Source organism: Mirounga angustirostris, unplaced genomic scaffold (assembly GCF_029215605.1).
Source record: "Mirounga angustirostris isolate CCGP_5_RB_7025 unplaced genomic scaffold, mMirAng1.0.hap1 SCAF_4, whole genome shotgun sequence".
Taxonomy (NCBI): domain Eukaryota; kingdom Metazoa; phylum Chordata; class Mammalia; order Carnivora; family Phocidae; genus Mirounga; species Mirounga angustirostris.
Genome location: NW_026991712.1, coordinates 40,728,640 through 40,800,546, shown reverse-complemented (window position 1 = coordinate 40,800,546; position 71,907 = coordinate 40,728,640). Strand labels below are relative to the sequence as shown.

The window sequence follows — 71,907 nt, the reverse complement described above, 5'->3', positions numbered from 1 at the left end:
TTCAACTATTTCAGTAAATGGCTGTAAAAGGCTAAACATGAACACCTTCAATCCATTCTTTCCTACCCCTCCCCTGGTTTATTTTTTCTTCCTTAGTACCTACTGCCACCTACCAGGCTACTTATTTTGTGTACACATTTTTTTTTTTTTTAAGATTTTATTTATTTATTTGACAGAGAGAGAGACAAGCAGTGGGAGAGGGAGAAGCAGGCTTCCCGCGGAGCAAGGAGCCCGATGCGGGGCTCGATTTCAGGACCCTGGGATCATGACCTGAGCCGAAGGCAGACGTTTAACGACTGAGCCACACAGGTGCCCCTTGTGAACATATTTTGTTTGTTGTCTCTTTTGCTAGAAGGTCAGCTTCCCGGGCTGGGCTTTTGGTTTTGTGTATTGTTTTATTTCCAGCACTTGCAACAGTGCCTGGCACATAGTAGTTGCTCAATCAGTATTTGTGGAGTGAATAAACAATGGCAGGCCCTATCGCTCAAGCTCACTTCCTATCTCTTAGTGCATGTTACTCAGAGTTGCTAAATAGGAGATGAGAGTGGCAGAGTTAGGGGGAGGGGATATGGTTGTTACCACGGTCAGCTTCCTGGCTGTGCTCTGTGCAGTTGCCCAGACCTGGGCTCAGAAGGGTCCTGTGCTTGATTTAATGCTCTGCTGTCACTGTGTCAAAATTCCTAAGCATTTTTTTCTTTGAACTTCTGCTTCGGAAGTGAAGGCCGGTGGGACAATGGAGGATGCACAGGAGAGAGAGACATATGCACTATGAGTGTCCAATGCCCTTCCTCACCACCCCATTTACATATAATGCTCATGATGCCTTAGGAGCACAGAGTTCTGATGGACCCACGATGCGTGGGAGTTCGATGAGACTCAAGCAGGTGCAAGATAGGTGTGTTGTGGGGCGCCTGGGTGGCTCAGTCGTTAAGTGCCCGCCTTCGGCTCAGGTCATGGTCCCAGGGTCCTGGGATAGAGCCCCGCATCGGACTCCCTGCTCAGCGGGAAGCCTGCTTCTCCCTCTCCCACTCCCCCTGCTTGTGTTCCCTCTCTTGCTGTCTCTCTCTGTCAAATAAATAAATAAAATCTTAAAAAAAAAAAAGTAAAAGGTGTGTTGTGTCTGCCTAGGTGAGCAGGGGCTCTAGCAGCCTGGGAGACCATACATTTTTGTTCAAATCAGAACTTGCTTCGATGTGGCACCTGGGTGGCTCAGTCGGTTAAGGGTCTGCTTTCAGCTCAGGTCATGATCCCAGAATCCTGGGATCCAGCCCTGCTTCGGACTTCCTACTCAGCGGGGAGCGTGCTTCGCCCTCTTCCTCTGCCCCTCCTCCCACCTAGCCCCCCCGCTGTGCTCTGTCTCTCACAACTCTCTCTCTCAAATAAATAAATAAAATCTTATTTTTTAAAAAAGAACTTGTTTTGAACACAGAAAGAAGGCAAGAGACATGAACGAACAAAGAACTCTGTCATATCCTATGTTATTCCTGTTCCTTTCCTGGATGAGCGGACCACTTGCCCTGGAAACAGATGTAGAAGGAAAGAGAGAGAGAACAATCCCTAGTTCCTTTCCTTTCCGTCTTCCTTGCTTGTCAGTAAGCTGAAGGTAGAAGGTTGGCACTCTGTTTCGTATTAAGTGAAATAAAACTAGCTGACTTAGTTTTGTACAGCATTTCCACTGTTATGTTAAGGATGAAATACATATGCAAGTACCAACTCGGAAATAGAAATTTTGTAAAATGCTCTTATATTTGCATTTAAAACTGGCATTGCACAATATAAAGATGAACAGTGTACTTCATGCTAATAATATTTTAAAAGTTTACTTTTTCTTTACTGAGGACAATATTAAATAGCAAATAAAAAACACCCATGGAAGGAAGGAGAAAGCTTTGTATTTCAGTACCTTTAACAGCACTTTTTTCTTGCTTTTCCAACAAGGGGTCCCGTGATTGGGACCCACAAATTATGTAGCCGGCCCTGTTTGTCATGGCTGTGGTTGAATAATTCAATCCAGCCTGTCAAATTCGGGGGCTATGTTTCTAAAATAAACTTTTAAGTACAGGAAGCCCAACTTACCAACAGATTGCATTCCACTTTATTATATAAGTCAGGTGCTTGGAACTTGGCACGTATTTTCTCATAGGAACACTGTTTTGAATAGCGGTCAGTTTGCCCAACTAGCCCTCGAAAACGCACTGAAAACTATAGGATGGCAGATTGCTCTAGTGCATTTGAACGATTGGATTACTGTCGCCGAGGTCTCTCAGGGCTGGCTGCCCCGTACCGCACTGCAGGCTTGCACTTAGCAGGTGGGTGGGGTCATGGGAATGCTGGTTGGTTCTGGCCAATGAGCTGTGAGTACTGGCAAGTGCCGCCCAGGGCCGAGCGTTCTACGGACAGTGTGAGACCCTCTGCGGCGCTTTCTTCCTCTCGGTTAGAGCGCCCGGCACTGTTCCGGGGGGCACTGCTCCATCAGCCGCGGGCGCGGTGGGGGTAGGACGCAGAGCAGGGTTCCCGCGGGCTGCGACGGCATGTCGCATTACCCGAGCGTGACCTGACCTTCTCGGACCGATCACCTCATTCCTTAGAGTTCTTTGATTGCAGGCAGTAGAAACCAGCCCCGGCTAATGAAAGCGCAAAGGGGTGTGTTGACTCCTGGGGCGGCCGACAGACTTGCAGAAACATCCGGGCCCCCGGTGGCGGAGCCGCGACACGACTCTCAGGCCTTTATGGGCCGATCGCGGCCGGACGCGGTTCCCGTCGTTTTCTGCGGCTGTGTTACCCGACCCGAGAGTCGGAGTTCGGGGAGTGAGGGCTGGCTTGGTTGAGTTTGGGTCTGCCCCTCCCTTAGCCGGGAGTGGGGACCTGGAGGGGCAGTCCCAGCAGGACCGACCCGCAAAGCAACATGGAGGTGTCTGTTTCCCAAAGCGACGGACGTCCGCATGTCCGGAGGGCCGCCCTGACGCCGCCTAGCTGCTGGGGAGCAGCCTCGGAGGCTGGGAGGAGAGGAAAGCCGTGGCGGCCTAACCGCACCCCGGGAGCACTAGCTCAGAGGTTGGGGTCTGTCGCTCGGGGATGCTGCTGCATGCTTTGTGTCTGCACATCACAGGGCTTTCCTGGCTCTCAGGGCCGCGGTTCTCAGCCCCGGCTGCGCGCCGGGGCTGGGGGTGGAGAGGCGTTTCCGTAAAAGGACCCAGTGCCCGGGCCTTCTCCCTGCGATGGTGGTTTAGCTGTCTTGTGGGCCTGGACATCAGCTTGCTCACAGCTCCCCTGTAAAGCCAGCATGCACCCAGGATTACCGAGTGCATTTACTTGGGGCCCTAACCTGGCCAAGCCCCCACCCCAGCACTTGGTCCTGACCTCGCGGGGCGGGGGGGCTAAGTGTGGGTGTTCCTCTTCCATAGGTTTCTTGCCTGAAAAGTATTCAAGCTGCTTATTCTTTTTCTGGAAGCTCGAGATATATTTCCTGCAGTGTCTTAGTCCCCCTTTATTTACCCAGTGAAATTCAGGCTTGGTGCTGGAGCAAATCTACTGAGCTACTCAGGACTCAGAGGAGGAGAAGAAAAACCAGGAACATTGGGCTGGAACTCTTTCATCCTGCTGTTATTTCTTCCCCTGCTGTGGCTGCCTGGTGACCCCTCTAAGGCCCCTCTTACCCCCAGTCCCTTCCTGGAAAGAAAAAGGGACAGATAAAAATACTTCAGCTGTATAAGCTCCTGCCACAACCGAGCGGTGAAGTCACATCTCTGGCCCCCGGTGGCAAAGCCTTGTGTGTGTACCCCCTCAGTGGCTAGAGCCGATCTCCCTTTGCAAGACAGGCACAGCAGTGAGCTGGGGCATGAGACATCCTGGGAGCAGAGACTTGCTTAGTTTTGAATTGCAGTTATCAACGAGATCGGTCACTGCTGAATCGCTTGGTCTCTTTTATCTTGACTTAGTGTGTTTCCTGTTGGTTCCGCTGCCCCTTATCATCTGCTGGGAGGCTGGGGAAGAAATGTCCACTGCAGGGCGCCTAGGTGGCTCAGTCGGTTAGGCGACTGCCTTCGGCTCAGGTCATGATCCTGGCGCCCCTGGATCGAGTCCTGCATCGGGCTCCCTGCTCGGGCAGGGAGTCTGCTTCTCCCTCTGACACTCCCCCCTCTCATTCTCTCTCTCTCAAATAAATAAATAAAATCTTTAAAAAAAAAAAGAAAGAAATGCCCACTGCAGCTCTGGGAGGCATCCCAGACTGTGCTGCTCAGGGTTCCTTGCCAGTGGTAGGTGAAGGCATTTATGGGCACATCCGCTTGGCAGAGGGCCTCTGTGGTGGGGGCACCCGAGCCCCCTCTGTGTGACTTAGGTCATCACCTGGCACCAGCCAGCTGGAGACCATGGCAAGCAAAGCACCACCCTCTGGGTGGGAAGCCAGGGCACAGCTGCCCTGCTGCAGCCTCATTTTGGAGTCACACCAGGGGCTTGCTGGCCATGGCGGTCGCCCGTGCTGCTCCTGCGGATACATCGGGTACGTGCCAGGGTCCCTGGCATTTCCCTTTGCTTGTTTGGCCTCTTGGGGACATTGCTAAATATATTCATGAACCCAGAAGAAGTCGTGGAGTCTCACTCAATCTGTTTGTCTTTTATTACATGAGGGGGATGCCCTCTGGTATTAAAATTCTGAGTTCCTAAACATTTTCTTTTTTGTTTTTTTTTTAAAGATTTTATTCATTTATTTGACAGAGAGAGACACAGCGAGAGAGGGAACACAAGCAGGGGTAGTGGGAGAGGGAGAAGCAGGCTTCCCGCTGAACAGGGAGCCCGATGTGGGACTCGATCCCAGGACCCCGGAATCATGACCTGAGCCAAAGGCAGACGCTTAACCACTGAGCCACCCAGGTGCCCCTCCTATACATTTTCTTAGAATCATTCAGTTTCAGCAGTGGAAGGATATATGCTATCATCTGACTCTCCCAAGAGACATTTTCACAGGAAGAAGTTTGAAAAGTCTATCTAAAAATCTCAGAATTGGCAGTGTGGGTTTTAACAGGGAAGTGGTGTGGTGTATAAACGGATCTTTGACTAAGAGTAGCCAGGCTTCTGAACCCCTTGCTGACTGTTGACCTTAGGTTCTCTGTCCTTGTGTTAACTTCCCTCTGACCTAGGGAAGGTGGGCAGTCTGGTGGTTAGGGACGTGGGCTTTGGAGTCAGACCTGCCTGGGATTGAGACTTGGTCCAGCCAGGTGTGAACATGTGAACTTGCATGAGTAACTTGACTTTGCCCTAGGTCCTTCATCTGTATAAACAGGATGTAAGAATTTGTGCAAATTTGCATTTACTTAACTTCCTTGAGTCATCAGTTCCCTTGGCTGGAAACTGGGAATAATAAGTGTTCCTAATCTCGGACAGTTGTTGCGAGGATTCGATGATACAAGGCCCTTGAAGCACTTAGGCCAGTCCTGGGCACGGAGTGGTCCCTCCCCAAATCCCCAAATCCAAGTCCTGGGCATGGAGGTCCTTCTCATCTCCATTGCAGGTGGTTCTTTGGATCAAATGAAGCAGCATTTTCAAAAGCACTTGGAAAACTGGAGCTGGACATACATACAAGATGATTGTTTGGAAACATTGCTTTACTGGCTCATTAAGGGTAAAACTCTTAACTTTCTGAAGGAGCAAAACTTCCAATTGATATCCCATTTGTTTTTCATGAACAATTTTGTGAAGTATCAGAAAAAATGTGAAATCAGTAGTTTCTAGAAGCTTGTTTGGGGAAGCTTGCAAGGCAAGCTATATTTCCAGAATATGCTTTGTTAGGTACCCAATTCTATCCTATATCTTTAGCCAATCTAGGTCTAATTATCTCTGTCCCTCTGCCTCTGTCTCTCTCTCTCCTTTTTTCCTCTCTTCCCCTCTCTTCTTCTCCCTCTCCCTCTCTATCTCTTCCTGTCTCTCATATAAATGCCAACAGGGATCTCACATCTTAAAAAATTAAGAAAAGCATGAGCAAGGGGTGCCTGACTGGCTCAGTCAGTAGAGCATGCGACTCTTGGCTGGCTCAGTGACCGAGCATATGACTCTTGATCTCAGGGTTGTGAATTCAAGCCCCACACTGGGCGTGAAGCCAACTTAAAAAAAAAAAAAAGCATTAGCAAATAAAATCCTCCCTAATTTCTGTCCCTCTCCAGCTACTGCCACATCTCTCAACATCCCTTCTTGTCCACACATCCGGGGAGAGAATGGAGACCTTTAATTCCCTTATCAGTTCTATCCAAAGATGTTACAGCTTTTCACATTTACTATTTCTAAAATTGGGCTGTATCTTGTGTGTGTGTGTGTTCCAATAAAACTTTTTTTTTTATAGATGCTGAAATTTGAATTTCATATAATTTTCACTTATGAAGAATTATTCTTTTAATTTGTTTAACCATTTATTAATATAAAAACCATTTTGGGCTCTTGGGCCGTACAGAAGCAGGAATTCAGCCTTAGTTCTGCCAACCCCTGGGCTGTGTCTTTTAAACCTGTCAAGAGAAACTTGCCAGCCAGGCTGAGGACAAGCTCTATCATGAGTGTCTTGGCATCTGTACATATGAGAACTTGGCCTGACACATCTGCTTATCAGATGTGCACTTCACTGAGTTATTTGCTTAGATGGCACCTCACATGACTGAATTTTAACTTTAGACTCTTAATTATTACTTCATGTCTTTATAAAGATAGCACAATGACATGGCATTGAAGTAAAAGTTCAGAAGATGGCTCGCACGTGACAGGCAAGGGGAATTGATGCAGTAGAAATGGCCAAATCCCTCAGAATCAATCCCAGAATTTTCAAAATTCAGAGAAGTTAGAGGAATGGACAGTTTGTCAAAAACTTCTGGTTTGACCCTAAGGAGAAGCCATCTAATTTCCATAATGTGGAATCCCATTAAGGAAAGCAGAAACTTCAGGGGGACCTAGAAATGTAAGCAATTCTATGATTCTTCCACAGACCTTGGATTTATATGGTTAATTTTAAAGGTATTATAGAAGTCAAGGTCACAAGTCCTGATTATGGAAGGAGGGATGCCTTTGCATAGTTTTGCAAAGCTGCTGATGGCCAAAAATTATTTCCAAGGCTCTTTAGATGTTGAATACAAAGCAGGCTTAGGGGCACCTGGGTGGCTCTGTCGGTTAAGTCTGCCTTTGGCTCCTGGGATTGAGCCCCTCATTGGGCTCCCTGCTCAGCGGGGAGCCTGCTTCTCCCTCTCCCTCTGCTTCTCCCCCCGCTTGTGCTCGCTTTCTCTCTCTTAAATAAAGAAATAAAATCTTTTTTTTTAAAAGAACAAAATACGCTTAGAATTAATTATAATATATAATATAATATAATATAATATAATATAATATAATATAATATAATATAATATAGAAAGTGACATATTGGGGGCGCCTGGGTGGCTCAGTCAGTTAAGCGACTGCCTTTGGCTCAGGTCATGATCCTGGGGTCCTGGGATCGAGCCCCGCATCAGGCTCCCTGCTCAGCTGGAAGCCTGCTTCTCCCTCTCCCACTCCCCCTACTTGTGTTCCCCCTCACGCTGTCTCTCTCTCTCTGTCAATTAAATAAATAAATAAAATATTAAAAAAAAAAAAAGAAAGTGACATATTGGTATTTTGATGAAATATGCCATTGACAGTTGAAAAAAATATGGAATTTCAGCAGGACTAGGGGAGTGAGGTGCCCAGAAAGAAATGTAAGGAGGAGATCACTTTCAGGATGTGGCACAAGTGAAAGTGAGGGCCTCCTTACATTTTCTGTCCTAGATACCTCACTTGTTTCACCCTAGACCAGCCCTGAATTTAAATATAGTCTATTTTTTCTTCCTCAAGAGCTGAGAAATCCATGGTGTGTCTTACAATCCACAGTGCCTTAGAATCAAGGAAGTAGAGTGGTTGGGGTTCTGCCAAGGGGGTGAGGTTGTCCCTGGCCTCCTTAAGGGGTCTCCTTGACTGGGCTGCCTTGGTCTATCTTTTCAGCCTGGGAGGCCGGTAGGTGCCCTAACTCTGTGCGCTCATCATGCCCTGTGTTTATGTTTCTGTGGGTCCTGAGCTCAATGTAATTGTTTTTTCAAAATCTGTCTCTCCTCTAGACTATGAGTTCTTTCGGAAGAAAAACTCTTCATGTCTTTATGTTGCCATGGCTGATGGCCAAGTCTGGCAATACTCAGCGAATGCCAGGGCCGTGAATGCATAAAGCAAACTGTTGAATGAATAAATACTTTTCACAGTTGAGTTCAAATGACTTTTAATGCTTGGAAGATGCAGAGAATGCAAGACTTGACCTCACAGAGCAAGTTATTTTTGAAAATATCTTCTTTAGTCTGGCCAATTTGAAATTATATGGTGACCCTGCTTTAGAAAATCTGAACTTTCACCTTTCCAGATGATGAATATGCTTTATGCTCTCCCAGCTCAGAGCAATGACTAAATTCTTGGCCTCCAAATGCTGTTGAGGGAGACAAGTATGGCTTGAGGATCAAGCTTTAAGCAGCGGTGGTGTTATACCATCTGCAGTTGGCCCAATGGCAGAGTCGGTAAGCTAGGACATTCTTTGGGGATGGAAAGAAAAATGAATTCCTTTGCTGATGGAATTACTAATTTTTCTACTTTAATGGTCAGTACAGTCCCATGGTGGGCTGATAAAATGTTCTCAGATGCCAGGGGGCCCTGCTGGGCTAAGCCTTGCCCTTGCCTTCAGTCCAGGGCTAATCTGATTATCCAGATAAAGGGAATATGCAACTTTTACTTTTTTTTTTTTTTTAAAGATTTTACTTATTTATTTGACACAGAGAGAGAACACAAGCAGGGGGAACGGGAGAGGGAGAAGCAGGCTTCCCCACTGAGCAGGGAGCCCGACGTGGGGCTCGATCCCAGGACCCCAAGATCATGACCTGAGCCGAAGGCAGTCGCCCAACCAACTGAGCCACCCAGGTGCCCACAACTTTTACTTTTTAAGACTCACAACTCCAGCAATTTTTTTTAGGAGCTCAAGAAAGTCAGTCAGAATGGGTGCAGTCCTTGGGAGTCTTTGGAAGAAGATGCCTTCATGTGGTGCATAGGGTAGGGCTGCAGGGGCGTTGTATAAGGCTGCAAGCTGTTCAAAATCCCTCTTGTCCCATTAAAGCTAAGATGCTAACTTTCTAAAGGAAGCAGGGCTTCCAAATTCTGTTCAGATCCCTAGACAAATCATCTGATTCATATAAAAAGGCATAACTTACACATGACTTCATTTTCCAAAATGTGACGTTCTGAGCTGATAGCCCTCTCCAACCCGCCACTAAATAGCCTGAGAATTTCCTGTTCATCTTATCCTGACAATAGTTTAGATCTGTTTATACTGGCTTATTATAATTTGAGAAGTCCTGACTTTGTAGCATTTAAAGATTTATTTATTTATTTGAGAGAGAGAGAGAGAGAGAGCACAAGTGGGCAGGGCAGAGGGAGAGGGGGAGAGACTCTCAAGCAGACTCCCTGCTGAGCACAGAGCCCAAGCACAGAGCCTGAGTGAAGAGCTCCACGCCAGACTCCATCTAACAACCCTGAGATCGCAATCCTGAGACCATGACCCTGAGATCATGACCCTGAAACCGAGAGTTGGAGCCTTATCTGACTGCACCACCCATGCACCCCACAAGTTTGTAGCATTTTAAAAAAGTAATTATGAAAGAAAAAAAAAAGTAATTATGTAGGGCTGCCTGGGTGGCTCAGTGGGTTGAGCGACTGACTCTTGATTTCGGTTCAGGTCATGACCTGACGGTCGGGGACTGAGCTCCACGTTGGGCTCAATGCTCAGCAGGGAGTCTGATTGAAGATTTTCTACCTCCCTCTGCCCCTCCCCCTGCTCATGCTCACTCACACACACACTCTCTCAAATAAATAAATAAATCTTAGAAAAAAGTAATTATGTAACGTGGATTTGTATTTTCTGATGGAGGCATGGACAGAAAGGGGGAGGTGCTGATGGCTGGAGAGATTCAGAGCAGGATAGAGAAGATAAAAATCATATCTCATTCCCCCTTCTAGAGATAACTGCTGGCATAATGCAATTCAATGTCTTTTAATCACATGTATTTAGAACGTTTTGTTATTAGAATAATACTCAATTAGCATAGAAAACAAAGGGAAAAAGCCTGTAATCCCGGCATTTAGATAACCAATGTTACCGTTATGATGTCCTTTGGTTTTTTTTTGCCCTGCATATAAAGACAAACACTGAATCTGCATTACTCCTTATGCATTTTCCCAAACAAAAACATAGCACAAACTTTAATTGTACAAGACAGAAATGATTGCACACAGAGTGTGCACATATATCCCACATTTCAAACTTATTTATAAACATTGATGAAAAATATCAAATAGAAGAGTAGGAATAGAACTCAGCAACATAATTTAAGAAATGGACTATGACTGGGTGAAGTTCATCTAGGAATGCAGAGATAACAAAATATTAGGAGATCTATTAATATAATCAATCTTATATGAACACTTCTTATGACCATTTTGACACCGAAAAGCCATATAAAACTTTACAATGTGATTTTTTAAGTTTATTTTTTTAATTTTAATTTTTTAAAAGATTTTATTTATTTATTTGACAGAGAGAGGCACAGGGAGAGAGGGAACACAAGCAGGGGGAGTGGGAGAGGGAGAAGCAGGCTTCCTGACAAGCAGGAGCCCGATGCGGGGCTCGATCCCAGGACTCTGGGATCATGACCTGTGCCGAAGGCAGATGCTTAACCGACTGAGCCACCCAGGCGCCCTATTTATTTATTTTTGAGATTTTATTTATTTATTTGACAGAGAGAGGCACAGCGAGAGAGGGAACACAAGCGGGGGAATGGGAGAGGGAGAAGCAGGCTGCCCGCCGAGCAGGGAGCCCGATGCGGGGCTTGATCCCAGGACCCTGGGATCATGACCTGAGCCAGCCGAAGGCAGACGCTTAAAGACTGAGCCACCCAGGTGCCCCTACAATGTGATTTTTTAAAAAAGTCTCAAACTAACAGAATTATGCTCATAGTCCTGTTAAAGTCCGAGAAAGACAGGTGTCACTGTTATCTCCTTGTTAAAAAGCACTTGTCAATACGATGAGCAGGACTATTAAATAAGATGTCTAACTAGGAGGTAAGGAGGCAAAATCATCTCCATTTGAAGATGTGATTGCCTACTGAGAGGATCATTAAAATATTTTCTTGGGGCGTGCCTGGGTGGCTCAGGTCATGATCTCAGGGTCCTGGGATCGAGCCCCGCATCGGGTTCCAGCCCCACATCGGGCTCCCTGCTCCGCGGGAAGCCTGCTTCTCCCTCTCCCACTACCCCTGCTTGTGTTCCCTCTCTCGCTGTGTCTCTCTCTGTCAAATAAATAAAATCTTTAAAAAAATAAAAAATAAAAAATAAATAAAATATTTTCTTGGAAGTAAAGGAGTTCAATATAGTGTGTAAGGACAAAATAAATATATATATAAAATTTATAGTTTCTTATATGTCAGCAACAATCCTTTAGAAAATATAATGGAAAGGCAATTCCACTCATAATTAACATCAGGAAAATAAAACACCTAGAAACACATGTAACAGAAACAAATACAGAACAAAATAGAACAGCATCTCTGTGAAACTCTCCTGGGACTGGTAAGGTTTGAATACACAGAAAGACAAATCTTATTATTGGATGGTGTATTAGTTTCCTAGGGTTGCCATAATGAATGACCACACACTGAGTGGCCAAGAAATTTGCTCTCACAGTTCTGGGGGTTGGAATTCTTTTTTTTATTTTTTAAGATTTTATTTATTTTTTATTATTTTATTTATTTATTTATTTATTTATTTATTTATTTATTTATTTGAGAGAGAGAGAGAGACTGAGATAGCGACAGAGATAGCAAGAGAGAGCATGAGTGGGGGTGGGGGAGAGGAAGAAGCAGACTCTCCGCTGAACAGGGAGCTGGATGTGGAACTCCATCCCAGGACCCTGGGATCATGACCTGAGCAGAAGGTGGACGCCCAACCAACTGAGCCACCCAGGTGTCCTTGGGGGCTGGAATTCTGACATCAGGGTGTTAGCAGACTCCCTCTGAAGGCTCTGTGCAATGCCTTGGCTTCTGGTGTTACTAGAACCCCTGGTGTTCCTTGGCTTGTACACATGTCGTTCCAGTCTCTGCCTCTGTCATCACATAGCGTTTTCCTTGTATTTCTGTCTCTATGCCCCTGCTCCATTTCTCATAAACACTTCAGTCGTATTGGATTACAGCCTATCCTAATGACCTCATCTTAACTTGACTACATCTGCAAAGACCCTATTTTTCCAAATAAAGTCATACTCACAGGCACCAGAGGTGAGGATTTTAACATGTCTTTGGGGGAAACACATTTCAACATGTAACAGATGGGAAGACCCAATATTAAAAAGAAGCACGTTCTCAAACTAATCTATAATTCCTATTTAATCTCAATAAAAATCCCCAAAGGATTCCAAATGAATCCTGAAACTCACAGGGAGAGTGAGCAATGTGAAAATAGCTAGGACAAGTCTGAAAAAGGCAAGTCACAGAGAGATAGGTTTTGCCCTGCTAAATATTAAAATGTGTTACAAAGTTCCAATAACTGTATATGATACTATTGCAGGTACAGACAGATCAATGTAACACAGTAGCGCAGACCCAAGTGAATCCAGTGTGTGTATGTTGTGAATTATGGGCTGAATGGTATTCCCCACAAATTCATATATTGAAGTTCTAACCCCCAGTACCTCAGAATGTGCCTTTAATTGGAGCCAGGGTGTTTAAAGAGGTATTTAAGCTAAATGAGGTCATTAGATTGGGCTTTAATCCACTACGTTTTGTGTCTTATAGGACACAGACATGCACAGAGGGAAGATCATGTGAGGACACAGGCAGAAAACAGCCATGTACAAGCCAAGGACAGAGGCCTTAGGAGAAATTGACCCTACTGATAACTTGACCTTGGACTTCCAGCTTCAAAATGGTGTGAAAGCAAGTTTCTGTTGGTTAAGCCATCTGGTCTGCGGTTCTTTGTTATGGAAGCCCCAGCAAACCAACACAGCATGTGTATATAAATATATATCAGAATTGAGCATCTGTGTATGATAAAAATGCCATTTCAAATCTCTGAGACAACTCTCTAACAGGAAAACCATAAAGCTTGATCCTAATCTCATTTTAATACCAAAATAAATTGTAAGAAATAAGAAATTCAAATATTAGAAGTGAACCATAAAATACTAAATATGGGTAAATATTTTTATTGTCTTGAAGTGCGGAAGGTATGATGTCAAAAGGAAACTATAATGGAGTATTTCGTAGATTAAAAAACATGCAGTTAAAAAAAGAAACCACCTGGCATGTTAAGAGTAATAAAGTTGAAACACAAATAACAAACCGGGAAATACGTTTGCAACATATATAACACTGAGTTAATATCTCTAATATGCACAGGACATTTACAAATTAATTTTTAAAAGGCAAGGCCTTTAAAAAGTGAGCAAAGGATATAAATAGCAGTTCACAAAAGATAAAAAGCAAATGAGAAATAAATATATGAAAATACGTTAATTCTCAGTCATCATTAAAAGAATGTCCATCAAAACAATAAAGATAGTTTGTATTTTGTTGACAGATGAGTGGCAATTGCAAAGATTGACAGGATAACAATCCTTGATTAGATGAGTCTTTGGCAGATATTTTCTTTTGCCCTGTGGCTTGTGTTTTCATTCTCTTGACAGTGTCTTTCACAGAGTAGTTTTTAATTTTAGTGAAGTCCAGTTTGTCAGTTAGCTGTTTGGTGTTGTACCTAAAACGTCATCCCCACACCCAAGGTCACCTTGTTGTTTTCCTATGTTATCTTCTAAGAATTTTATAGTTTTGGGCGCCTGGGTGGCTCAGTTGGTTAAGCGACTGCCTTCAGCTCAGGTCATGATCCTGGAGTCCCGGGATCGAGTCCCACATCGGGCTCCCTGCTCAGCAGGGGGTCTGCTTCTCCCTCTGCCCTCTTCTCTCTCGTGCTGTCTCTCATTCTCACTCTCTCAAATAAATAAATAAAATCTTTAAAAAAAAAAGAATTTTATAGTTTTGCATTTGACATTTAGGTCTATGATCCATTTTGTTGTGAAGAGAGTAAGATCTGTGTGTCCAGATTATTATTACTATTTTGTATATGGATGTCCCGTTGGTCCAACACCATTTGTTGAAAAGACTACCTTTTCTCCATTGTATTGCTCCTCACAGTCTCTTGTTAAGTAATCCATCCCCTCACCCTTTATTTGAGGTGCATCTTTTATCACGTGTCAGGTTCTTTGTAGAAGGTACATTTCTGAATTTTTAATTTTGCTCTGTTAATGTGTTTGCCCATAACTTGCATATACTTGCTTTTTTAATTTAATAAGTGTTAAAATCAAGAAACACCAGTCCCCAGTTATTACTGTTTTTTTTTTCACTGTAAATGTATTGGTTTTCCGTGGCCTGTTGATTTTTCCAAATTAGTGAGGTTTCACCAAAGAAGTCCCTTTAGAATTTTGAATGTAAGTAATGAAGCCATAAATTAATTTGGGGAAGATTGACACATTTGTTTCTCGTTTCTAGGGATCTGGTGGGTCTCGCAGCCATATTGTTTTGCTCATTAATCAAACCAAACCAAACCAAAGGGCAAGGAGCTGGGAAGTGAACTCAGCTGAAAGGGGGGCACCACACCACAACAGGCATTCCCTAACTCTGGTTTACCTAAGGAAGTGGCCAGAAACTGTGGGGATTACAGAGGCACTCCCTGAGGAAATTTACCAACCAGAAACATTATGGGGGCCTGGACATCGTTTTTAAGTTTTTATCCCAGGACAGATTTACTCAAGGGGAAGTGAGTTTCCTTCGTGTGCATGAAGGGGTGTGGAAGAGCTAGCTGGAACTGGCATTGGGTTGTTCTGCATCTGACCTTCCTCAGGGAGGAGGGGCCATGTGCAGCGTGGAATGCACACGGGAGGTGGGGGTGCAGATCCGGGTTTGAGTTCTGACAGCTCTGTGATCTTGGGCCCTTTCTTAATTCTCTGATCCTCATCTGAAATGTGGATAATGATACTCACCTGACAGGGTGCTTGTTTGTGTTAAATGAGATAAGGACATAAATTATGTGTATAGGCCCAGCACATGGTAACACTCAAGAAATGGTGGCGGGGCACCTGGGTGGCTCAGTCGGTTAAGTGGCTGCCTTCGGCTCAGGTCATGATCCCGGGGTCCTGGGATCGAGCCCCGCATCCGGTTCCCTGCTCAGTGGAGAGCCTGCTTCTCCCTCCCCCTCTGCCTGCCTCTCTGCCTACTTGTGCTCTCTATCTATCTGTCAAATAAATAAATAAAATCTTTAAAAAAAAAAAGAAATGGTGGCAATCGGGAATAATACAATTACTGGGGGGTTTTGGTGGGGGGGGTGTTAAAAGAAGTAATGGGATAAAGAGTTATCACAATCCCTGGCACATACTTGTACCAGTACACAAATACCCTAGTATGTTAGTACATACTAATTAACACTACTGTTACTGTTGTCATTGCATTGTTATTATTTGTGTAGCATTCAAGCATTCCACATGGGATCTCAAACCACTTGCGTGCAAAGGCATTCGTCATGAGCCGTGGGCAGGTGCCCCGAGGCTGTCCCTGCCTGCCTGTGTAGTGTTGCCCAGAGGAACCCAGGTGAACTTGGTCTACATGCCTGGGCTCCACTCGAAGAGCTGAGTCTCTGGACTAGGACCTGCCTTCTCTGACCACAGTGATGTGGGATCCCCCGTGGCTCCACCAGCCATAGGCCTTCCTTACCCTGTGAGCTCCAACCCACTAAAAAGTAGGGTGGGAGGTCAGGGGCTCGAGGTTCCAGTCCCCACCGCTTTTTCCTCGAGCTGTGGTACATGAAGCAAATCAGGTTACTTACCAAAGTATCCTTTTTTCTCATCTGTACGGTCAGGTCAATATAACTTAATCCTGGCTCCCTCTCAGGGCTGAATGAGGATGGAATGAGAGAAAGGAGAGATGACCTCAGGCGCACAGTAGGCCTCCAACTAGGGTCACCTGATAAAATACAGGACACCCAGTTACATGTGAATTTCAGACAAACAACAACGAATTTTTTTAGTGTAAGTATATCCCAAATATTCATAGGGCATACTTACGCTAAAAAAATGATTGGCCATTTATCTGAAATTCAAATTTAACTGGGAATCCCATGCTTTGATTTGCTAAATCTGGCACCCTGACCCCTAACAGATGTTGATTCCTTCCTCTTCTTACCATCTGTAAGCGTGATTTTGTAATAACCTTGGCCACCTCCCAGGTCACTGTGAGGATTTCATTAATTCCCATGAATGGATTCAACCAACAAAGGCTCGTTGGGCTGGTACGGAAGGTTCATGAAGGCAGAGGACTATAGATTAACCAGATTTCTGGCTTGGGCATTATGAAATGCCCTGAAAAAGTTTAAGTGCAGTTCAAACATGAGCTGTGGAGGGCCATTCATTTTTTGCAGGCCTCCCTTTAAACCAAAAACTCAAAGAATGGCATTTGATCTCTTTCAGGAACTTAATGTGGTATCTGTCACCGCCCTCCACGGTTCCCTAGGAAGCCTCAGTGCAGAGGAAGGGCACGGTCACATGCGGATCAGGGGAAAAGATGGGATTAGCACCTCCAGGCTCTCAAAGCTGCCCCCTCCAGCAACCCCTCCCTAACTCTGCTCACACCTGTCCATGAGTCAGCACTTTATTCTAGGCTCCCTGAAGGCATGAGCCCTCCCGCCTGCCCCATGGTAGAGATTGCTTTCTGAGGTCTTCAGACGATAAAGTGAAGGAGCAGACAGCAGCCCTGGGCCAAACCTTCAGATGTCCCCTGGGTGCTGTGTCGGCTACATCTCCTGAGCAGGGACAGGGACAGCAGAGCCCATGCCTCACCATGTGGCCAGGTCGCTGTGGGGTAGGTAAAGTGATGACCCACCTACTGGAGTCAGAGGACAGGGAGCAGGTAAGTGCAGCGGACTTTCCTCCTGCCTTTTTGGGGGTGCTTGGGGTGGGGGTAAGGCAAAGCTGTCAGTCATGTTAGGGAGGGTGAGAGTGTACCAAGCTGAAAGGTTCGTATAAACTTATACTGGCTCAGGTGACTTACAGGTGCAGCAGCTCTCACCCAACGGGAGAACAGAAGCCCCGTAGACCTGGGTTGAGCTCTTGTGCATACACCCGAACCTCAGATTAGCGCTTCTTTTTGCCCAGTTCCCTCTGCAAATTAGGTACAAGGAACTGCCAAACTCACAGGGTTGCTGTGAGACATAAGGGAAAGATGCAACCAAAATGCCTTAGTCTGGCACCTCATGTTAAAAAGACAAGGAAAAGCAACTCTGAATTTGAGTTTAAGTGGGTTCCCCTGAGTCAGCTGAAAAGATTTCCATGATACCTTGCTTTCTGCGGGTGGATGGCAGGTTCTTCCCCTCCCTCCCACTGCCTCCCAGAAAGGGTGCACACGTGTGTGTCTGTGTGGAATGTGGAAGGGTGATGATCTCACTGCAAAACCATGTAATCTTTATAAACTGAAAACCTGTCCCTTCAGAATACCAACCAGGAGGCACACCTGAAAGACAATGCCAAAGGAATTTTGTCACACCCAGGATGGACCATTGAAGAATGTAACGATGTCTCTGTCCTTAGTCTGGGTCGGTTTGCATCTGTGTGATGCAGGGACTAAATGGTAAATACTGCTCACCAATATATAGTTTCTACACTCACCAATATATAGACATGAAGAAAGGTATGCTGAGATGCTGATATGAGGGATCTTAGAGGTGGAAAGAAGGAAGGTAACACCTATTGGGTGCAACTGGGTGCTAGGTGCTCTGCAAATACCATTTCATTTAATCTTCAGAAGAATATATCATAAACAGGCCTTATCAGTTTATAGAAGTGGGCGTCCAGGGGTTAAGCAGCAATGTCACATAATGGGTAAGTGGGAAGCCCGCATTCACACCCACTAAGTTGATAGCACATTCTCCCACTGAATCCAGGGCACCCTCAGCACTCTTCCAAATACAGTGGGCAGCTACTTACCTGCAGGGTGGGCATGGGGACCAAGCCGGCGGGCCAGCCCAGCACTGTTCAAGCTGCCTTCCAATGGGCCATTACAAGCTCTTTTTGCCAGCTCAGGTGAATCTTAGGACCCAGCTCCCCCTGCAGAATACTGGTGCTGGACTCAGATAGGCAGCACCAGGTGTATAACAGACCTCCTGTGAAGGTTTATCTTTGATTTGGGGCATTTTGTTTTATTAGCAATGCATACTTTCAAGTCGATCATTGCCCTCTCCTCTGTTAAAACAGGAGTCCTGGGGCCCCTGGGTGGCTCAGTCAGTTAAGCGTCTGCCTTCAGCTCAGGTCATGATCTCAGGGTCCTGGGATGGGGAGTCTGCTTCTCCCTCTGCCCCTCCCCCCACTCATGCTCTCTCTCGCTCTCTCAAATAAATAAATAAAATCTTAAAAAAATAAATTACAAAAACAAAAAATGTGAGTACCTCTGGGATTAGGTGACACCTGTACTTTACTGTGAATTTATACTCTGGCTCACTTTTTTCTTTGTCCAGAGGGATAGGCTAGGCTTTTCCAACTCTGTGGGATATTGGTTAAACCCCGAGGCTGAGAATAATAGGTGATCTCCCACCCCTATGACTTTCACCTCTACCAACACACATGTATTTTTTTTTTTTTTAGAAAAAAATTTTTTAAAGATTTTATTTATGTATTTGACAGAGAGAGGCACAGCGAGAGAGGGAACACAAGCAGGGGGAGTGGGAGAGGGAGAAGCAGGCTTCCCGAGGAGCAGGAAGCCCGATGCGGGGCTCGATCCCAGGACCCTGATATCATCACCTGAGCCGAAGGCAGACGCTTAATGACTGAGCCACCCAGGCGCCCCCCAACACACATGTATTTTTAAGAGAGGTGCTAGGCCATCCATGAGGAGCTTGCTCAGAAGTATCCAAACTGGTCCTGCAACTTCTGGTCTTGGCACATCACCCATGTCCAGCCTAGCCTAGATCTAAGAAAAGGCTAAAGATTGCTGAGAGAGTCAAGAATTTCTTTATTCAGAAAGAAGGCAGGCCACTCGATAGGGCTCCATTAAACTGTTTATTGGAAGTGGCATACACTTCTAAAATTTGTTGGGGCCAGGGCTGGGATGTTTACATGGCCAGGTGTCAGGTCACCTTGGAAGGTAGCCAGGCTTGAGTGTCTTGAAAGTACCCCACCCAAGATTTCTGCCTGCTCAGGAGGGGAGACCCCAGCAGAAAGCATCTCTGTGAGCTATGTGAAGAAGCAGGAGTTGAGGAACTTTTATAGAAAGTTAGCTGGATTGGGTATCACCCATGTTGCCTGGATCAGAAAATGGCACTGGAGATCCCCAGCTGGGGATCTTCAAAGAGCCTGCTAACATACAAAAGGAAGGAAACTTCCAAATTTATTCTATGAGGCCAGTATCACCCTGATACTTAAACCAGATAAAGACACCACCAAAAAAAGAGAATTGTAAGAGAACTACAGGCCAATATCTCTCATGAATATACATGCAAAAATCCTCAACAATGTATTAGCCAAACGAATCCAACAATACATCAAAAAAAATCATACACCACAATCAAGTGGGATTTATTCCCGGGATGCAAGAGGGGTTCAATATTCACAAAACAATACCGCGTGATAATTTCAATAGATACAGAAAAAGCATTTGACAAAATACAACATCCATTCGTGATAAAAATCCTCAACAAAGTAGGTCTAGAGGAAATATACTTAACATAATAAAGGCCTTATATGAAAAACCCATAGCCAACAGCATCCTCAGTGGTGAAAAAGTGAAAGTTTTTCCCTTAAGGTGAGGAACAAGATAAGGATGTCCACTCTGACCACTTTTATTCAATATAGTATGGGAAATCCTAGTCACAGCGATTAGACAACATAAAAAAACAAAAGGCATCCAAATTGGTAAGGAAGAAGTGAAACTCTATTTACAAATGACATGATACCATATATAGAAAACCCTAAAGACTTCACCAAAAACTACTAGAACTGATAAATGAATTCAGTAAAGTCACAGGATACATAATCAGTGTGCAGAAATCTTGCATTCTTTTTTTAAAGATTTTATTTATTTATTTGAGAGAGAGAGAGAATGAGAGAGAGCACATGAGAGGGGGGAGGGTCAGAGAGAGAAGCAGACTCCCTGCTAAGCAGGGAGCCCGATGCGGGACTCGATCCAGGGACTCCAGGATCATGACCTGAGCCGAAGGCAGTCGCTTAACCAACTGAGCCACCCAGGCGCCCTCTGTTGCATTCTTATACATTAATAATGAAGCAGCAGAAAGTGAAATTAAGAAAACAATCCCATTTACAATTGCACCAAAACAACAAAATACCTAAGAATAAACTCAACCAAAGAGGTGAAAGACCTGTACTCTAAAAACTATAAAACACTGATAAAAGAAATTAAAGATGACACAAAGAAATGGAAAAACATTCCATGCACATGGGTTAGAAGAATAAATCTTGTTAAAATGTTGATACTATCCAAAGCAATCTACACATTTAATGCAATACCTACCAAAATACCAATGGCATTTTTCACAGAACTAGAACAATCCTAAAATTTGTATGGAACTACAAAAGACCTCAAATGGCTAAAGCAATGTTGAAAAAGAAAAGCATCAGCCATCAGAAAGGATGAATCCCCACCATTTGCATCGACATGGATAGAACTGGAGAATATTATGCTAAGTGAAATAAGTCAAACAGAGAGAGACAATTATCATATGGTTTCCCTCATGTGTGGAATATAAGGAATAGCGTAGAGGACCACAGGGGAAGGGAGGGGAAATTGAATGGGAAGAAATCAGAGAGGGAGAAAAACCATGAGAAACTCTGGACTCTGGGAAACAAACTGAGGGTTGCAGAAGGGAGGGGGTGGGGGATGGGGTAACTGGGTGATGGGTATTAAGAAGGGCATGTGATGTGATGAGCACTGGGTGTTATACGCAACTAATGAATCGTTGAACACTACATCAAAAACTAAGGATGTATTATACAGTGGCTAACTGAACATAATAAAAAAATACAGAAAAAAAAGGTATCACAATTTCTGGTTTCAAGTTACATCACAAAGTGGTAGTAATTAAAACAGTATAGTACTGACATAAAAATAGACACATATATCAATAGAATAGAACAGAAAACCCAGAAATAAACCCACAATTATTTGGTCAATTAATCTTCAAAAAGGAGGAATGAATATACAACAGGAAAAAGTCTCTTCAACAGATGCTGTTGGGAAAACTGGACAGCCATATGCAAAAGAATGACACTGGACCATTTTCTTTTACCATACACAAAAATAAACTGGAAATGAATTAAAGAGCCGAATGTGAGACCCGCAACCATAAAAATCCTTGAAGTGAGCACAGGTGGTCATTTCTCTATCAGCCATAGCAACATTTTTCTAGATATGTCTCTTGAAGCAAGAGAAATAAAAGCAAAAATAAGCTATTGAAACTACATCAAAATAAAAAGTTTCTGCATGGCAAAGGAAGCAATCAATAAAACTAAAAGGCAACCCACTGAATGGGAGAAGATATTTGCAAATGACATCTCTGATAAAGGGTTAATATCCAAAATATATGAAGAACCGATACAACTCAATACCCCAAAGACAAATAATCCAATTAAAAATGGGCAGAGGACATGAACAGACATTTCTCCAAGGAAGACATCCAGATGGCCAACAGACACATGAAAAGATGCTCAATATCACTCATCATCAGGGAAATGTAAATCAAAACTACAACGAGAGGGGCGCCTGGGTGGCTCAGTCGGTTAAGCGTCTGCCTTCGGCTCGGGTCATGATCCCAGAGTCCTGGGATTGAGCCCCACATCGGGCTACCTGCTCAGCAGGATGCCTGCTTCTCCCTCTCCCACTCCCCCTGCTTGTGTTCCCTCTCTCTCTGTCTCTCTCTCTGTCAAATAAATAAATAAAATCTTAAAAAAAAAAAACAAAACAAAACTACAACGAGATATCACCTCACACCTGTCAGAATGGTTACAATCAAAAACACAAGAAACAAGTGTTGGCGAGGATGTGGAGAGAAAGGAACCCTCATGTACGGTTGGTAGGAATGCAAACTGGTGCAGCTACTGTGGAAGACAGTATAAAGTTTCCTCAAAAAGTTAAAAATAGGGGCGCCTGGGTGGCTCAGTCGTTAAGCGTCTGCCTTCGGCTCAGGTCATGATCCCAGGGTCCTGGGATCGAGCCCCACATCGGGTTCCCTGCTCAGTGGGAAGCCTGTTTCTCCCTTTCCCACTCCCTCTGCTCGTGTTCCCTCTCTCACTGTGTCTCTCTCTGTCAAATAAATAAATAAAATCTTTAAAAAAAAAAAGTTAAAAATAGAACTACCCTACAATCCAGTAATCACACTACTGGATATTTACCCCCAAAATACAAAAAATAACTAATTCAAAGGGATACATGCACCCCTATGTTTATTGCAGCATTATTTACAATAGCCAAACTAGGGAAGCAGCCCGAGTGTCCATCACAGATGAATGGATAAAGAAGATATGGTAAATATATACAATGGAATATTATTCAGCAATAAAAAAGAATGAAATCTTGCCATTTGCAATGACGTGGATGGAGCTAGAGAGTATAATCCTAAACAAAATAAGTGAGTCAGAGAAAGACAAATACCATATGATCTCACTCCTATGTGGAACTTAAGAAACAAAACAAATGAGCAAAGGGAAAAAAGAGAGAGAGACAAACCAAGAAACAGACTCTTAACTATAGAGAACCAACTTCTGGTTACCATAGGGGAGGGGATGGGGGTGTGGGGGGAATAGAGGGTGGGAACTAAAGAGTACACTTATCATGATGAAAAAAAAATTAAAAAAAGAAAAAATATTGCAGAGGAAAAAAAATTATAGGGTTGTGTCTGATTGGCAGAATCTGAGACACATGCCTTCATCTGTTGCAAGAAAGGCTGGAATTTGATTTGAGTTTTACATTGTAGAGGTGGGATGCACAGGGCTGAAATTATCCCAAACATAGCGAGGGCATTTAACATGAGCTGAGATGTCAGTAAACATGGCTGATGTCTGTGGTATAGGAAGTTATAGAGTCACGACATTCGGCAGCCAGAGTATAGTTTCCAAATGAAACACAAGATGCTCAAATGTGGCATGCCACTTTCTTCTACCAAAAAATTATTCCTTGTTTATCTGACATTCACATTTAACTGAGCATCCTGGTTTTTTTTGTTGTTTTTTTTGCTGAATCTGGCCAGAGAGGAGTAGAAATCGCATTAGCTAATTAAAAGGACACTTTGCCCTTTTGCTTCTCATTTCTCCTCCCTGCCCTAAACCCAGAGAGCCTGAAGCAGGTGGTGAATGTGGATGGAGGAGGAGAAATGCTCAGAGAAGAGAAAAAGAAGAGACGGTGACTCACCTCATGGCAGGTGTCTGCATCTGGGTCAGGCATGGGGGTCGAAGGTCGGGTGGGAGATGAAGGTGAAAGAATAAGCTGGCTGAGACCTGCAGGGTCTCACTGAGATTGGCCTGGCACTTTTAAGATCTGAAAATAAAGATCATCAGTTAATATCTGAAAATGACCAAAATGTTTTAGGATCTTCCTCAGATACAGTCCCAGGTGGGGAAGAGGGAACCAAGAGCACAGATTCGAAAGTGAGGGGTGGAAAGAAAAGTGAAGGTGATGCCCACCTGCTCAATGAGTTGGGCCTAGTCAACAGCCCGGTTCTGATCCCTTTGCCCAATCACTGCTCTCTCTGCCGAATTGCACTTGATTCTGGGAAGAGTGACACCCACATCTCACCAGGCTGTAATTTGACCGGATTGCTTTCCTTCCTGTGCCAAGAAAGAGGACAGGGCACCACAGTGAGAGGACAGGGTGAGGGCAGAAATTGCAGAGGGGACCTTAGAACAAGGAGGACCCTGTGTGGACCTGATCTCTCAGGACCTGACTACCTCGTGAGACAGGAGCCCAAATCCTACCCTCAAAAGGGAAAATATGGTGAAGTTGCGGGTTTATGTGCCTGCATTTTCTGGACAGGGCCTGTGAAAATTTCCCAAAGCAGGGATCTCGCCAGAATTCCATGTGACCAGAAAAGCATTGGCTACAGGGAACTACTTAGGACATTTCTCTACATCTGGGTTTTCTTGACTTAAGCAGATGTGAGGGGCTTCTGTCTGACTCACCCTTAGCTTGACCTATTTTTGAAAAGCTTTCTTTACAAAAAGCTGGAGGTAAGAGCTGAGAATTATACATTTATAATCCCAGTATAGACAAGATTATCTAACCCTCTCATTTTAGCTGCTCCCTATCCTGCTGGTGGTAAGTGGATGCTGACCGAAAGTTGGGGAGAGTCTAATGGCCCAAGCTATCTGCTCTAGCAGTAATTACCAGGAAGGTGGGGGTGAGGTAGGAGATAGGGAGTGGGGGAAGGATATGCCAGGTGCCAGAGCAGCAGGCTGGGGGAGGCTGCGAGGGCTCCAGAGATTCATTTGGAATTCTGCCTCTGCCTCATGGTGCCCCAGGAACCGCTTAAGGGTGAGTGGGCCCCCACTGTGGTATTAGCACAACAGGGTGTTGACTTGGTAAAGTGGGAAGAGCTGGGACTTCGGATTCAGACCTGGGTTTGGGCTTCTTTCTGCCATTTTACTTGCCATGTGATGTTGGCTTTCACTCCATCTTCTAGAACCTGTTTCCTCGCCTAACAAATGGGTATAGGGATCTACCTTCCATGCCTCTCAGATTTCATGGAAGAGTAAAAAAATAGTACCTGTGAAATGGTGTTTTGTACTGCTCTATGTTATAAAGTGCTCTACAAAATTTACTGAAAGCATTTGAAGAGCTTTAAATGGGGTTTCTGAAAATGTGCCTTTTTCGTGGGTAGAAGGGAAAGGGGAGTCTGAGTTAATTCTCAGTGATGGCTGATGCCAACATGGTTGGACCGGTCCTGGGACCCTCCAGTCGGCCCAGACTCTCTCCGACCCGACTCCCTGTCAGGGTTTTAGTGTGGGAACCCAGTGGGTCCCACGTCACTCTGGGTAATAACTAGAACTGCCACTAGTAATACTGAGAGTTGCTGGTCTAGTGCTCCTGAGAAAGTCTCTGTTTCCCTCTCGGTGCCCCCAGACCGGGAGGAGGGAGCACTCTGGCACTGGCGGGAAGGCAGTAAAGCTGACAGCACCTCGCGGGGTTCTGCCACAGCCACCTGCCCGCTGCCTCGGCAGTCACTGAACGTGGAAACTTCGGGAGATGTGGGTGGTGGCCTCGGGTTCGGCTCGGATGACGTGCTTGTTCCTGCTGCTGAGAGCAGCTACCTACAAGGGCACGTGTGAGCCTTTTCTGATGCAGAGGAGAAGGGTTGTTTATTCTCTCCTAAAGTTCCCTTAGGCTCCATCTTTGTGGTATGGTGGCTGAGTCAGGTGGTTTGACTCTAGCTCGTTTCCTTGGAGATCATACTTGTTCCCGTTGGGACCCCAGGCAGGGGTGGAGCTGGCCTCCTCTGCATCTGTTCTCAATGCCCGGTGTTGGCAGAATGCCGGGATATACAGAATACACAGGCCCTGGAGGGCGCAGGTGAGGAGGGGGAAGGGGAGGCCCGGCTTCAGCCAGAAGTCTCAGACACACTTCCTGCTGGGCTCTGCTACCCGTCCCAGCTGTGGCCAGCCTGGACCTGCAGATGAGCTGTTCTGGGGTGGGTGGGAAATGGGGAAGTCAGCTGCGCTGAGAAGCAGGACCAGAGCAAGGTGCATTCACGGACCAAAAGCATTGCTCTACGGACTTCGGAGAGTCGTCCATGATGGATAAGCACCTTCGCTGGTGTCCAACATGCAAAACTGTAAAGCTGTTCTTATCTTTGTCCTTTGCCATGAACATTAGCTGAAAATACCCCTGGCACATGGACAGTATGAACACAGTGTAATGGTTATTTAAATACGCGAGTTTTAGATCCAGACCGCTTGGATTCAAATCCTAACTTTATCCCTTACTTGCTGGGTGACTTTGGGCAAGTAATGTAACCTGTCTGTGCCTCAGTTTTCTCCTAAGGACAATGGGGCTTATCACAGTGTCAGCCTCATGGGGTTGTTGCGAAGGAGGAAAAATCAGTTAATACATGTAAAATGCTTAGAATAGGGACTGCGGGCACAAGATAAAGATTCAATATAAAGACTCAAGAAGTGTGAGCTATTTTGGTTTTGTGTTGTTATCTCAAGAGTAGCACATTTCCCTTTTTTTTTGGCGCGCCTGGTTCTGATGGAAAAGAAGTTTCAACCTGTGTGTTAAATTCACTCACTTGGTTGTAGCTACCTGGATAGCTGTGTTGAGAAGGAATCTGAGGCTGCATCCTATCTCAGCAAGGGGGAATTATAAACGTCCCATTAGCAAGGTTCGCCATGAGTGAGGAAATAGGGAGTGGTGGCCTGGGTGCCAGATAGTTTCCTGTTCGTGACTTCTCTTACTTCAAGTTTTTTTCCCTACCTCTGTCTCAGTCCTTCCAGCCTTTGCTTCTGCAAAGCATCCTTGTTCTTGGATGGGTTTTCCTGCCAATAGGAAGGAATCTGGAGTCCATTCCAAATAGGAACCTTCCAAGATTATTTTCTTTGGAGACAGCAAAGTCCAGGTGGCGTGGTATTGAGGATGCTTCTAGCCCATTGGGGCATCTGTAGGTACCTCTGTGTGCAGAACAAGAGTGTTCTTAGAGAAACCAGGAAGCTCTTCACCAATTAGTCTTCTGTGATCCCCATGGTTCTGGAATCCAAACACTAATGATTAACATAGGAACTTCCTCATGGCCTTGCCCTGACAATCATTGATTCGTTAATCCATGCAGAACCTTGTGCTGAGTTATGTCTATTTCCATTGTGATGTGATCATCTGGTGCCTCTGTTTGCACCTTTGTTTGCAAATGTGCCTTTCTGTCAGTTTTCATGAGCTGCGCTGTCTTAAGCCAAAGTGATCTGAGTTTGAATTCCTCTTTCTAGCAATTACTAGCATTATAATTTGAATAAATTGCTTAAATTCTCTAAGCCTCACTATCCTTGTTTATAAAATGGGAGTAACAGACCCACCTGAGCAGCTTGTCCTGAGGCCGAAGGGAACAATGTATTGAAAGCACTCGGGGGGGCGCCTGGGTGGCTCAGATGGTTAAGCGTCTGCCTTCGGCTCAGGTCATGATCTCAGGGTCCTGGGATCGAGTCCCGCATCAGGCTTCCTGCTCCTTGGGAGCCTGCTTCTCCCTCTGCCTCTCTCTCTCTCTCTGTCTCTCATGAATAAATAAATAAAATCTTTAAAAAAAAAAAAAAAAGAAAGAAAGCAAGCACTCGGAGTGGGCTTTGCTCAGAGTAAACATGCCCAAAGCAGTAGCCATTCTTTTCTTAGCCAGAAAGCTCATCTTTGTTAAGTGATATAGTATAAAAATAATTTAAAGTGATATAATGTCAATTTGTGTGACACCTTCACATTTATCATGCCTCGCACAGAGCAAATGCTCAGTGAGTATTAGCTATTATTATCATTTCTATCATTCACAGCAGCAGTTCTATCTCAGCAGCTGTGAAAGGTAAGATTGTCATCCAAGCCTTTGATTGGCTTCTTAATGTGGGGCCCCTGGGCCCCTTGATGGTCTGTAGGTAGAATTCATGGGGTCTGTGACCTTGGCTAGGAAAAAATTTTGACCTTCTATTTTCACTAACCTCTAACTAAAATTTATAATCTCCTCCAGTTATGAATGTGGGCAACAAAACACACCAGTGGGAACAATACTTCTGACTTTGACACCAACACAAGTCCACATTTCTTTATAGTTGTTGCAGATAACTTGAAAGATCGGCTATGCTTGTCACTACTTCAAAGCTAGGTATTAAATCTGCTACTAGAACTTGTTATTTGTTTGTTTATTTAAAGATTTTATTTATTTATTTGACAGAGTGCACAAGCAGGGGGAGCAGCAGGGAGAAGGAGAGGGAGAAGTAGGCTCCCTGCTGAGCAAGGAGCCCAATGCGGGACTCGATCTGAGGACTCTGGGATCATGACCTGAGCTGAAGGCAGACGCTTAACTGACTGAGCCACCCAGGTGCCCCTAGAACTTGTTATTTAATGTGTCGATAAAGAAGCACATGTTTTGATACTTCGATTTCAATGTGACTGGTTACTGAATACTTTGAATTCTTTATATTTTATATATTTTATACTTTGAATACTTTATATTTCATTTTATGCATTTAAGAACATTATCTTGGAAAAGGTACATAGGCTTCACCAGACTGCCAGGGGAGTCAGTCCATGGCACAAAAATGGGTAAGAACTTAGAATGTGGAGGCAGCCCCCTAAGACCACCCTCACTTCTGATGTCAGTTGCAAGTCTAAGGGTCCCCAAGTCCACCCTCAGTTTCGATAAATTACTAGGAGGACCTACAGAATTTACTAAAAGCTCTTATGGTTACAGTGTATTACAATGAAAGCAATGGGCCAAGGGAAGAGACATGCAGAGCAGAAAGTTCCAAGAGTGGAGCTTCTGGCTCTCCTTTCCCAGTGGAATCATGGACAGCACCAATTTTTCCTGGCAACAATGTGTGACAATACACGTGGAGGATTGCCAACCAGGGAAACTCACCCGAAATTTGGTGTCCAGAGTTTTTATTGGAGCTCAGTTAGGTGGTCATCGTGGACCACCCACTTGGCTGACCTTTAATCTCTAGCCATTCTGGAGACCCCACCATAAATCACATTGTGTGGCCCAAAGCCCCCAGGTAAACTCCTATTAGGCAGGACATTCCAAGGGCTTAGAGATACCTCAAAGGAGCTGAGGACAGAGGCTGGACTTCTCTTTGGGTAAGGTTGATTCTTTACCATTCAGCACTCCACTCAGGTAGCTCCGCTCTGGAGCTGCAAGCATGGAGGCAGGTAACAAGGAAGGGGGTGGGGCATCAGCTAACCCGTAGTTGAAGCTACTGAAACAAAATTTAGAGGAAGGTTTTTCAGGGTGGAGGTGGTGGGACCCTGCAAAGTTGATGTAGAATTCATTGTTTCCAGAGGAGACTGAATAATGCCAATGATTAAAAACATCACTTGGTCTTCCACACCTAATTCTTGTCCAAGTGTACTTCCATCTGTTGTCTCGTTTAATCCTCAAAAGAGGTGGAAAGAAGGGGGGTTGTTAAGCGTCTGAGATGTAGGAGGCTCAGGAGGTTGGGGCGGAATGAGGACTGTCTTGGCCTCCTCCCTTGCCCTGCACTGCCCATTGCCTCCTCTCGGGTTGTTCAGACAGAGCCCTGCGGCCAAGAAGATCAGCAGATATTCTGCAGCATCAGGTATCTGGTAATGCCGGGGTGGTGCAAGGAGCATAACCAGTTTTGGAGGTGGCCTGTTCTGGAGTTTACCGCAACAGGGTGATTACATGAGGTCACTGCCTGCCTGATGAAGCCAGCTTATACGTGGGAAAGCACGAGTTTGCCAGAGCGCGGAGTCTCCTAGGCCCAACGTGTTTTGACTCATCTAAAGCAAGCCCAGAGTTGTGACCTCAGCCTGAAGTTTGGGGTAAATTACATGCAGTCAATCTGTGTTAACACTGAAAAGCCATTCTTTCAGGGCCCTTTCCATGGTATCTTCCCTGGGTTAGACCATTTCTGTGGGCTGTCCGCTGGGCAGGAGCCTTCATTCTCTAAAGCGGGGAGCGCTGTGAGCGTGGGCCTCCTCTGACCAGCTTTGTCCCCATAAGGCCCGAAGGCTTTCTGGGGTGCAGTTGGGATCTGGAGAGCTTTGTGTTTTTCCTGAAGAGCACATCTGTGCTTACAAGTATACTTGTATATAATTTGTCAAGTAATCGCTACTATTTTATGGAGGCCCATGTGTTTTCTCTTTTAGGTCACCTTTAGAAAGGATCATTTAAAATGCCCATTCTTTCCTCATCTGGAAGGCTGCCATAATTTGTAGGCAGCTCTGTCAGACGGTCACTCCATGCCTTTGGGCCCTCCCCACGCAGCTGGACTGCAGCTCTGTGGGGCCAGGCCTGCTCGGGCCTGTTCACAGCTGCATTTTGGTACCTACGCTGGTGCTCGGCCTATGGTTGGCGTTTGGTAAGCGTTGAATGAATAATAGAAATGAATCCTATGAGGCCACTCACTGTATGCATTTCCTGTGGTTCCTGTAGCAAATCACCAGAAACTGGGTGGCTTCACATAGCAGAAATGTGTTCTATCCCACTTCTGGGGGCTGGAAGGGCTACGTGAGTCTCACTGGGCCACAATCAAGGTGTCAGCAGGGCCCCACTCCCTCTGGAGGCTTGAGGGGAGAATTTGCTCCTTATTTCTTCAAGACTCTGGCAGCTGCTGCATTCCTCGGCTTGTGGCCACATTATTCCAGTCTCTGTCTCTGTGGTCACCTCGCCTTCTCTTCTGTGTGGGTCAAATGTCCCTCTCCCTCCCTCTTATAAGGATCCATGTGATTGCATTTGGGGTCCGCCAGGAAATCCGGGATAATCTGCCCATCTCAAGATCCTTAATCACACCTGCAAACTTCCTCCCCCCACCCACCCCCCCCTTTTTTTTTTTAAAGATTTTATTGATTTATTTGACAGACAGAGACACAGTGAGAGAAGGAATACAAGCAGGGGGAGTGGGAGAGGGAGAAGCAGGTTCCTGGCTGAGCAGGGAGCCCGATGCGGGGCTGGATCCCAGGACCCTGGGATCATGACCTGAGCTGGAGGCAGACGCTTAACAACTGAGCCACCCAGATGTCCCCCCCACCCACCCTTCTTTGTATAAGGTAGCACCCATGGGTTCCAGGATTAGGAAGTAGAAATGTTTTGGGGGCCATTGTTCAGCCTACCACACTCACAAAGGGGAGAGAAGCATGGAGAAGTTTGGGCAGTTCCGCATCGAGGTGTCTGATGGCAGGGAGGGGGACATGCTCCTAAAGGCCGCTAATTCAGACAAAGGGCCAACAGAGGAGTCTGGTTCGTGGAAAGCCTCATGCACATAGTTTTAGGGACCTATATTACTACGGAAAAGGTGCGAACAGGGAAAACTGTACTTTTTTCGCTCTGAGAGTCTGAGCCCTCAGCAGACCCACACTGGCCCTCCCAGCACACCTTCCCCGAACTTGACCCTCCTGCGGCAATGGCACGTTTCTGCAGAAGCAGGAGAGGAAACCCTTCCCACAGGCCACGCTCAGGAGGGCCCTGGTCCTAGGGCTCCCTGGGGGGTTCCCATGGGGGACGCATCTCTTCCTGGTACCCATAGGGGGTCACTCTTCCTCCTGGCCACAACCCCAAGGCTCCTCAGTCCTATGAGTGGGTGGAAGAAGCAGATGAAGAGCGTGGTTAATAATTTGGGAAGCCCAGATAAAGAAGGGTCAGATAAGGAGGACCCTACCTCAGGCTGGCTGGCTAAACCCGGAGAGTTTTGCTTTACGTGCTCTTTGGGACCTGCAGAGGCTGTTGCCTGCCACCCTCTCTCCCCAGACAGATTGTGAAAAAGACAGACTGGGAGAAACTAGAAGGGGGCTGGTTGCCAGAATTTAGCAGGTTTGTCTGTGCTCACCCCACTCTACATCACCCTCCTACCGGATGTCCCTGCCCCCTAGTGGTTCTGAGTAATTCTCCAACCTATTGTTCTAGGGACCCACAACATTGGGATCTACTAGTCTCCATTCTCCAGATTTTCTCTAAAATTGCCTTCATCTTACTGTTGCTTTGCCAGACCTCCCAGAGTGAACCCCCAAGTAAAGGTGGGAAGGAGGCAGAGCATCACTCCAGGATCGCTCTGCTCAGGTCCCTTCTAGCACCCAGCCACAGGGAGCTGGAGGGAGGGATAATGTGGGCAAAGACTCACATTTTCCTTCCTGCAGGGCTCCGCTGTCCTCCGCCTGGATGGGCCACCCTCTCTGGGAGCCTGGGGGCTTTGCCCCTGATGAGCCCAGGGCAGAGTCTCCATCCATCTTTTTATATCACTGCCTTTTATCTGATTTATCCCCTGGGGGCACCAAGAGCCACTGTGGGAGGCAGGCAGAGTCCTGAGAGGAGAATCAGGTGAACTCAGGCAGACTTCTGCTCTGGATGCTTGAGTTCTTGCAGACAGGCTCTGGGCCTTGTCTGCTGTTCCAAAATGGGACAGTGTGAGCCAGGCTGATCACCGAGAGCTTCCCAGTGGTACTACCCAGCCTCCGTGGGGTTAGGATTGGCTCCAGGACCCAGCCTGGATCTTGGAGTCCAGGTTTTCTTCCGTCCGTATCTGTAGCCTTCTTTGAAGAGGAGGGGGGAGCCCGTTTCGTGGCACAGGGTTCTGTGTCTGTCTGAATTTGTAGCCATGGTGTTAATTCGTTCCAGGACCGGCCTAGGCCTGGTATTTTCAAGCAGGGGGACCAGGCTCTCTGGGTGCACTCAGTGGGGCCAGGCCGGGTGGTGGAGCTGAGGAAGGAGGCATGGTGAGAAGCTGCCCGCATCCTCCCTTTCTGCACAGCCTTGCTGGGTGGATCTGCCAGGGAGAAAAGCCTGAAGGGATAGGCCAGGAAGTGGCTACTGTAACAAAAGCCCACAGAATGGGGGCACCTAAACGAAAGAAAGCGGTTTCTCACAGTTCCTGAGGCCTGCAAGTCTGGGACGGCAGTGTCCGCACACGGTCAGGTTGCGGTAAGGGCCGCCTTCCTGGCTCACAGACGGTCTCCTTTTCTCTGGGTCCTCACATGGTGCAGAGAGATCATCGCTTCTGCCTGTCTCTTCCCAGAAGAGCACTGATCCCATTCATGGGGGCTCCACCCTCATGACCTCATCTAAACCTAAACACCTCCCCCAGGCCCCACCTCCAAGCAGGGGGCCGGGGGCGGGGAGGGGGGGACACAGAGCACTGTTCTTGGGGGATAGTTATGTCAGCATCACTCCTGTTGCCCACGGAGCCAGCAACTTGCTGGCAAGTCTGGGCGTGGACAAGAGGATGGGTACGAGGTGGGTACTTCCACCCCCCAACCCCTTCCGTGGGGATAAGCTTGCCTGGACAAAGAGTCTCCCACTTTACACAGGACACATTCATTACATCCATTCTCTCTCCATCGGCCTGAAATCTCCTGAGCGCCCCCTGGGTGCTGTGTCCTGCAGAAGTAAGAGGTGAAGGTCAGACCTGGAGCCTGCCCTCTCTGTGCTTTTCCCCATAGGGAAGACCAGCCGGTGAGCCTGGTGTGGGGGGGTCCAGCAAGAGAAGCCTGTACAAGATTTAGACTTGACATCTCAATATTTTTGATGTGCCAGATTCCTTCTTACCTCCAGGTCTTGACATGTGCTGTTTCCTCTGCCCGAATTACTCTTTCTCCTTCACCTGGTGAGCTCCTACTTCCTTTCAGGTGCGCACGAAAATCTTCCCTGAGGCCCTTTCCCTCATTTTTTCAGTTCCTTTTGACATCTCAAAGCTTTGTTTCCTTTCCTCTCCCTCCTGCAGGGCCGTGACTTGTCAGTTGTGTTCCTTGCGGTACCCCAGTGCCTGGCACCTTGTAAGTGCTCAGTAAATATTGATTGGACCATTGAAGAAATCTGTTGCCTAGAAGAGGCACTGGTTACTTTTATTAGAAAGGAATCAGGGACGGCTTTCTGGAGAAGGGGATGAGTAAGCAGGGGTTTAAGGAAGGAGTTTGCTGGGTTGCAGTGGGAACAGCATGCACAAAGGCCCAGTGAAATTGTTGGGATGTAGAGTGAAGAGGGAATGGGTGAGATGATGGTGCAGCAGAGGCCTGGCTCCTGGAAGGCCCAGAAGGTCTATTCAGAAGCTGGGGGACATGGATAAGAAGGGGGAGAATGTGATTGCTGTGTGCGGTGGATTGAAGACTTCCAGACCGGGGCCAGGAGGTTGTATCGTGGCATACCAGGAGAGACACAATGAGGTCTGAACCCGAGCAGTAGCTGTGAGGATGCAGAGGTTGAATGCATTTGAGATTTTAGGCTGGAGTGCCAGGGCTCGATGACTAATTTGATGTGGTAGAAGGAGGAGTGGAGAGCAGTAGATGAGTCCCCTAATTCAAACCACAAACATGAGAAGAAGAACAACTTTGAAGAAGTCAGACGAGAAGATCTAGATCGGTTCTCCTTTAAACACGTTCAGTTTGAGGATCCCTTGGGACTTCAAGGAGCAAACAGTTTTCTATTAGGGTCTAGAGCTCAAGAGATAATTCAGAGCAGGAGGTATAGGCTTGGGTTCCTGGACATTTGTGTGAAAGTTGAGATCATAAAGATGAACAAGGCTGCTGGAGAGAGGGTGTGGAGTAGAACCAGAAGAAGTCTGGACATACAACCCTCAGGGAAGTAAAAATTCAAGGGGCCTTCAGAAAGGGGACCCGGGAGAGGACACCAAGAAAGAGTGGCAGAAGAGCAGGAGAAACAGCAGAGGGAGTGTCATGGAAACTTCTGCAAGGACTCTGGATTGTCTAAGCAACACAAGTCCCTCTATCCTCCTTGACATAAGCACGTGGGCCTTCCTGCTCCAGAGACTGGATCATGATGGTGGAAGCCAGGAGTGGTAACCACATTCCCCTCATCAGTGATTAGCTTAGGAATCAACATGTGATCCATTCTGACCAATGAAACGTGAGTGGAAGAGTTCTAAAGGGTTTCTGGAAAAACTTATATTCTTAAGACAGAAGCAAGGATGAGATGGTTCTCTTTTACCTTTGAACTTTGTTGAGTCTGCAGGTGATACCTGGCACAGTTGCAGTTCTCTTATGACCATAAGGAAAAGCAGTCTAGGGATCAAGTCAACACACCAAAGCTGACAGAGAGGAGAAATAGAAAGAATTGGGGTCTTTGATGACATTGGTCTACTTGTAGCAACCATCCCTGGATTCTACTCCTCCACTGAGCCCTTTCCTACGTGATTATAATGAAATGTATTTTTGCTTTAGCCAGTTTGGATCAGGTTTTCTGTTACCTTCTATTAGAGTAGCCAAGGAAAGAAAATTTTTCAGCAGAGTCACACTCCTCAGAAATTCCGTTATGAAAAAAATCTAATAGTGTTGATTGGATTTGGCAATATGGTGGTCACAGGGCACATTCAGTAGAGAGATGGGCTAGAAGGCTGACTGAAGAGACTGAGGGTGAATGTGATGTGCGGAAGTAAAGACCAGAAGTGCAGACAATTCTTTTAAGAAGCTTGGTTGAGAAAGGATAATGGAAAAACACCTAGTCAGAAGACCTTGATGTTCAGTCAGTTAACTGACTTTGCTGTGCTAACAAACAGACACCAAATCTCAGTGGCTCAACATACACAAGTTTTGGGGCGCCTGGGTGGCTCAGTTGGTTAAGCGACTGCCTTCGGCTCAGGTCATGATCCTGGAGTCCCTGGATCGAGTCCCGCATCGGGCTCCCTGCTCGGCAGGGAGCCTGCTTCTCCCTCTGACCCTCCCCCATCTCATGTGCTCTCTGTCATTCTCATTCTCTCTGTCTCAAATAAATAAATAAAATCTTTAAAAAAAACAAACAAACATACACAAGTTTTATATTTTGTTTTTGTTTTCTCACTCGGATGCAGTCCTCTGAGGATCAGACGGCTCCTTTATAGCGATGACTCAGGGATCTGGGTTGTTTTGTATTGTGGTTATGTCATCTCAGTGTGAGACCTTCACGGTCACCATGGCAAGTGAAGGGGGAGCTAAGGAAACTTGCAGAGGTTCTTCCCTGCCTTATCCTCCTAGTGACACTTGGCACTTTGGCTCTGAGTCCATTGGCCAGACTGGTCACAGACTGGACCGTCAAATATATCTAGTTCTTAAATCCCTGGAACCTCTGATGGTCACCTTATGTGGCAAAAAAAAAAAAAAAAAAGGACGTTGCTATCACCCAGACGAGATTAAGTTAAATTTAATCCAGATGTGGTTAAGGATCTCAAGATGGAAAGGTTATCCTGGATTATCCTAGTGGGTCCTAAATGCAATCACACGTATTCTTAGAGAGACAGAGAAAGACTGAATACAGGGAAAAGAGGGGGTGCCTGGCTGGCTCAGTCGGTAGAGCATGCAACACTTGATCTCAGGGTCATGAGTTCAAGGCCCGCTTTGGGTGTGGTGTCTACTTTTAAAAAAATTAATTAAAAAAAACAGAAGAGGAGAAGGCAATATGACCACAGGTACAGATACTGGAGTGATGTGGCCACAAGCCAAGGAATGCCCCTAGCCACCAGAAGTTGGAGGAGGCAAAGAATGTATTCTTCCCTTCCCGAGAGCCTCTGGAGGGTGTGTGACCCTCCCAATTCCTTAATTTCAGCCTAGAGATACTGATTTCAGACTTCTGGCTTCCAGAACTGTGAGAGAATAAATTTTTGTCGTTTGTAGTGAGCCAATTTATGGTAATTTATTATGGGTGCCACAGGGAACTGATACACCAGGTTTCGGGGCTGGCCCAGGAACACCTCAGTCTGCAGTCCTCTGACCTTTCCCAACTGGGAGGTTAAGAAGGGGTTCCTATGGGCCCCTGTGCCCATGGCAGGACTGGAGGAAGAAGCTGAGCTGCACTGGTGTTGGACTGAAAGAAGAGCTGTAGGAAATGGTCTAGAGACACCCAGGAATCCTTGTTATGCACCTGCTATGTGGCAGACCTGCTGGGAATACAGATATAATAAGACTTGGAAGTGGGTGTGGATGGATTCCTGTCATCCAGGCTGAGGCTGCTCTGTCCCGAGGCTGGGCTGCGGGCTGGAGCTGTTGGAGCACGGGACTTCCCAGGCCCATCCTGCTGACCTTGCTAAGCAGTCAGGCGCCTGGGCCGGAAGGGACTGACATCTGAAATGTCCTCCACCCCGAAGCAGATGTGAGGAGGGTGCTGGTCCCAAGGACACATGTTTGGCGCAGGTTTCTCCAGGAGTCAGGACCAGGGTGGTCGAGTCCTGCCGGACCTGCAAGGAAGTTCATGGGGTGAAGTGTGGAGCTGCCGAACCCTGGGGGACCTGGGAGGCCTGCAGCCCAGTCCAGAGGGCTGCCAGCCACAGGAGCTTACAGCAACTCTCTCCAGGGGCAGAGGTAGGGCTCAATGGGAACTGTGGTTTGCAGGCCCTTTTGTGCCTGGTTGGCCCGAAGGAAGGGATGGATGTCCCTGGAGGACAGAGGGGCCTCCGGCCTTTCTACTGCTGGTGGGACTCTGGGCAACCCTGACCTTGGGCCTGAGGGCTTCTGGACCTCGGTTTTCATGTGACACTCCACCCGGGCAATGGAGACGTATGTGAGGCCATCCCTGGGCACACTGAACCACAGAGCAATACCTGCCTGACTCGCTGAGTCAGCTGATAGGGGGCCATGGCATCTTTTCTTCAACTTTATGGAAGAGACAGAGTTCAGGGAAGAGGGAGTGGTCCTGTCAAGTCAGGGAGAGAATGACCTAGGGAAGTTAGCCAGGAATGGGAGCTGGGGATGCTGGTCAGCACCCGGCAACCAGAACATTCCAGCATTTCCTGAAAAGAGGATGATCCACCTCAGAGGGAGAAGTCAGTATTTCATTCATTTTTTTGAGGGGGCAGGGCACTTTGGGAATCTGACATGGTGAGGACGGTGGCAGCTTCTGTCGCTGTCTCTCTCCTTTCTCCATTTCTCTGTCTTCCCTTCCCATCTCAGGTCCTGGCTGCTCTTTTCTCTCTCCATCCCTTGTTTTGTCTCTGTACGTCTCCTTGACTCTTCCTGGATCTCTGTCTGTCCACTGCTGGTGTCTGCCTCTGTGACACACCGCCCCCCCCACGCCCCCACCCACACCCTGGCTCGATCCGCATCTCTTCGGCTGAAGGGCCAGGACGTGACAGGAAGCACCTGTGTTCTGACTTGGCCCAAGCACATTTCTTTTCCCCTCATTTATACTTCCTCATTCATCCTTTCCTTTATGAATACTTGCTCACAATGTCATCTGTGACTTTCTGGGTCCCCTCACATATCTTCATCTGTTTCTATCAGCAAACAGCCAGACATCTTCCTGGTGTCCCCCAATCCCCAACCCTTTGGCCTGGACCAGCCCGGCAGAGAAGTCTCAGCTCCCTGGGGCCCAGGTTAGGTCAGGAGCCTGCTGCAGGGTAGGCTGCAAGCAGGCACGTCCAGAGAGGTCTGGCTCCTCACCTTGACTCTTGAGAAGCCACTCAAATAGGAGGAAGAGAATACAGCCTCCCCTCAGCTCTTAGCCTCCTGGGGCTGCTCCCCCAGGACAGCAGAAGAGCACCTACATGAAGGCTGCAGAGCTTCACATTAGCATATGACTTAGAGCTGGGATACCAGACCTCTGGTGACCTCTGGCAAGTCACATAATCCCTTGGAGCCTCAGTATTTTTAATCTGGAAAATGGGTATTTTATTATCACAGGTGCCTTCATGTATAAAGTCACTTAATTCTTTTTTTGTTTTTGTTTTGTTTTTATTATTAACATATAATGTATTATTTGTTTCAGGGGTATAGGTCTGTGATTCAACAGTCTTACACAATTCACAGTGCTCATCGTAGTATGTACCCTCCCCAATGTCCATCACCCAGCCACCTCATCCCTCCCACCCAGCTCCACTCCAGCCACCCTCAGTTTGTTTCCTGAGATTAAGAGTCTCTTATGGTTTCTCTCCCTCTCTGGTTTCATCTTGTTTCATTTTTCCCTCCCTTCCCCTATGATCTTGTCTTGTTTCTCAAATTCCTCATATCAGTGAGATCATATGATAATTGTCTTTCTCTGATTGTAAAGTCACTTAATTCTACCACAACCTTATGGTATGTACTATCATTATCTCTGCTTCACAGGCGAGAAAATGGAAGTACAGAGAGGTTAAGCTACTTGTCTAAGGTTGCACAGCTGGTGAGGAGCTGAGCTGGGATTCACACCCAGCAGTCTGGTCCTGACCTCACACCCTGATGAGTGAGTGTTTTCCTGATGGCCTGGGAAACACTCTTCCTTTCCTACACTTCAATGGCCTGGGAGAACACTGGTGGTGCCCCTCTCTTGGGAGCCCTAACGAACTCTATATACAGGCCTGGCTCTGTGGACAAATGCCCAGGGAGAGGTGACCCCGTCTGCAGAAGTGATTGTCCAACGCCTGAGGGCATGTGGCCATCTCCACCTTGGCCTTGTGAGGGATGTGGGGGGGTCACTGGGAGGAAGGCAGGGGCTGCTCCAAGCCTTCAGTAACCAGCTGTGTTTTTCAGCAAGGTTTCTTCAGGCTTTGTCATCACAATACATTTATTTTTGGAGAATTACTATTCCCAGCTTGGCCCACCAGGCCTCTTATTTGTCAGCCACATTCCTTCAGGTTTCTGTGTAAGTGTGTTGTGAATCAGCTCTGCTGCTGCTAACTTAGCATCTCTTCTAAAAACAGCATTTGTGTGGGAAGCACAGTACATTCAGTCACTTCAACAAACATGATTTCTGTGTACGGGACACCGCGGTGGTTGCTCAGGGACATCAAAGATGAGATCAGTGTGGCCTTTGCCCTCAAGAATCTTACAGTCCACTCGCAACAACATAACATGCACGGGGTCCCAATAATGGCATGTGGATGTTGTACAGGCATGGCCTCCAAAGTCACGGCAGGACATCGGACAGAGCTCTCAGGGAAGCTTCCACGGAGGAGACAGTACATAAACAAGTCATGGTGCAGAGATCCCAAGACACTGTCACTTATACAGGTCAATCTGAAGATGTAATTTTATTTCTCTCTCCTACAACAGTGCAGATGTATGTGGCAGTCTAGGCTGGAGGGACAGCTCAGCTCCACAAGGTCATTCAGGGACCCAGTTCTGCTCTATCCCATTGCTTTGCTCCACTGTCCTGTTGGGTATTGTCTTCAACTATATGGTTAAAGCTTGGTCATTCATTGCCACGTGAATGTTCCAGCTTGTGGGAAGGGCAAAGAGAGGATGGAAGAACACGCAACAGATGCTTTGAAGCATAGACCCAGAAGTAGCTCACATATCCTGGTGGCCACAATGCGGTCATTTGGTTGCATCTAGTTACAAAGGATGCTGGGAAATGTAGTCTATAGCCAGGTAGACAGCCCAAAGTGTAATGTGGAAGAAAGGGACAATAGGAGGATAATCTCTATCACAATGGTGTGGGCCTTGGCATATAGATAGGATATGTTGGGTAGAAATTAGAGGGGGGTGGTATTCCAGGCAGAGAAGATGGCAGGAGTGTGGGAAGGTGCAGGATGGATATGGGACAAGTGAGTAGCAAGCATAACTGGAGTGTGGGGTTTAGGTAGAAGAGGTGGTGGCCCACCTGTGGGTGGAGCTGGGGCAGGTTCATCCCTTTAACAGGCTGCTCAGTCTTCCCATAGAAGGTGACCCCTGTCCCCTGCTATCCAAAAACGAATCTTCTTTGATCAACCACACAGGATGTGTGCACTTTTGGCCCGACTCAGGAAATTTAATCTTGAACTGATAGTGATCTAGATCCTATCAATGGGGCATCTGGGTGGCTCAGTCAGTTAAGTGTCTGACTCTTGATTTTGGCTCAGGTCATGATCTCAGGGTTGTGAGATGGGCGCGGCTCCATGCTTGGTGGAGTCGGCTTAAGACTCTCTCTCCCTCTGCCCCTCCCCCCACCCATGTGAGCTCGTGCACGCGCATGCGCTCTCTCTCTCTCAGATAAATAAAGGTGCCTGGGTGGCTCAGTTGGTTAAGCATCTGCCTTTGGCTCAAGTCATGATCCAGGGGTCCTGGGTTCCAGTCCCACAATCGGGCTTCTTGCTGGTCTGCTTCTCCCTCTGACCTTCCCCCTGCTTGTGCTCTCTTTTCTCTCTCTTACAGTCTCTCTCTTTCTCTCTAAAATAAATAAAAAAATCTTTATAAATACATACATACATACTTAAAAAACAAATCTTGGCTGACCAAGGTTGTGCTTCTTTCAGCAGTAATTATATTAGATGCTGATCCCTATTTAATACAAGTTCTGTGAAGAACTAATTAGCCCAGTCGCCTAGCACAATACCTTAACTGTGTTGGATTTTGTGTTAAGCCCTTGGAAGAAATGGCCACATGAAGGACACTTAGGTATATTTCAATAAAACATTAAGGATGCTCCCCACTGTCTTGTTCATTGTATAATATGGTCTTTTTCTTTGTATGAGAATCAACCAGTTATATGTCAATCATAGCTCAACAGAACTGGAAAAACATAAATTTAAATTATTTCTAGAGACCCTATGTACATACTGACCATATTTGGGATTTCTTGTTGAGCTTTTGTCTTGGTTTTGGTGTTGGAATACATGTATTTTATTTTATTTTATTTTTTTTTTTTTTTTTTTTTTAAGATTTTATTTATTTATTTGAGACAGAGAGAATGAGAGACAGCATGAGAGGGAGGAGGGTCAGAGGGAGAAGCAGACTCCCCGCTGAGCAGGGAGCCTGATGCGGGACTCGATCCCGGGACTCCAGGATCATGACCCGAGCCGAAGGCAGTCGCTCAACCAACTGAGCCACCCAGGCGCCCCTGAATACATGTATTTTAATAATGATGTTATTGTTTTAGCTCAAACCTTGTTTTTTGTCTCGCTTTCCCAAAATGGCCACGCTGCCTTTCAGAGTTTTCATGATTTCTGGATTTTTGTGTGATTTACTAAACAAAGGATTTTTTTCCATGCATAGATACCCTCCTTCCAATATGAAATGCCAAAAGCAAACAAACAAAAATCATGAAAAAAAATCATCAACCAGATATGTCTCTTAATATCATGCTGTTCTGTCCTTGGCATTTGACACTTCAACAAATGCTTATTAAGGCGCTCTTGGCAGGTATGGTGCCAGGTGCTGGAAATACAGAGAAGAGACACAGTCCCCAATTTCAGGGAGCTCACAGTCTGGGGCAGGGTGCAGGGCTGTGTGGCGTGTGGAGTAGATAGATAAATAATAGGTATTTATGATATAATCTGCAAATGTTGCAAGAGGCACAGGACAAGACGGGATGGGAGCCCGAGAGAGAGAAGGCTGAAGGGGCCTCTGAAGGGGCTGAGTCTCGAAGATTGGTAATGCGAGGAATGAATAAAAGAATGTTCCCAGCAAAGGGAACAGCTTATGCAAAGGCATGGAGAAATGAGAGCAGGTGGGGCAGATGTGGTTGGGGAACTGCAAGCAGCTCCATGGGGCTCTGGCTCAGGGAACCAGGGCTGTTGGGCTGGGGAAGCAGCTGGTGCTCTCCACACGGACCTTGCAGCCACGCTGAGCAGGTGGGTCTCAGGCCCAAAGGCTCTGTGCAGTCCTGCCCGTGATTAGCTCTTAGAAACACCAGCCTTGTCAACATGAACTGGGGAAGGAAGAGACTGAGGAAGGAAGCTGTTGCATTACTTCAGGTGAGACACAATGTGGCTTTCAATGTGTGCGGACGAGGTAGACATAGAGAGGCCGAGAGAGATCTGGGGGATATCAAGAAAGAAGCACCTCTAGCATTTGGTGACTGGTGTGGGGAAAAGGAGTGGTGCCTGTAGATATTTGGATGGGGTGGCTGCTCACAGAGATGAAATTACAGGAGGAGGAGCAGGTGAGGAGTGGACGATGTGGTTTGACCGAGGCCGCTTTGAGATAGGGGCAGGCAGTCAGATACACAGGAGGAAGTCAAGGGGAGGAGGGGGGGAAGAAAGGGGGGAGGTACCAGTGCGCAGATGCTGGTTGAAGAGAGGGGTGTGTTTAAACCTGGTGAACACTGAATGATGCACATTCTATTTAAAAAAAGCTTATGGCATGCCCACTGTGGGCCTGGAAACTTCTTATTTGCTCTTTTAGCCCTCTGCATAAGCCTGCAAGGAAGGATTTGTGTACTGCTCCCTGGCCTAGCTGGAGCGAGGATTTAAGTCTTGGGGTACTGGTAGCAGTTTGATTTTACAGAGAGGTGCCGGGAAGGGCGATGAGCGGCTCAAGATCAGACAACACAGAAGGTAGCAGGGATTTGGAGCAGGTCTTCTGCAGCCTGGTGTTTATCACAACTGCTTTTCATGCTGTGGGTGAACTTGGAGTGGGAGGTGCTTAGGTTGGGGTGGAACGTGGTGCCCACAACGGATTGCATGAGTAGGTGGGATGACGGCAACCTGATCCCGGCCTTGACTCACGTTCATGTACTGGGTTCTGCATCAAGCATGCCCCGGGGAAGACTCAGCACAGTGATCTGGTAACCTTCGCCGGTTTGGCACTCATTTTATTATCCTTGCTGGAGCAGAAGGCTTTCTGCCTCTCAGGCCTCCGCACCCCTGCCATCCTGGCTGCTGGAGGGGAGGCTGCAACGAGCCCGAACTGACACCAGGGCAGGCCTGCCTCTGGTGGGAGGAGGCGTTCCCTAGCACTAGGTTTGAAAAGGTTTGCACAAGGGGGTGGGAGGTGGGGAACAAAGTGGGAGGAGGTATTTAATCACTGACATTATTTAGTACAAGGCTGGTGTCGTGGGTTGAGTTGTGTCCCCCAGCCCCCATAAATATGTCCAAGTCCTAACCCCTGGTACCTGTGAATGTGTCCTTCTTTGGAAAAAGGGTCTTGGCAGATCTAATTAAGTTACTGAGCTTGAGATGAGATCATCCTGGATTCAGGGTGGATACTAAATCCACAGACTGGTGTCCCCATAAAAGAAAGGGGAGGGGATCTAACACACATGAAGAGGGCCATGGGAAGCTGGAGGCAGAGAGTGGAGGTCTGCCGGGGCCACCGCAAGCCGCAGCAGATGAGGAAGGATTCTTCCAAGAGCATTTGGAGGGAGCATGGCCCTACCGACACCTTGACTTTGACCCAGTGAGACTACTTACAGACTTCTGGCTTCCAGAACCGTGAGAGAATAAATTTCTGTTGTTGTAAGCCACCCAGTTTGTGGTCATTGGTTGTAGTAGCCCCAGGAAAGTAAGACAGCCTCAGACACGGGGCAGGCAAGTGCCCCCCATGCCCGAGGCAGACATCAATAGTCACTCTCAGCATTCTTTCCCATGGCAGCTGACACCACCCCATCCCATCCAGCTGCGACCCCGTGACTGGAACTGGCAAGCCCCACGAGACCTGTTGGCATCCTTGATTTGGTGCCTACCACTGGGTGAGACACTGGCAGTTCAGGAAAGGGCCTGTTCTCAAGGGGCTCGGAGTCTTCACCGGTGCGGGGTGCGGGGGTAGGGGGGTGGGGGTATCGCCCCTGCAGCATTAACAGCTCTTGTTAGTGTTTGCACATCTGCTCAGGCCCACCTGGTCTCTGCTCAGCAGCTGGGCCTCCTCCAGCTCCCTGGCTGTCCAGCGCAGTTCAGCAGACGGCAGCCTAGGAGTGGTGGCTTACCCCCCGCAAGGTGAATAAGTCATCCACCAAGCATTCAGCAGTGAAAACCACCCTTGGGCCGATACGATAAATAAAATGCACCAGTGCCGAGATTTAAGGGCTATGAAATTCCCAAGGAAGCCTCCTTAACTCGGTCTGGAGCCACAGAGAGAGACAGCACAGAGGAAGCGTGACCTGGGAGCTGGGTCTTGAAGGAGGAGTAGAAATTGATCTAGGTATGGAGAAGGGTACAAGACATCATGGAGGATGCAGCCTTCCCTACCCACCATGGGGGCATTTCTTATCCTGTCAAAGGCTGATTGCTCACTCAGGGCACCTTCCTTCCTCCCTCCCTCCCTTCCACCCTTCCTTCCTTCTCCCTCCTTCTTTCCTTTCTCCCCTTCCTCCTCCTTTTTTTCAGCATATTGATGAAGTATTACTTTCATCAGAATCACTAGCTATATTTATGAAAATGGAGATTCCTGGGCTGCATCCCAGACATTAAGAGTTCGAATCTCAGGGCACCTGGGTGGCTCAGTCGTTAAGCATCTGCCTTCGGCTCAGGTCATGATCCCAGAGTCCTGGGATCGAGCCCCACATCGGGCTCCCTGCTCAGCGGGAAGCCTGCTTCTCCCTCTCCCACTCTCTCTGCTTGTGTTCCCTCTCTCGCTGTGTCTCTCTCTGTCAAATAAATAAATAAAATCTTACCAAAAAAAAAAAGAAAAAGAAAAAAGAGTTCGAATCTCTAAGGATAGGACTTAAAGATCTTAGGCATCTGCATTTTTAACCCTCTTTGCAGATTATTCTGATGCACCATCAGCTGGGAATTATTGACCTAAAGGTACTTCCAACTCAGCCCACCGTTGCTGGATTGATACAAAGCAGGTGTGTGGGCCTTTGGGCCAAGTCCCATTCTCTTCTTGGGAAACTGGTCATGGGATATGGAGGCCCCTTGGTTCAGAACAACCCTGAGCTGTGGGCCAGTCTGGGCAGGGGTGTAGCACTTAGTGGCTAGCCTAGGATTCAGTGAAAAAGGCCTTGCTACTTATTACCTGGGTGGTCTTAAGCAAGCGGGTTCACTTCTATCTCAGTTTTCACATCTGTAAAGTGGGGCTACCCATAGAACCAACCTCCAAGGGCTGTTGAGAGGACAAATGAGGGCGTGTACGTAAAGTGCCTCACCTACTGCATTGTGCAGTTTAATAGAGCAGTTTTGTTTGTGCTTGTTTTTAAACAATGGTGATGAAGAAAAGTAAGTTATGTCTTATCTAGAAGAGAGAAAACTTGATTGAAATCATCATTACAAAGCCTAGTTGAAACTTAGCTGTTGAGGAGCTAATGATCAAATTGGTGAAAATAGGGTCAGGTATGCCTGAGAGTAAGCAATGATTCTCAATAGACTGCACGTCAGACCCGCTGTGTTCAAAAACAGCAGTCTAGACCTGGCCCTGCCACACCCATCCTGTTGAACTGTAATCTCTAGTGAGGAGGCATCTGCATTTAAAAAAAGAAAAAGAGGGGCGCCTGGATGGCTCAGTCCGTTAACTGACTCTTGATCTCAGCTCAGGTCTTGATCTCAGTGTTGTGAGTTTGAGCCCAGAGTTGGGCTCCTCGCTGGGCGTGGAGCCTACTTAAAAAGAAAATAAATAGATAAATAGATAGACAGACAGATAGATAGATGGATAGGAAGAAGGAGAACGCTTTCCTATGATAAGAATCAAGTGAGGGCACTTGTTGAAGTTACATCTTTCCTGACCTCTCCTGGAAATTTTGTTTCAGGGCATTGGGGATGGGTGCTGGAATTTGCATTTTTAAACAGGGGCTTCTTTAGAGAAGTTAGGGAAGCACTGGTTGAAAGCAAGTTTGACCTTCTGTAGCAGAGACTTTTGGCGTCATCTGACTAATCAGAAGTCTCCTCCTTGACTACCCATGCTTCTTTGTGATTGTCCTTCCCCCAGCCAGGACTCCGGAAAGTGGTCATGGCAGGGAGACCGAAGAGTTGTCTGGAGGTTACAAAGCAGAAAACCTTAGTCAGTGTGCATATGTGTTTGTACAAATCCGTGCGCAAACACCCTTTCGAAAACTACCTAAGATGACGGTAGAAAAAGGAATTGGCTAAAATCATTGAATTTGGGCGCACAGACTGTGCTCAGAGCAATATTATCTCTAATTTTAGAAACAAAAGGAAGCAGGGATATTCCCATGGATAGTTGGGGAGAATTTGGGTCTCAGTCCTGAATGGAGGGTCTTGCCACTGAAACCCAACCGTCTCCACCTCTGTCACCTTCCAGGATGGTGCAGCTTCACTGACTGTTTCCTCCTGGGAACTCTGGGAGGGCTAACACCTATGTGCTTTATGCTAGAAAATGCTAGAACCTGACCTACTACTAATGGTGGAACAGGGAAAGGCCCTCTTAGCCAACCTCAGTGAGATAGGAGACAGGAGAGGCTCAGGCTCTCGCTCCCTGCCTCCCCATCGTAGAGGCCACTCTTAGGTAACAGGCTTGAGCAACAGAATCCAGAGCAAGGCAAAAGGGACCACAGTGACCACTGAGCTGAATGCAAACAGGCTCACTGAGCAACCGACTTCTAAATAACCATAGGCCCTAACTAACCAACAGGCTACTTATAACTGGTAATCCTAAGATTACCAAAATAGGGAAAATTCCATACATCCCCATACTCCCTCACTATGACCCCTCAGTACCACGTCATGGCGCACAATCTCTCCTTTGCTGTCCTGCCCGCAGCTCCCTGGCCATGGATTCGGTAAACATCTATCTCTTTTGTTCTGCCATGGGTGAATTCTCTCACTGCCTGTGTTGCTAGTTCCCAACCGATCCGAGCACTCCACACCCACCTCTTTCTAGAGAAGACTCTCGCCAGTCTAGACTCTCCTGTTTGTCTCCTCCCTGGGGCCGGCTGCCAAGGGGATGGCTTTGCTTGCTGAAGCCCATGCTGCTGGTATCTGAACAGGAACCAGGCACCAGTAGATTATCCCTCTTAACGGGAACTTGAAAATAGTATTTTGAACATATTATGCTCAACTAGTCCCATTTGAGGGACCATCCATACCAGGCGTGTTGAAGTTTGGGATGAGCCAGTGCTAGATTAATAGACCAGACCAAGAACCACCAGACATGGCCTGGAAAATGGTTTAGGAGAACAAAACAACAAAAATGAGAATATGCGGCTCTGTGAATGTACTAAAAGCCATCGAGTTGTACACTGTAAATGGGTGAATTATGTGGTATGTGAATTATGCCTCAATAAAACTGCTACCCTCTCACCCCCCAACAAAGAATTAAATAGTGAGGAGTAGATAATTTCCTGGAAAGGCAGTTTCTCATTTTAAGACATAATGACCAGCCTATGTGAGGCTTGGTTTGTCTCCCATCCTATCCTATTTAGAAATACCAGCCTATGTCATCCATCAGCACCGTAGAACCTGACCCATGCCCACCTCCACAAACCATGTCACTATTTAAGAGGGTGAGATTTGACAAATCCCAAAACAGCCAAAAGGCTAACCATGACTTTTCAGGTTTGGGTTTACAAGCTGAATCCTGACTACTACTACTACCAACCGGCACTCAGTGAAGAGTTACTACAGGCCAGGCATTGAACCCTATAAGGTAGTGCTAGCCGGATCTGCATTTCACACAGGAGAAAACTGAAGCACGGTTTCCGGAAATTGCCCAGAGTCACTCAAGCTGCTAAGTGGCTGGCCACAGTTCAACCTCAGGTTCTAACTTTGGTTGCACATGGGAAACATCTGGAGAGCTTTATAATCTACTGGTGCCTGGTTCCTGCCCCTGGAGATTCTAATTTTATTGATTTGGGGTGTGGCCTGAGCATCAGGCTTTTTTTGGTTTTGGTTATAGCACACCAGGTGATTCTAACGAGAACCTATCTCCAGAGTCCAAGGTCTACAAGATCAAGGCTGTTCACTCCTGGCTGGCGCCACACCCATGACTTGAGTAGCTGTTTCTGACAGCATGGCTAAATTCCTCCACTTGGGGTTAATATAGGGAAGAAGAACAGAAGTTTCAGGACAGTGGCCCTGGCTGCAGGCCTCTGCAGGATTTGTCAGGCCTTTGTTAGCCTCCCCTGCCCACAGCTGGAGACCATGATCTCACTGCCAAGTCCAGCCCCACCCACTCCAAGCCCTTGGCCCAAGTTTCGCCCCGGGTGGGGCTGGGTGGGGCAGGGTGGGGGGCGGGCAACTCTTCAGCTCAAGAGTGTGTGTCAACAGCAAGAATTCTTTTTTTTTTTTTAAAGATTTTATTTATTTATTTGAGAGAGAGAATGAGAGACAGAGAGCATGAGAGGGAGGAGGGTCAGAGGGAGAAGCAGACTCCCTGCCGAGCAGGGAGCCCGATGCGGGACTCGATCCCGGGACTCCAGGATCATGACCTGAGCCGAAGGCAGTCACTTAACCAACTGAGCCACCCAGGCGCCCAACAGCAAGAATTCTTGATTGTTAACCCATCTAACCCAGTGCTAAGTTCCTATAACCAGCTTCTGGACTTGGCTCTGGGTTGGCCCTTGTAAACCTGGCCAAGGTGACTCTGCATCTGCCCAGCTTCTTGCAAAGTTCTCATTAGGAACGCTGCTCCCGTATACATGCGTAGCTCCTGCATTTCACTTAGAAAGGGGTGAGTCTCTCATCAGTCTTTGAGCCCAGAACTGCTCCTTTATAATAACCGTCCCAAATCCCTATCCTGCCACCATTCCCGCGTGGTTCCCTCTGTCTAGTTTTGCACTGGCTTCCTTTCGAGTCCTGGCAGGCTGCTGCCTATTAAATGGTCCTCTTAAAGACCCACACACTTGCCCAGGATTTACACTTTCAATTGTTTATCAGTCTGCCCTCCAAAAATAGAGATGTAGAGTCCTCTGAAGTTAATATGGAAATTAGGTTGGAAACACGCAATTAAAATACTCAAGAAGACAAAGTGGGAAATGAGCCTGAGAAGATGATGGCCCACCCTCAGGACCTCTCTGCTGGGGCCTGAGGGGGGCTCCTCTTCCCACCGCACCCCCAAGGCTGGGCTGGCCCTGCCTGCAGCCTCCGTGCCCTGCCCTCCCAAACTCAGGCTGGCTTCCTGCCCCCACGCCCCCCCATTAGGAGGCAGCTGCTGCAGGGAACCGTTGCCTCCCCAAACCTCACAAGTTCAGCAGGACATTGGCTAAACTCGATTGAAAAATGTGAGACCCTTGACTCTCACTGTTAACCTCTGACCTGAATACGGACCCCTCCCATGGTCCAGCACAGGATGCTCAGACCCGCAGGCTCCCAGGACATCTTCTCGCTGCTGAGCTCTCCCCTCTCAAGGCTTTCAGGTTTGACTTTTTAGAAACACTTCCGGTACTGACACCCTCCCCCACAACTGCCTAGAGCCCTTGTGAGTGGAGGCTGTTTGTTCTTACACCTCCAGTTTACCTTAGGCCTAGAAGCCACTGTTGACATTCTTGTAGCTTCTTCTTGCTGTTTATAGGTAAATACGTGCTCACCCTCCTTTGAAATCTGTGCCATCCTCCTACACCATCTGTAATATTGAGGCTTAGTTCCTCTACTGACAGAAAACCTAAAGTAACAGAGTCTCAACCACACAAGATTTTTATTTTTTAAGTCCAAGAAGTCTCAGAGGTAGACAGTCCAGGCAAGTGAGTTGGCTTTGTGAGATCCTCAGGCACCCAGGCTTCCTTCTGCTCACTTCTCTGCCATTGCTAGGTTGTGACCCTCATCCTCATGGCCCAAGATGCAGCTCAAGCTTTAGTCATTACATGGGACCTTCAGGTCGGCCATAGATGGAAGGAGACAAGAAGGCTTCCAGAAGTACCAGAGAGCAGTCACATGGCCACCCGAGCTGCCAGCTAGGCTGGGCAATGTGTTTAAAAAGCCTGGGTGACAGTGGTTCCAGCTAAAAAATCAAATTCCTTATTGCAGAGGAAGAAGGGGCAGGTGGGTATTTGGCAGCAACTTTCCGTCTCTTCTGTGCCCTTCTCTGCCAGTCTGTTGTGCCCTCCACCTACAGCTTGGTTCTTCTTCACAAGCTCTGAGGAATTTAGCGCTTGCATCATCTGGGGAGTCCTCAGCACCCCTGACCCACTCTGTGACCTTCCCATGCCAACAGTCGTGACCTCCCTCCAGCCTCCCATCCTCATGGCCACAGCATGGAGCTTGTCGGTCCACCTCAGGGAAGGGTTCGGTGTCCTCTGACCACAACCTCTTACCCTTTGAGCTCTCTCCTCCCTCCCACCAATTCTATTCTGGGACCTCATTAGGATCTTGAGTTCCCTGACTCTGCATTTAGCATCCTCAACTTACTCCCCAGGGCCACATGGTGTCCAGCCTTTCTCTTGCCCACACTCCCAGCTCCCTCCCTCCCTGACGAACCCAGCCCCTGCCTCTGTCTGCAGAGCCTGCTCCTACAGACACTACACAGTCCAGACTCATGATGGCCAACGGCAGCTGCCTCCGCACACTGCTTGCAAAGCCTCTGCCATGGACTTTGTCAGTTCCTTCTCCCAATTCCCTTTGCGGAGATTTCAAACCCTAATGACTCCCTTAAGCCCTCCCTTCCCCGCACCCCCATCCTAGGAATGACCCTGCTTCTTCTCTTTTATTTTTTTAAAGATTTTATTTGAGAGGTTGGGGGTAGTTGGTAGGGGCAGAGGGAGAGAGAGAATCTGAAGCAGACTTCTAGCTGAGTGTGGAGCCCAACGCGGGGCTTGATCTCACAACCCTGAGATCATGACCTGCGCCAAAATCAAGAGTTGAACATTTGACTGACTGAGCCATCCAGGCGCCCCGCTGCTTCCTATCTTTTAGAAAAGGGGTCCTCAGGTATGGTCTCCTCCATTCCCCCCTCTGCCCCCACCACCTGCAAGCTTCGTTTTCAATCCAGCTTTTCCTTCTGCTCCCATCTCCAGGGAGGAGGGGTCTCCTCACTGAGCCGAGGCTGAACCAGCTACGGGCAGTTATACTTCTCATCTTCCTTTGAGTAGCCCCTCCATTTCTTGTACCTTCAATCTCTTTGTCTTCCTTGGCTTCTTCCTCCCTGAATAGAAATATGAGGCTCTCTTCCAAACTGAAAAAGCCCTGGTTTATCTCACTCTACTGTCCTATAGAGATCCTTCTGCAGCCCAGTTTGTGGATAAGTTGCCTACCCTCCCTTTCTCCACTTCCTCACTCCCCTCAGACTTCCCCCCTTTCCTATCTGGCTCCTGCTCTTACTATTTCCTGGAAACTGGGCCAAGGTGCCCACTGACAAGGCTTTTTCGGGCCTCTCCTTGGTGGCTTCCCTGGGGCAGGACTCACTATCAGCCCCTCCCTCCCTCCTCAGAAATTCTCCCTCCGCTCTCGGCTTCCTGGGCACCACCCTTTCTCTGGTCGCCCCTTCACGGTCTCCTGTGCCAGCTCCTTTTCCTCTGGGCCTTGATACGGGCAATTCGTCCATTCCAGGAAATGGAGGCTGCCCCCATGGCCTGGGCCACATCACAAGTCTACATCAGCTGAACTTACGGAAACGCCTCACTGTCAGGGAAATGCAACATGCAAACTCAGCTTTCGCTTACCTTTCCCTAGAAAACAGGACCTGCTGGCCTTCTAAGGAAAGCCCTGACCTTCCAGCCAGCCACGCCCCCAGTTCTTGCCTCTAAAGCTGGTATAACGCACACTCCCTCCGGAGAGTGCTCTGCTGCTCGAGAGGTACTGAGTTCCCCAATCCGGGGATTGTTTTCCCTTGAACAAAGCACATCAAGCTCCTTACCAATTGTTTTATTTTTGTCACTTGACAGCATCTTGAGAACGTTGGGTTCTCCCAGCGCTCCTCAGCCCCACTGCTCTTCTCAGGGTCCATATCCCATGATGAAGGAGAGTTGGAAGAAAGGCAGGCAGGGACAAGGGGCCCCCCTGCCCTGAGAAACCACCCTTGAAAGGATTTTACACCACCCTGGAAGGAGCCCTCCACCCTTTCCCATGTGATAGATGACAAAAACCTGATGGGGTGACAGGTGCAGGGAGGGTTAATCAGATTAAAACAGCCCACTAACAAGCTCATAAAACCCCCTAGACTTAGAAACTCTGGTGGCAACCCTCTCGGGTCCCCCCACTCTTTGGGAGCTTTTTACTATCGCTCAATAAACTTTGCTTTGCTGCCCACCACTCTTCCTCTGGCCTACCTCTTCAGTCTTCAAAGCAGTGTGACCAAGAATGGGCCCGGAAGGAAAAAAAAAATCCTCTAACACCCGGGGATCTCTTTCATACTCGGGGTTCCGACTCCTCCCTATGTCCCGGCTGGACTCTCTGGTTTGAACTGAGCTAAGTCGCCCAGTTCTCAGGCATGTTTGGGCATGTCTGGGGGCCCGCTGCTTGGGATCCGCTCGGGTCTGTTTACGAGTGGACCAGATGTCTCCTGGGGAAGAACATGGCTGTTGTTTCATATTCCCTCCATCGCAGATCAACCGATTGAGCAGAGTTAATCCAACAACATTAACAAGCATTCTGGCACTGGGAGGTGGGGGTCAGCAGGGAAGAAAAAAGACAAAATCCTGTCTTCATGGAGACAGGCAGAAACAGCAAAATCAGGAAGATACGTTGTGAGAAGTGCTAAGGAGAAAAATTACGCAGGGTGAAGGGATAGGAAGTGTGTGAGGCTGTTGACATTTGAGGAGGCATAATCACTGAGATGGTGTGCTGAGACTGAAGGGTGATGTGCGGCCGTGTGTAGGGGCAAGTACTCCAGGTGGAGGGGGCAGCAAGTGCAAAGGTCCTGAGAGGACAGAAAAGGTCCTTTGCTTGAGGACTGAAGGGAGCCGAGTGAATGAGGAACAGCAGCCTAGAGATAAGGTCAGAGCATCATGAGGGGTGTGTGTGTGTGGGGGGGGGTATGTGTGTATGTGGGGGGTGATTGTGTTAAGGCTGATAGCACAGGGCTTTGTAAAGACTTGGGTTTAATTGTGAGGTGGGAGGACAGGGCAGGGTTTTGAGCAGAGGAGTGACATGGTCTGGCGGATTTTAAAGGTTCACTCAGGCTGCTGTGTTAATAAGAATAGGCTAAAGGGCAGAAACAGGAAGACTAGTTAGGAGGCTGTTGCGCTAATCCAGGCAAGATATAATGGTGGCTGGGGCTGGGCTGGGAACAACGGAGGTGGTAAGTGGTTAGAATTTGCATGGATTTTGAGGATAGTGCCAACAGAATTTGCTAATGGTGGACCCAGAGATGATATTATTTAAGGGTGAACGATCCAGACTCTGGGTACTGATTCTTGCCTACATGGGCTATGCCTTCAGATTGCACCACACGGATGGGGTTAGGTTTTTTTTTTCTCCCCTGAAGCAGATTGATGGTTCCAACATCAGTCATTGTAGAAAGATGCTAATCCTGGGGCAGGAAGGCAGGCAGGCTTGGACTGGGGTCAGGGTGCGGAGATGCTAGGGACATTCCTAGTGATGGTGGTGGTGGTCTTGGTGTTGGCAGCAGTGTGGGCCCTGTGAGTTAGCCCCGACCTAGGCAGGCTTGGCCTGCTAAGGGAGTAGGGTATAGCTGGGTTCTGTTGGTTTTCAGAGAAACCACTTCTCATCTAGGTCATGCCTCATTTGCTTGTTGCACATTTGCTCTTTTCAATGCAGACATGAGTGCCCTTGCTGGCGGGTACTGGCCCCAGTGGGTCAGGGCTGGTGTCATGGCTGTTGGAGGGCCCCAGGCATGGCTGAGCCCAGGGGGCCCACAGTGAGCAGAACGGGGAGGGGGAAGCCATGGATACCATGTGGCAGCAGAGGTCTAGTTCATGAAGTAAGTTCATGTAAGGTACCCCCCCCACCCCTGCCCAGGGGATTTCCCTGGGATGTGTGTGAGAGGCGCTGGAGTTTCCTAGGAGCAGGAGGAGATCCAGGCAGAGAAAGATCATCCTGGGTGACTCACTGTCATGCTATTTTCCACACCAGGCTCCTGTTGTCTGGGAAATGTGCCTTCTCCTAGTTGGCTGACTCCTGGTCTCTCCCTCCAAGCTAGCTTTCCCTCCTGATATCCATACCTCCTGGGCATCTTCTGATATCCAAGATTGCAAGCCCAACATGTCCCCACAGTGAGCTCTTCCTCCCCTGCCAACCTCTCTCCCTCCTCTCAGCCTCCAGAACAATACCATCACCCAGCGAGCTGCTGGCCAGAACCCTGGAGTGAAACTTGACTCCCTCCTTCCTTTTGTCTGTCACACCCACTTAATCATCTGGCTCAATGTGCCACCTCCCAAACACCTCTTGATTCCTTTTTTTCCATCCTTGCTGCCCAGGCAGAGTTCTGGGGTGACCCCTTGCAGGTTACCCTCCCATCCTCTTCACCCCCACAGCTCCCAGAGTGGCCTTCCTGGTGCTATCACCATCCTGCTCACCAGTCTTCAATGGCTCCCCATCACCTTCAGGAAGAAAGCCCTCCCCCACTGCACAGCATCGAGACCTTGTGTGTGGCCCCAGGCTACGTGCCCACCCGTTCAGCCTCAGGCACCCCCCTCTGTAGCACTTCCTGTGGCAGCCACTCTGAGCGCTGTGGGGCTGGGGTGGGCTGGGGTGGGGGGCAGTTATTCCCAAGGTCTTCTGTTTCTTTAGACTGGAGGGAATTTCAGACTCCCCAGAGGGAAGAGTATAGAGGAAAAAGCTCCTCCCTCTGCTCCCCTGGGGCTGGGGTGGGCTATTTGTTGACTTCGGAGAAAAAACCAGCACTTTCAGCCAGGTATCTTCCTCTTCCTGTCCTGCAGAAAGATGCATATGGGACTGTTTTCCAATGTTTGTTGACTGGGGTGGGCTTTGCTCTGGGAAGGGAGAGGTCTGTGGTTTGGGGCGAGAGGAATTCAATTTATGGGGGACTCTTCGAAAGCCCACTCCCTCCAGAGTGCTATTTATTATTCCGCTAAAACTCTTGCAAAACGGGGCCTCTTTCAAACCCTCATGCTTCAGCTTCTGCTCTTTCATCCCTGAAAGGTCGTAGCCATTGTAGTGAATTTCTTTCTTGTGTCCAATCTCAGGTTCTGCATGAGCTCTGGTGGACACAACAACCCCTTTCTCCAGGCCGACTCCTGGGCTCCTTCCTCGTGTCTCCACCATACTTTGTTAATCCTTCCATCTTTCCAAGTCCCTAATTCTACTGCAATGCCAGTATGTTTAATGCTGGGTTTTTTTGTTTGTTTGTTTTGTTTTCTTTGTTACCTGTTTTTCATCTTTGTAGCTCTTGTTCTTAACACCAGGTCTGACACATAGTATTTTGCTTGGTAAAAGTTTGCTGAATAATCTAGTTCAGCATAGATTATGTACTGGGCACTCTAAGCATTGAGATACAAGAATGAATAAGATGGGGACCGCTGGATGTGTATGGTCTAGTGGAAAAGGCATGCACAATTGCAATTAAATAATTCTCAAATAATATGCTAAATTCTACAACTAGATCTACAAAAGATGCAGCTCTTAGGTGGTTAAGTCCTGGATCTGGAGTTAGGACCCAGGTGTAAATCCTAGCTCCGCAACCCACTAGCCTCATTTTCACAGCTGTGAAATGGGAGGAGCAGTACCTGTCTCAATACGTTAAGGATAAAAGGAGATGAAGTATGCAAAAGCATCTGGCGTGGTTACTGGGCACATAATATATGCCCGATTCAAGTTTGCAGAACCGTCTGTGCTGCATCGTGTGGGAGCCTAGGGCCTTTAATTTTGCCTGGGGCAGTTGGGCACATTACATGGAGGAGGGACACTAGCTCGAGATTCAGAGACAGGGGCTCTAAATGGCATTTCTGGAGAGAAGTCTCTCTGTGGGGGTCTGTAACCCTGTGATGCCTCAGGCAAGGCAGCATCCAGGGGAGAAGTGAGCTCACAGGAACAGCAATGAGATCTAGGGTAATGTGTCCCCAACCTGCGTCTGAAGCTGCTGAGTCAGACCGAGGCCCAAAGGGCTCTGTTTTGTTCCGAAGGAGCTTGTGGCTGAGGACAGGCCTGGACAGGGCCTGGGTACTGGGACTTTGTGCCCAGTTATTTCATGGGAGCAGCTCAAAGCCCTGCCCTGCTGGGCCCCTCCCATTCCCTCCACCCCTGCAGGCAAGCCCCAGGAGCCTCAGCCCAGATTCCTGAAGTGGGTTCCAGCCTGGATTTACAGAGGGGATGTTTTTGGCTTGGGGCTTTGTTCTAGATGCAGCCCCCAAAGCAAAGAATTCCTGCCTCAAGAGGCAGGTTTCAGCCTGGGGTGAAATCCCAGCTCTTGGAGTCCGTAGCCTTGAGCAAAGTGGTCTCACTTCCTTAAACCTAGACCGTTCGTTCGTCTCTAAAATGGACAGAGCATCACCAAGCTCCCGCGATTGTTACCAGAATGAAGTAGGAAAAAGTGTGTTTTCTTTCTTTGCATCAAGACCTTCATACCTAATGTTTATTATTCTCAGGTGTCGTGCGGGAGAGGGAAAGAAATGAACTAGAGACTCACCTCTGATTTAATCAGTCTTGGAGTTGCCGGGAAATCAGTGCTTCCCAAACATTTGCATTGCCCAGGGATCTGCAGGATAGATTCTGACCCAGCAGGCCTGGGGTGGCGGCTGCGAGTCCGCATTCCCAACAAACCCCGAGCTGAGCTGACGCCTGCACCATCCTGTTACCACCACCTGTTACCACCACACATGGGCCGCGCGGCTGCAGGTGCTTCTCCTCCTCGCCTCCCTCAGGGTTCCTCGCCCTGAGGGGAAAAATTTCTCGGGTGGGAAAAGTCTTAGCAGGTGCCTGGAATCGCCGGCCGACTGGCAGTGAGGAGCACCTGCTCTGGGAAGGAGGCCAGATGAAAGGCCCAGAGCCAATTCTTTTTGCCCCCTCTCTGCTCAGCTCCAGTGTCTGGGGGGAAGAGGGGAAGGCTTGGTTTAGTCTGTCAGCCTTTTAGGAACATATGCACAGGGATTCACACACAATTTCGGGAGGGAGCCATAGAAAATGCAACTTCTTCAGGGTCACATGTACGGGAAGGTGGAGAAAACAGATCCCTGTGCATATGTTCAATTCCTTCTTGAAAGAGCTGGTGGCCATCTCCCTAATGTGCTTGGAGATACTCTGGAGAAAAGGGGAAAGTGGGCAGACGGGTGCTGGGGGATAGGGTAGGTGTCCCAGTTGAGTGGCTCCCAGCATCGCCAGGGGCTGGACCCCACACGAATCTTCCCTTCAGTGGAGAAGACTTCCCTCGTTCTCTGACAGCCGTAGTGTCCGCCAACAAGAATCGTGCTGCCTTCACGTGGTTCTAATGTCAAGAAATAGAAAATTGAGATTTAGTAAATTGGACAAGACTGAAGGAGTCGCTGTTTGTGCGCCTGGGGGAGTCTGGAGTTGTAGCCAAAGATTCTGCCCCCAGGGGTTGGAGGGGTTGATCTGTAAGGTCAGATTCTAAGAGCAGATCCGGAGAAACACAATTTTCTAGCTGACGAATGAGAAAATGCAGTTGGCAATTATGGTACATAAGCCGCATTCAGGACATTGGGGCCCCTTGAGGCTTTATGCACGTTTTTGGTCTCCTTGCATACAAGAGATGATTGGCGTGAGCCTGGCGGGTGTGTTAGCTAAACATAGATGGGCGCTTACAGCTGCAGCTAGACTTGTCCGGCCGGCAGGAAGAAACTGTGTGCTGTGCAGGGGTGAGCGACGGACCGAACAGGGGAAGCTGGCCGCCCACCACTTTGACGGCCTAGACATACGTTAAGGAAATGCTTTCAAACATGGGAGGGCCCGGAGTTAATCTAGCAAATTACTTGAAACCTATGGTGACTCTGTGGAATTAAAAAAAACAACACTTTCCCAATATTCTTCTTTCATTTATTTATTAATCTACTTCCAGGGGTGCCTGGGTGGCTCAGTCATTAAGCGTCTGCCTTCGGCTCAGGTCACGGTCCCAGGGTCCTGCGATCGAGCCCCGAATCAGGCTCCCTGCTCAGCGGGAAGCCTGCTTCTCCCTCTCCCGCTCCCCCTGCTTGTGTTCCCTCTCTCTCTGTCAAATAAATAAATAAAATCTTAAAAAAAAACCAAACTACTTCCAGAAAGTAATGGAGGCAACTTACAATTAAAAACACATATATAGGGGCGCCTGGGTGGCTCAGTCGTTAAGCGTCTGCCTTCGGCTCAGGTCATGATTCCAGGGTCCTGGGATCGAGCCCCGCATCGGCCTCCCTGCTCGGCCAGGAGCCTGCTTCTCCCTCTCCCACTCCCCCTGCTTGTGTTCCCCTCTCTCGCTGTGTCTCTCTCTCTCAAATAAATAAAATCTTTAAAAAAAAAAAACATATATAAACTGGGCAGCTTAGACATAAGTCAGAAAGGTCAAAAGCCGGAGAGGAAGTAGGGACAAAATTCTGCCCAGAACTTAAGGTAAGAGGTATTAGGCATTAAATGTAATCCTGACCCTCCCTTGTCTTATTTTCTCCACCTTCCCGTACATGTGACCCTGAAGAAGTTGCATTTTCTATGGCTCCCTCCCGAAAGAAGTTAACGAAAAATTTCTCAAGGGGTTCAAAGCTGGAGTCTGGATCAGCTCTCAGCAGCTTTCAGAGCCCGGGAACCATCCTTTTTGAGCCTGTGGCCCCCTGCTGTGCGCTCCTTGCCCTGAGAGGTCACTGCTCAGCCCCCATGTTTGTTCTTGACCCCAGACCCTGTGAAAGCCTCTGTCCTGGCCTCAGCTCACAAGGTGGGTGTCCAGTGGAGAGACAGCTGTGGCGAGTACGGGGAGGCCAGGTGCTGCCCCCACAGCAGGGGCCGAGGACAGGTCTTTGGCTGGTGTCAGCACATGGACCCATTCCCCTCCGAATGCTCATCTGAGTGGGGGGTGTGGCACCAGCCGTGCAGGGACAAGCCAAGGGTGGGAGAGACAGGAGGCTGGAGAGTGGACAGGGCTCTGAAGGCCATGTTGAAACTGGGACTCTGTGTTTTAAGCAGGGAAGGGACCTGGTCAGATTTGATCCTTGTCCTCACCTAGCGCTGGGTCCCCAGCTACTGTGGCAGGTGATACTCAACACTCCCTTGGTCTCCGCCATTCCTCAGGCCTGCTCTCTGAGCTCCAGTCACACTGCAGATCTTTAAGTTCCTCCAAAGGGCTGGTTCTCTCCTGTCTCTGGGCCTTCCCGTGAGTTTTCCCTTCTAGGATTATGAACCCACAACCTCCACTTGGCTGATGCCTGCTCCTTCCTTAGGGAGCACGTCCCCGCTGCCTCCCCCTGGGGCAGGTGACTGATGGCCCCTTGTAGTTCCCCTTTGAAATATTCTCCTTACTTGTAATTACATGGATGGGGCGGATAGTCCCTATTTTTGTGGCCTAGGAGCCTATTTTGTATGTATAGCTACTGTACCTATGTTTTATTTTGGGGTACAACCCCTCCTTCACTCTCAACCTATGTGCTGTGGGTAAAGTTGACCCCTATCCTGGAGGAGCATGTGACCTAGTCTACACTAATCACTAGAGTCCATCCCCCTTGGCTTCAGTGATTGGCTCAGGAATGGGCAGGTGGTCTAAATAAGCCAATCAGGGCTAAGGGCACTCAATCTGTGACTATTTGTTTGAGTTTTTGGGATCATTGATTCACTTCTAATGGCCTAAGCTGGTGATGATATGAACTGTAGGCTGCCTGGGTCACCATGACTTGCCTGAAAATTGAACCAAGAGGGAGCAAAGGAAGAGATGGTTCCTAGTGACAGCATTTAAGCTTTGAATCAAGCTGTTCCTAAAGCCAACTCTATCCTTGCAGGCTGCAGTTATAGGAGCCAGTCAATTCTCTTTTTATTTTTTATTTATTTAAAGACTTTATTTATTATTTGATGGGGGGGGCATGCACAAGCAGGGGGAGCTGCCCGATTCCAGACTCCATCCCAGGACCCTGGGATCTTGACCTGAGCTGAAGGCAGACGCTCGACTGACTGAGCCACCCAGGCACCCTCAATTCTCTTTTTAAAAATTTTTTATTGTTATGTTAATCACCATACATTACATCATTAGTTTTTGATATAGTGTTCCATGATTCATTGTTTGTGCAGTCAATTCTCTTTTTAAACATAGACCTGTTTGGGTTGGATTTGCTGTCAGTTGCAGTTGCAATAATATAAATGATAACCTTGGTCTATGTTGTCTTCCTTTTGCCATGAAGGCAGGGACTATGTCTGTGTCCCCAGAGCCTGGTTCAGTGCCTGGCCCATAGGAATGTTTAACAAATGAATCAAGACATGAAGAAAGGGGTCTCAGAGCTTCTCCAACCCCACCCCTTCATCCTTTCAGACTTGAAAATGAGGCAGTGGGTTGCGGTTCTTGTTACAGAGTCCCATTGGAATTAATTTTCATTAGAGCAGGGAACTCAGACTACAAGAAACCAGCCCCTTACAAGTCATTGCCAAAAGGGGCTCTGGGAAAGACCTGTTGCCCAATGAGATTTTTAGAGTGCCTGAGTTCTACTGTCAAGATTTCTTGGGTGCCTGGGTGGCTCAGTTGGTTAAGCGACTGTCTTTGGCTCAGGTCATGATCCTGGAGTCCCGGGGTCAAGTCCAGCATTGGGCTCCCTGCTCAGTGGGGAGTCTGCTTCTCCCTCTGACCCTACCACCTCTTGTGCTCCCTCTCTCAAATAAATAAAAAAAATTTTTTTTTTTTTAAAAAGATTTCTTTGGCTTACAGTTCTGAGAACTCTTAAGAATTCTCTGTGAATATATATATCTGTATCTGCTTATGTGAGTATAAAGAAACTCTAAAAAGATATACGAGAAACTAATAAAAATGATTACCTGTGGAGTTGGGATGGGGATTGGTTCAATGAAAGGCAGGTGGAGGAATGAGGATTTTTATATTGTTTGAATTTTGAGCCATATGAATTGAGCCTTTTCAAAAATTAAGTTAAAAAAAGAATATCCATGAGTGCAGAACCACTAGGAACCATTATCAGCTTTTAACAGCTGGGGTGGGGGGGGGGATTATTTATCAGCTTGTTTTTCAACCTGGGGAGCTGGTTTCAGTGGGGGAGTCCATGAGAGTGTGGACAGGAGTGGTTTGTCTTGGTTGAGGGAGGGGAGGTGGAAAGAGGGGGCCATCTGGAGAGGTCCGGCCTGGGCAGGTCACAGATCTGACAAGGTGAGAGTTAAGAGGATTAGGCCAAAGGCAGGGGTAGGGCATCGAAGATACTCTTTCCTAGGGGCCCATCTGCCTGTCTTTCCAAGACTCCTCTCATCTAAAAACGTTCCTGAAACCATTATCTGTGTGTCTGTAGGCATGTCAACTTTCTGAGCCTGTTGACTTAATCTATAAAATGAAGGGGCTGGATTAATGATCTTGTCTGACGTTCTTTCCAATTCGGATGCTCTCATTTTAAGATGCTGTCTTCTCTCCTTGCAACCTGTCCTAAAGCCCTGCCCCTGTCCAGAAAAGACACAGGTTATAATAACCAGGGAACAATACATGTACCTTCAGGACATTAACCACTGAAGAGAGCTTGGGATTTAGAGTATCTAGCAAGGACAGTCACAGGTCCTTCCTGTATGTCGCTGTTGCTCAGGGAGGTTAAGTGGACGAGCCAGCACGTGACGATTTAGCTAACTGTGCTGTGACACGCTTCCTGCCACGCTCACTCTGCACTTCTGGGGCTCCCTGGCAGACCCTCTCATGCCCTCCCGATGCAGCAGAGTCCTTCATGGCCGGTGCCACCAGCAGAGCTGAAAACCTGTGCTGGTGACCATGACCCTAGGGAGGCTGCAGTCCTTCACCTCTGAGAGAACAGGGAAGGCCCTCACCTTAGGAGCATAGTCGTGGTAGTTTCTGTGGTTATGTCCGTGGCCAGGGGGCAGCAAAGGGGGTACAGGTAGCATTTGGGGATGACTGGAAGAACACAGACCTGATGTGGGGTGATGGTGGAGCACCCAGGCTAATGTGTGGGGCTGGATGATGGACGCGGACCCTCGGGCACAGGGTCAGCTAAGGGATGGGAAGACAGGAAGCCCAGGGGGAACATTTACCAAGGGCTCAGGTTTAGATTTTGATATTATAGCAATAAATATAGGCACAGGAATACAGGGACAGGACTGAAAGGCGCCCTGTCCCTTAAAACTGGCAGCTCCTGGCCTGCAGTTCTTATGGTAGGTTAAAAACAGCGGCAGCAGCTAGAACAGGTAGAACAGCAGCTAGAACCAGGTAGAACAGCGCGGGGCTAAAGATGCTCTTCAAGCCCTGTAGAACCTACTGCTTATAATGCCCTGTTTAAAAATATATATATACATATGTATGTGTATATATATACATACAATTTATAGAGCCTACAGTGCTTATAATACACTGTAAAAATATACACATATATACATACACTATATATATTACACATTACATATATGTATTACATATCGTATGTATGTAATTAAATTCTGTAATCTTATGTGGCTTATACTTTTCTGTTCATATAGTAATTTGCTCAATGTAATAGTTTAAATGCTATGAGAATTTTGGTGATCATGTTTTGAGCGTTCATTTTCTGACTAACTGTGAGGCACAGCCCATGGGGATGGAGGCCCGGCTGGCTCTTCTTTGCCAGCAGGCCCTGTGAGGAGATCGCTGGCCCCTCGGAGGCCTCTGCAGATGCTGGGCTTGAGGTTGCCCAGGCAGCCGGCAGGACTCCATCTTTTTCTTTGTTAAGAAAAAAAAAAAAAAATCAGTAAATGTCTCATTCACCCATCCCGAAGGATGGGCGCCAAATGAACAGTGTTTGCCTCTTGGGATAGTAGAAGGACTTCTGCCTTTTTATAGATCGTGGTGTTTCAATGCACAAAAAAAGGAGAGTTATGAAATGATTTTTTTCTTTTGTGTTTTTCTGCACCTTTAAATAAACAAAATTAAAAATAAAACCCAATCACTGTATTCTGGGAATATTTGTGCTGACTAATCATGCTCGAAGGTCATGGAGATACGGTTTCCCGGTCTCAGAAAGCCTGTCAGCACAAACTCACTCACCCCTGTGGCTTCACCAATTGCCTCTGCCAAGCCCGGCACCCTGATTTCCCATCTTTTGTAGGAGGTGAGGAGTCCTTTCATGGCTTTAGGTCCACTTAGATTCCCTGAAGTACTTGAGGAGTCAATTTTTGGAAGGGAGTTATTGAAATTGTTGCGATTTTTCCAGAGGCGGGGCCACAAGCTCCAGATGACAAGGGCCTCCGCGTGGAGAGGGTTGTTCCGTGTCCCTGGTAAACCGGATCTAGTGCTTGGTGCCTCTGCTTTTCTCCTAAAAACAGACATATGGTTTAGACTACGGAGGGTTTCTATTTTTGGCCGGAGAAGAAACACGGAATTCCACCACTGCAGGATGTCGTTAACAACAGGAGGCGGACTGACAGAAAATGGAAACGGATGATGTTTTACAACAGTGTTATGCGTGCTGTTCCCAGACCACAGCCCAACAAAGACATTTTATCCGGTCCTCAGTGCGGGTCTGCCCCCTATGGGCCAGATTCTCAATTTATTAGTTTCGTCAAGTCTGGTAGGGCTCAGAATGATGGGTCTTTTTTTTGTTTATTTTTATTTTATTTTAGTTAGTTTATTTATTTATTTTTGACAATGGGTCTTTTTAAATCCCTAAGCCCTCAGGGCAATTCTTCTCCACTCTAATTAGCTGTAGCTCTGTGAAGAGTCCTTCAGGCCTCAGGGATGGTGGAGTTGGGCTCAGAATGTGACTGGATGACTCAACAGCTGACCTGAAATTACAGTAAGAATTTTTAAACTGTAGAAGGGGAAGTTTAGGCAAAATCCTTTCCTTACTCTCTGTCTGGGAGAAGTATATGTTTCTAGCGCAAATACCGACACATAAGATGAGCAGTTTCCATTTTGGTCACGTTATAACCAAAGATGAGCAAATGTGGGGTGTCCTGTGTTGAATTTCACTGGGTTGTGAAGAGCCTAAATGTACTGATTCTGCCTGTAGATGTCTGTATTTTGACGTTTGGTATTCACCAGACTCAGACACATCATGTAAAAGACTGATTATTATTATAGTTCCTTAAGAAATAACCCACGTTTTATCAACTCTACTCCTGTGTGATGACCAGCGACTCTGCGCCTACTGGCCACACATGGAGCAAGGCCAGGCAGGCACTTTAAGTGAAATACACCTGAGATTTGAAGTGCCCTTTAAATGGCTCATTTTGGGTCTGCATATAACATGAAGCTTAGTGGTGGTGAAATACGTTTAAGGCAAAACAGGAAGAATGCCAAAGGAGAAAACCGATCTAGGATTGTGGCAGGAAGTTGTCTTTAAGGTATGCACTTTTATATTGACAGAACTTAGCAGAGAATTCACACTTCCTAAGTAGGTACTATGAGCCAGGTATCGTGCTAAATGCTTTCCATGGATTATTTCATTTGTTTCCTCCCACCAATTCTGTGAAGTAGGCGTTCTTACAATCTCTGTTCCACTGGTGGGCGAGAAGAGGCTCAGGTAAGAGAAGTGACCTGTGGAACATCACGTGCCCTCAAGTGGTAGGGTCAGGATTCAAATCCAGGCAGTCTGACTCCAGGTCTGTGCTCCTAACCTCACCTTATTTAGGGCTCAACCTTGCTGATCATCAGGAGCAAAAGCAATGAGAGGTGTGGGGCTCCTTCCCTGAGGACGCGGTGCTGAGCTTCATTAGTGTACACATCTATGCTTTGCAGGTGGGGTCATGAAAATCCCTTCCTTCTTAGTCCCTGGGTTTATCACTAGAGCTGGTAATTTGATTAAATATCCAATGTTCTTCCATAAAAGCTGAGTGCAGAGAAGCCCCAGTAGTCTTGAGTGCATAGTGAGCGGCGGAAGGAAACCTAGGCCAGATAGAAGGGACTTGGGAGGCGTTGCTGGGTCCTTCCAGGCACCAGATGTTGAGGGGGAAGACGATTGTAATATGATATGCCTCAATCTGCTGGGGAAAAATCTTGTTTAATCTCCCATCCCTCAATAAAAAATGTAAAAAAAAAAAGCATTAAATTCTTTGAGAGCAAATCTTTTATAATTTTCCCTACACATCTTGTGGATGTCAATTAAAAATCTTTGTGGCGCCTAGGGGGCTCAGTCAGTTAAGCGTCTGACTCTTGGTTTTGGCGCAGATCATGATCTCATGGGTTGTGAGATTGAGTGCCACGTTGAGCTCCCCACTCAGAGGGGTATCTCCTTGAAGATTCTCTCCCTCTGCTGCCCCCCCTTAAATAAATAAATCTTTAAAAAAATCTTTAATATAAGAACTTAAATGGCTCCTAAGTAATGTACAATATCTCTATTGACTTAGTATTGTTTTCAATCTACTTTCTGATTTCTACTTGATATTATTAGTAAGTGCTTCTCTTTGCAGTGGAAGATGGTGCCAGTACTTTATGGAGAGCCACATGCTCTGAGATGCTTCTTCTAGTGGGAAGGATTTGCATCGTTTACATTTGGAGGTTGCAATTCTTTCCCATGTAAGGTGAGTAGGTTATGATGGGACTCAAACCTTAACACCAGCATCGACACTAAGAGAAACACTAATGATGATATATTCTGAACCCTAAATGAAATACTCATTTTAGAATGATTACATCATGAAAAAGACTCATGCAAGTGTTTAATCCTAGAAGGGACATTAAATATCACCAATTGTAAGCTCATATTTTTATACTGGCAGTAAGAGCTTTTAACAAATAACTATTTCTTTTTTGAAACAGATGAGGACAATAAGCCCAAAGAGGAATGTGATGTGCCCAAGATCCTATTGCTACTAGTAGATATCGATCCTGACTGCACACTGAAATAACTGAGGTTTTTTTTGTTGTTTTATTTTTTATTTTTTAAATTTTATTGTTGGGGCGCCTGGGTGGCTCAGTTGGTTAAGCGACTGCCTTCGGCTCAGGTCATGATCCTGGAGTCCTGGGATCGAGTCCCGCATCGGGCTCCCTGCTCCGCGGGAAGCCTGCTTCTCCCTCTGCTCCTCTCTCTCTCCCTCTCTGTCTCTCATGAATAAATAAATAAAATCTTTAAAAAAAAAAAAAATTTTTATTGTTGTTAGTCACCATACAATACATCATTAGTTTTTGATGTAGTGTTCCATGATTCATTGTTTTCCTATAACACCCAGTGCTCCATGCAGTACCCTCCTTAATACCCATCACCAGGCTAACCCATCCCCCCTCCCCTCTAAAATCCTGTTTGTTTGGAATAACTGAGTTTTTGTTTTTTTTTTTTAAAGATTTTATTTATTTATTTGACAGAGAGAGACACAGTGAGAGAGGAACACAAGCAGGGGGAGTGGAAGAGGGAGAAGCAGGCTTCCCGCTGAGCAGGGAGCCCGATGCGGGGCTCGATCCCAGGACACTGGGATCATGACCTGAGCCGAAGGCAGGTGCTCAACGACTGAGTCACCCAGGTGCCCCTGGAATAACTGAGTTTTTAAAAAATATTGATGCTCGGGCCACATCGCAGATGGACTAATCAGAATTTCTGGCCTTGGGCCTGGGTACTAGCACTTTTTAAAGCTCCCAGGTGACTCGTTCTGAAGCTGGAGTTGAGAACCACTGAGTTAGATATCTTGTCTTGGGTCATCAAATCCACCGTAGTCTCTCATTCCTCATCCCTGAGCCCATGGCAGACTTGACTAGTAGATTATGGAATGCTTTCCTGTTGTGCCTAACCTGGCCTCCTCCTCATATTGTTCCTGGAAGCTACCACCTGTCCATCAGCATTGGGTGACAACCTGAAACTTAGCTATACCTGGGCACTCACTGTACCTTGCTTCCTCTAAACAAAATTATAGAAAATATCTGAAAGTATTATTCTGGTAAAACTGGAATCATACATTCTCATAGTCTGGTTTTCATCTCTTAGTCCATTAGGGCTCTACTGGGGAATACCGGGGTGAAAGCCCTGGATTACTCAACTGAGGTTCTGCTCTAGCTCATCCTGTGGAAAGCAACTTCTCCTTTCCCTCTACACAGATGCAGTTGGGTTGATCTAAGTTTGCATCCTAATCTGCTATTTACAACCTATGTGACTTTGGACAAGTTCTTTGTGCCTCAGTTTCCTTAGCTGTAAGTAAGAATAATGATGAAACTATCTCATGTGTTCATTCTTCTTGCCTTTCTTCTGGTATTGATCTCTAGCAAACTGAAGCCTTCTTTATCTGTCTGAATCCTCTTGGCTCTCTGATAACTTGTTCTAATGAACAAATTCTTTTTTTTTTCTTTTTTAAAGATTTTATTTGACACAGAGAGAGAACATGTGCACAAGCAGGAGGAGAGGCAGGCAGAGGGAGAGGGAGAGGCAGGCTCCCCGCTGAGCAGGGAGCCCCATGCAGGGCTCGATCCCAGGACCCTGGGATCATGACCTGAGCCAAACGCAGACGCCCAACCAACTGAGCCCCCCAGGTGCCCTAATGAACAAATTCTTGATAGAAAGGGTTGGTCCTTAGGTCTTACTCACTAGTATTCAGAGGGCCTATAATGGCCTTCTGAAGACAATGACTACGTTTCAACACATTTTTTTCTTGGGTACTTTGTACTTCCCTAGCCAGAGATAAGCTTTGAAGTTTCCTAACAATCTGGATTTTATTAGAATCAATTCTATTTGGGCGCCTGGGTGGCTCAGTTGGTTAAGCGACTGCCTTCAGCTCAGGTCATGATCCCAGGGTCCTGGGATCGAGTCCCACATTGGGCTCCCTGCTCTGCGGGGAGCCTGCTTCTCCCTCTCCCACTCCCCCTGCTTGTGTTCCCTCTCTCGCTGTGTCTCTCTCTGTCAAATAAATAAATAAAATCTTAAAAAAAAAAAAAATCAATTCTATTCAAAACTGAGAGCAAAGGGTGTAGACTGCTGACCCAGATGCAGCAAAGAGTCCAACAGCCTGGGTCACCACTCAGGGCCATGAGACTATGTCATGCATGGAAACCACCTTGTTTCTAGTTGGAACCAGAGTTTCAGTTAGATCCAATCCCCCAGAGCTCTGATCCCTATTGTTTTTTGGTTGAAATGTAAGTTCCTTCCAAGCTCTCATCTCAATACTGCTCCATTCTTCTTACCCATCTCTTGCCATCTCCTGCTTCCCCATCTTCTCTCTTGGCCAACTTTGTTCACCATGCCTTCTGGAATACCTGTTCTATGGTGAACTCCACATGCCCTCCCTCTGCCTTAACTGAACATGGCTTTCTTGGGAATGCCTCCTTGAGGTCCTTTCATTCTCAGAGTGTGGGATGTCATTCTTAGTCCCTTGAGTTCAACAGGTGAGGATATTCGGTCCTCCTGGAGGGAGGAGAAAGTAATTGTGAACAGTAGCATTACACACATTCATGTCACTCAGAGAAAGTGTTTGTCAGCCTTCTCTCTCAACTGCTTCTTCCTGTTTGCTCAATTTCTATTCTAAGGGATATATGGGACGGGTTTCCTAATTCAACCCTACTTGCCTGGGCATCCTCATATCTTACCACTCCATTCCTCCACACTTACTATAGAAAAGCAAGCCAGATCAATTTACTTGTCATTCTTCTAAAACATTAAGACAACTTAAGAATCATCTTCTACAAGGAGGAAGAACCCTCTTCTCTCGCAACCTGATTTAGATGCCTGTCCCCTGTAAGGACCTTGTTTACTTCTGAGAGCACTCATGGTCGCAGTAGTAAGTGTTTCACTTCTTTCCCCCACTGACTGAAAGCTCTAAGAGGATGCAGATATTGTCTTTTTGAAACCCAGGTCTCTCTGACCCCAAAATCTGGGCTCTTCCCCATGACAAGTACCTTACCTCTCAGTGTATGGATGTACAACACTGGGTCCACAAGTTCTTTTAAGAGGAACAGTATTTCATACCATTTCTGGGGTGCTTGGGTGGCTCAGTTGTTAAGTGTCTGCCTTTGGCTCAGGTCATAGTCCCAGGGTCCTGGGATCAAACCCCGCACTGAGCCCCACATCGGGCTCCCTGCTCAGTGGGAAGCCTGCTTCTCCCTCTTCCTCTGCTTGTGTTCCCTCTCTTGCTGTGTCTCTCTATGTCAAATACATAATAAAATCTTAAAAAAAAAATACCATATCCTAGTTAGAGGGAAACATGTGATTAAATCCAACTCTCATTTTATACATGGGCCCAAAGACACAGTGGCTTACCCATAGTGTCTGAGGAAGTTAGTGGCACAGCTGTCCCAGACAGTTCCCCCTAAACCACGGAGAGATCATTCAAGACTTTAGAGCTTGAAATCTAAGCTTCAAGATGAATATACTAAACACACAAATAATTGTAATACAAGGTATTCTATGAGAAGTAGAAAGTTTGAAATCAGATGAAAGGGGGAAAATCACATCTTCAGGCCAAGGTGGCATGTGTGTAGGGAAGGTACAAAGAATTTGCATAACAGTTCTCGACCTTTGTGGTCTCAAGACCCTTTTACACTCTTAAAAATTATGTGAACCCCAAAGAGCTTGATTTTTGCAGTTCTATCTATTGATACTTATCATATTAGAAATTAAAACAGAGAACATTATTTAAGACTATTAAAAATAATAAACCCATTACATGTTGTCACATTTTTATAAAAATGATTATTTTCCAAAACAAAGGTAGTGGGAAGAGTGGCATTTTATGTTTCTGCCAATCTCTTTAATCTCTGACTTAACAGAAGATATCTAGATTTTTATACTACTGCTGTATTCACTCTTCAGATCTTGTTTTGGGTGAAGCCTTAGAAGAAAATTCAACCTCATGCAGACATGTAGTTGGGAAAGGGAAGAGTATTTTAATAGTCTTTGCAGATACCTGTGGCTCTTCTTCAATACTACATCAAAACTTGGAAAGTGCTAGTTTCTTAAAAGTTAGTTGCACTGTGGAAACTGAAATCATATCAATGAACATTAGTATTCTGTTTCATTAAAATCCATTGGTCTATCTTGCATTTTAAATGCATAGTTTTGTAATATCATGCATTGGTCATTTAGCAATGCTGATCTGTTGAATTATACAGATCTTCCAAATATTTTCACATTTCACTATATAATAGAATGGAAAAAAAATCACTGGTTCATATCACCACTGGTCTCGTCAGGAAACTCTTTTAAGTACTGGGGAGGATGTTAGACTCAAAGTGGTTGATACATTTTCCAGAATTCTTATTTTTGCTTGAAGACTTGAATTTTTATCATTGGCAAAAACACTGTCAGTTATTTTCCTGGATGTGACTCACTTAGTTAATTTTTGAGAAAATGGATGCCAAATATTCAAGTCTGAATATGTATAGTTTGTTCTTCTTTCATGCAAAAATGAATTCCATGAAAAAAGTGGTTTGTTCAGCTCACAACTCCACTGCACAAGTGCTTTTTGTGTAGTCCCCATTTAGCCACACAGCATACGAAAAAGATATGTTCTTGAAGGCCCTGATTAATAGTAATTTCTACTGTCTTTTTCAAGGACATTCTTAAGTAAAAGTGGCTTTTTCTACTGCCAAGTGCCCATGCTACTACTTCGAATCATGTTCAGTAAGGTGCCAGCAGGTGGATCCACATTTGCACTGTCAGAATCAATGTCAACACAGTGAAAAAGGAAGTTGATGTCTTAGCGTTATGCACATAGGTTTGACCATGTGGACCCTCTTTTGTGGGGACTCCCCTGAGAGTGGACAACGCTCTGACAACTATCCAAGGTACAGGCTTTAAAAATGAGTCAGATTTTGATAGGCTAAGATGAGGGAGAGTAGGAACATCAAGAAGGCAGTAAAACGTGAGGTGTATCTAAGGAACAATGGGTAGGATATACGTCTGGTTGGAAGAGGAGGGAAGCAGAGGCAGATAAGCTGAGAAGATACCTGGAAAGGCCCAGATGCTGTCATGAACATCAATTAGGTTTAAACCAGACAGGAAGAGGAAGCTAGGGTGAGTGGTTTTTTGTCTTGTTTTCAGTTTTTGAAAGCTTTAGTTTCAAGTTATATAAAAATAAAGCTGGCCATGTTTACATTTACTAGTTATAAAATAAAAATGAGAGCATAGCTGCTTTCCTCATAAGTAATGTTTAGGGAATGAAAAAATAAACATGTGGTCAAATGCTTTGTTGTACCAAACATGCTGCACTATTTGATTTAGACAGTATTATTTTCAGAAGGAAGAAGAATGAGAACATTTATTAAGCATTTACTGTGAACTAAACACTATGCTAGTCACTTTTCATATAATGTAATCCTTATACAAGCTTATAAAAGAGATATCACCATTCATACAAATGAGGCAAATGAAGCCCAAAAAGTTAAGTAACTTTCCAAGGGACATGACTGAACTCTGATTTGGTAACATTTCATATTGTCACCTATTATCTCAAGGCATTTGGGGGAAAGTCTGAAAACAAATTTAATTATCAACCGCATATATATCTATATATCCATATATCCTAGCAATCTTTTAAAATAGAGCACAAAATATTGCCACAAACCCAAATAAGTATATTAAATCTCTAAAAAGAGACTGCATATTTTGATTTTTTTGTTTCCTTCAAGGACTATTTTAAACAGAATGTAAAGCTGATTACTAGTAGTATGTTGACTGACAGAATTTTGTTAAAATATAACAACTGAAGGATGCCTGGCTGGCTCAGTTGGTAGAGCATGCGACTCCTGATCTCTGGGTTGTGAGTTTGAGCTC

At 46.8% G+C, this 71,907-nt stretch overlaps 1 long non-coding RNA gene across 1 annotated transcript; it reads left to right on the top strand.

Annotated features, from left to right (window-relative positions):
* The first annotated feature begins 16,776 nt into the window (after positions 1–16,776).
* LOC123858874 (uncharacterized) lies at positions 16,777–66,359 on the top strand. Its single transcript, XR_006794261.3, has 3 exons — positions 16,777–17,015; positions 65,630–65,740; positions 65,979–66,359. It is a non-coding gene; the product is annotated as an uncharacterized LOC123858874 (long non-coding RNA).
* Positions 66,360–71,907: the final 5,548 nt, after the last annotated feature.